Source organism: Callospermophilus lateralis (assembly GCF_048772815.1).
Source record: "Callospermophilus lateralis isolate mCalLat2 chromosome 11 unlocalized genomic scaffold, mCalLat2.hap1 SUPER_11_unloc_3, whole genome shotgun sequence".
NCBI lineage: Eukaryota > Metazoa > Chordata > Mammalia > Rodentia > Sciuridae > Callospermophilus > Callospermophilus lateralis.
The window spans coordinates 4,888,334-4,950,704 of NW_027510155.1; the positions used below are offsets into that span (position 1 = coordinate 4,888,334).

Sequence of the window (62,371 nt, forward strand, 5' to 3'; positions counted from 1 at the left end):
TCAAATATCAAGGAGGTATCAAGGGAGTTTAGGAGTTAGAAATTTTTTCTTTCAGAATATAGGTGGTAAAATAAGTTGATGGCACATGTGCTGGAAGGAAGACAAGAGTCTTTGAAGAGGAGGCAACAGAGATTTTAGTCTTTCTTAGGTCTATATTTTGCACAAAAGAGACAATTTGAAGCATCAATATATCAAGTAATGTGCAAAAAAAATTACAAAAATATTTATTACAAAAAATAATATCTATAGAAATGGCTCAAAAGTAGCAGTCTTTTTGTCAGGAATAAACATTTGGACAGGAATGGAAGTTTTTATACTATTTTTAAGTACTTTTACACATGGTGAATAATATTTACACTGTTTCTCCATTTTACTGGTTGGAATTAATTAAAATTCATATGTCTGTGAAAAAGATACTGAATGCAGAAAAATATTATTGCTCAGGTTTAAATTACCTACATTATTTGATCTTTCCCTTTTTAAACCAAAAATCTGCATAAAACCATCTCTTAATAAATATCTCTATGTCTGTATATTGGCAGCAACTGTGTTATAAAATATGCTATGATAACTTGTCTCTTCATGTACTAAAAGACTATAAATTGCTGCTGAGTATTTAGATATAATTTTGTATGGTGTTCTCTACTTATTTAAGTCTCTATGCCAAGTTTTATATCAAGCTCTTAGTATGTGCATTAATTACTCTGTGTAGCAATGTAGGATCCATGTCTTTTTTTTTAAAGAATTTTTAATATTTATTATTTAGTTTTCAGTGGACACAACATCTTTGTATGTGGTGGTGAGGATCGAAGCCGGGCTGCATGCATGCCAGGGGAGCGCACTACCGCTTTAGCCACATCACCAGCCCGGATCTGTGTCTTATTTGTGAAACTTTGTTCTCAGAACTGTGTCTAAAGGAAATATGTACAAGATAATTATCCAGGAAAAAAAACTATCTAATATTATATTTTTATTTTATATTTATTTGTTTATGTATACATATTGTTTTTATTATTTAGAAACATATTTTGTTTTGAAACTACAGTGATACTAGTGTATTTTAGCTTGAATTGGTTGTGAGAAACAAACAAACTAAAAACCAAGGACTGCTTCTTTAACCTTAGGTGAGAGTAGAATTGATGCATGTAACCTTCTGATGAGGTGGCCCTTTCCTTGCTCCTTTCAATGGTGACTGCAGGGGAGTGTGAGAGCTGCGAGACCTGAAGAACCAGAAGGCATCCAGAACTCAGGCTTCCATGACAGGGCTTGCAGCTTATTAGGTGTTGTGCTGGCCAGGTCTACAGGTTACAGAAGGGAAGAGTTTCACCCATGTCCCACCCAGTGCTGGCTCACATGAAGCATCCAGAGATGGAGTGAATCAACAGTCTGAAGAGTGAGCCAGGATGTGGGCCTGGAAGGAATGTGAATTCTGGGGTAAGGGTAGAGCTCTGCAATGGTTGAGTCTTTTCCCAAAGATAGGTTGACATGCTGCCCCTGAGGACAGGATATGAGCTGATTTGGAATCAGGTTGCTGCAGAGTTAGTCAAGGTGAGGTCACAGTAAAGAAGGGAGTGGCCCTACAGTGGCTTTTCTGTGTGTCCAAACCCTCAAAAATCCCAGTTTTCAGGCGTAAGTTGTGACCACATCCCTTGTCTTCAGGCTTAGTCTCTGTGGCTGGAAAGTCCCCCATGGTGGGGCAGCAGCCCTCTTTCCTGGAAAACAGGTGAGGCCTAAGGCATGGAATCTCAGGCATGTTAGGTTCTTAGAAAGGGGTTTCCAGCATTTTGAACAGCCTGATTTATCCAACACCACTGGTCCATGTCATTTCCCATCTAAATTAAATTACTTAAAGTACTTTCTTTCAAAATACTAAGATTTTTAAAGGTGGTTATTTAATTAGAAGTCCCATGGGAGAGACAGATGATCCTAATAGCCCACTTTATCTCATGAGTGATCCCATTCAGAGTGCAGGTGGCCATTCTTTGTGGCGATGGTAAGATCACCTATGTCTGCCCTTTCATTCTCAGGTTGACTGCTCAGCTAGAATCTTCTATCAAATACTAACTCTCCTTTCTTCTTCCTCCCTTCCTTCTTCTGGGAGAGAAATGCTAGTCTACATAGTAGAAAAGCAAAAAAAAATTACAATAAAGATTGTCCTGAGTTTATGAAATGTATCAGTTTGTTGTCTTCCATTTACAAATCACAGAAAATCCAATTAAACAGGTTCAAACAAACAATAAAAAGTAATATTTTGTGTAACTGAAGTATTCAGGGGAAGAGTGGACTGCAGACCCAGTAGCATCTAGGGGTTCATCAGGGTATAATTTATCTTTACTTTCATTTTTGCCTTCTACTGTGTGCATCCCATAATCAGACAGGCTCTTCCCTCGGGAAGAAACTCCAGCCTCACATCCTTCTGGGTTTAAAGCCAGAAGAAAAGAACTTTTCTCAGGGAGTCATCAAGCCCTGGGTGTGTTCTAATCACATCCTGGGTGAAAGTGGAGGGGCCTATGTCTTCTGGACTCAGTCCCTCTTTGGCATTGATCTGCAGAAATGGCAGCGCATACAGCTGCAAGGTGGTCAGCAGGTCCACTGCAGTCCTCATGGGTCTGCCCATCCACATGGGGGTGGGGGGGGGACTGTCACTGCCAGCCTGGCAAGTAGCAGGCAAGTAGCAGGTGGGAGGAGGAAGTACTGTGTCCAGCTGATGGCAGGTTTTTCAGATGTCACAGGGAAACCATTTCAGGGCTTTAGACTGATAGCACTGGGGAGAAAAGAAACTTGGTGAAGCCTCTCTTACAGACCCTCATGTGGATGGGCAGACCCAACAAAAAAAACCTCTAGCCTGATGTCTTTCAAAGCACATGTGCTGTGTACTTCTGCTATGAACTTCACCTTCCATAAGATTTGTACATGTAGGTGCCACTCTCCAAGGCCACTGAGCTTATATTCTGTAGGATCCAAGGTAGCATGGCCATTCCCCTAACAATTCCTCTGGTTGGAAGTGTATGGATGACTCACTTACTTCCCTCTCCTCAATTTTCCTGAAGCATTACTCACAGAGGATTTGCAAATGTGCAAATATGTGCAGATGTTAAGCTCGAATTTGGGACCCCCAAAAGACCACCAGAGACCCAAGATCGATGTAAGCAGCAAAGAGGTGTTTATTGTGAGCTAGCTGGGTCCTCCACACACACACACAGCAACTGGTGATGCTGAGAGGCCCCGAAACCAGGGTTTGCAGCATTTTTATACATTTTTTTTTTTGGAGAGAACAGGGACTTCACATACATCATAGCCTTTTTAAGCAAATCATCACACACCGCGGGAAAATCAAATAACAACTCTAAAACATGATTAGCACATTTCCTGGTGGGAACAAGTTGTCTAGGGGTGATTGGTCAGTACAAAGGGGGTATTCCTTTGAACAGATTGGTTTAAGCCAAGAGTGGTGTACGTGCTGAACTACATGGTTTCCCAACATCATTAAATACTTGGGAGGGTCATCTGGCATCCCAGGTATTTTCCTGTCTCATGCTGATTGGTGGCTGCTAGGGGGCTGCTATGGGTCCCCACCTAGTCTGACTGAGTCAGGGACACCTGGAGCAGCAGATCTCTCCTGTAGATAAACAACTTAGCAGGGTGGGAATTTGCCTAGGAGCGCTCTGTGGGTTTTTCCAAGGACAAAGGTCATGTCCCTTTCCTGGACAGGCTTTGCTCTGAGGTAGAGGCTGGTTTTTCACAGACACTATGGAGAACAGTGTGGAGGTTCTTTGGAAGAATAAAAATAGAATAACCATATGGCTCAGCAAGCCCTCTTCTGTGTATATTAAAAAAAAAGAGAGAGAAATAAAATTAGCATGTGGAAGAAACATCTGTACTCATGTTTGCTGCAACATCCTTCACAATAGGAAGGGACAGAATCCATCTTAATGTCCTGTGGATGGGTGGATGGAAAAGCAAATTGTCAGGTGTACTGTGAAATATTATTCAATCCCCAAAAGGAAGGAGATGGCTGCACTTTCAGGACTTGGGTGGACCTAGAGGACATTGTGCTGAATTACATAAGCCAGGCACAGAGAAATCTGGCACAACCTCACTTACGTGTGAAATCTAATAATGTGAATTTACAGAGGCTGAGAATAAATGGTGGTCACCAGGGGTGACAGCAAGAAATAGGTGTTGGTCAAAGCTACATAGGCACATGTATGCCAGGTGAGTGAGACCTAGAGATCTTCACCCCAGCTGCTCAGAGTTAAGAATGTGGTATTTTGCCTTTTAAAAGCTGTTAAGAGGACAGCTCTCTGGTTAAGTTTTTTATTTTTGCATAACAAAACAAAGCACACAGGGCAGCCTGAGGGAATGGCTGGAAGCCTTGTGGCCCCAGGGTTTTTCAGGTGTGTCCAGTGGCCAGCCCACTGAGCTGTGCCATCAGATATGAGGAATTATTTGTTTCTAATGTGCCTCCTACTAAGGCAGGGGTCATGAAGTGGCTGTGCAGGTGGCTTCTCCAGGGGCCAGAAGCTCTTAAGTGGATGAGCTCTTAAGTGGATGCAGCTGCTCAGGCCACACACTTTACACTTTCCCAGGCCCCCCTCACTGCCTGCAGCTGGGGGAGATGTGCTGCACATGTGCAGAGACCTCTGGCCAAGGGGCAAGAACTGGGAATGCAGCCCACCCTGCTCCTCAGTGCACAATGTAAGGTGCAGGAGATCCCAGGACTGGTTGCCTGCCCTCCTCTTCCACTGTGCTCACTGCCCTGTTTAACTTGTTTTTATGGTAAGTAGATTAGTAAAAAATTCCCTGTTTTTTTTTTTTTTCTTGGAGACGGGGTGGTAGGATGGCCCTAGGCCTGAGTCTAAGCAACTCTATTTTTAAAAATCTGCATTTTCACCAGGCACACCCGCAGATCCTTCCAGTATGGCCTCAAACAAGTTCCTCTCCCTCTCCTGGATAAAGAGAGGGAAGCCCCTGGCAGGCTGTCCTCAGCTGATAAGAGGGAAAGGGGAGAAGATAAGGGTGGAGACCACAAAAACAGATGTTTCTGAACCTAGGGTGAATGATGTCACTGAGAAATCTGGTGGTAGCTGATAACAATTGAAAGGGGGGTAAAAAAAAACCCCAAAATTTAGTATAAATGATAGAGCAAATGAACTGGGATTCAGCCAGCCAAAAAAGGATGCACTCGAGCTGGAGAGCCTGATGAGGAACTGTCATCCCATCACTTGTCATCATTTCCTGAGCCTCTGCATGATCCTCATCAGTCTCAAACTCTACCACCTCATATGGGCCTTGGTAAAAGCTGCAACTTCTCCCTAGGATCCTCAACCCCCTTTTCAACCAGTCGTTCACTTCATGCCAGGAAAAGCCTGCCTTTGTTCCAGACCTGATCACCATGGTCTGAGTGTGCATCTGCTGAACTCAAAGCCTAAGACTTAAGACCATTGAACATAGCATGCAGAGGGAATGTCTGCCATTAGCCTATAACGATTAAGTGTGTTTTGCAGTGCTTAGAATTAATCTAGAATTGTTTGCTGTGAGTTGATTGTGTCTACTGCTGTGCCTAGCATTAAGGATTGCCATTTTCTTGATGAAGAACCTATAGAGTAAAATTTCATTGAGTAATTTGAGTGGGCCATTGAAAAGGGCAGAAGTGTGTGGACATTCTTTATTTCTCCCCTCGACTGACTGCATATGTTACAATTTTGCCCCTTCATTACATAGGGTTACTGGGGATTGATCCCAGGGGTGCTTAACCCCTGAGCCACATCCTGGCCCTTTTTATTTTTTTATTTTAAGATAAGGTCTTGCTAAGTTGCTTAGGACCTCACTAAATTTCTGAGGCTGGCTTTGATATTGTGATCCTGCCTAAGCCTCCTGAGTCTCTGTGAATATAGGCATAACTCTTTTTTTCATAGAGGGGTAGAAAATTAATTTTGGTGGTTTTCCTTTTTATTTGTAACTTCAATATGGAGATCTCTCTCTCTCTTTACCAAAAACTGTTTTCTCCAAGACAATCCCACTGGGCATAGTCATGCATCAGAGCCTCAAATACTTTAAGGATGGTGGGGTCAGCCCAGGGGGTGTTTCTGCAGAGCTGTGCTGTGAGCACAATCTTCTCCACATAAGGAGAAAGTGGAGGATATGACCTGACAGAACCACCAACAGAGCTCCAGTTGAATCTGCCCATTAGGTGGGCATGGCCACAGGTGCCTGGCCTTGATTCACCTTGCAGACAGCAAGGTCTTGGTGGACACACAGTGGTCAGCTGCACTCGAGGGACAGTGGAATAAGGCATCCAACCACTGCACCCACGGGGGACATATTGGCCTGGATGGGGAGCTAACTGTTACTGCTGTTGACTGGTGACAAGTCCTTGCTTCCCCAGTGTTGAAGAATAACACCAAAGAATCATGCCGAGGCAAGGTCAGAGTAGAAATTAGAAGTTTATTAAAGGACAGCAGAAAACACTTCTCCCAGAGGAAGAAGGGGACACAAGAGGTGGAATCATGGAAGTGTGGTTGTCTCTCCATTTTATAGTTTCTTTCGGTGATGGAATGTAGGTGGGAAGGCCTGAGGGGTGGGACACAGGTGGGCCAAAAAAGTAGTCTGAGCAGGAAGGACTTCATTAACACTTCTTTGGGATGGACTTTGGCCTAATGCCTTTTCAGGACTTCATCAACATTCCATGAGTTGTCCTGTGTTTCCTGGAATCATTCTCAGCATGGCCTCTATTTTAGATTTCACTCGGTATTAGACCCGATTTACCTAACTACACTGACTACCTAACTTTAAATCTGGCTTCATAACCAGGCAAAATGACCCGGGTATTGTGAGGTCTTGCTCTTCTGCAGGGAGAGATGCCAAGGGAATTGGAGCAGGAAGCGGGAGAGGTAGCCTTCTATGATCAAGCCTGTGCTGTTTGGATGGTCACTGAAATGCCTACTAGACAGCCCCCTTTGCATACCCATCAGGCCCTTGGAGAGCGAGCCATGAGCCATCCGAGCATCAGTGCCAATCAGGTGAGACCCACGGCCTCCCTGACTGCCATGGGGTCAGGACCCTGTGGAGGGAGGAACACTGCTCGGGGTGGTGAAGGGAGGATTTAGACTCTTACCCCTTGCTGTGTTTAATCCATGAAGATGGCCAGCCCCAACAGGTCCACATGCTGCGCAAGGTGGGACATTGCATCAAATCAATGTAAATATTAAGAATGTTGGCAGTTGTTTAAATTTATTTTTAAAAGCAGCTGTACTGAGATAAAATTGATATACAAAGAGCTACACATGTTGAATACACACAATTTGGGGAGTTTGGGTGTGCCAAACCCCTGTTGATGCCATTACCACCTCCAAGTAACAGACGCATCTCCAGCACTTGTGCGGGCAGGGGCAGGTGTCTCTGTGTCTTGGTGTGTGCACCTGTGCAGGTGTGGGTGTTGGAAGGGTACTCAACAGGAGAGCAATGCTCCTGAAAATTTCTAAGTGAATGATTCCTTCTTGTTAACTACAGGCACAATCCTTTAGAGTGGATCTCTAGAACTCATCCATCTAAATTACCTGAAACTTTGTACATTAATAGGCTTTATTTTTAAAGCAGTTTTGGATTTATGAAAAAAGTGAGCAGACTCAACCATTCCTATAGAGTAACTTCCCCTGCAATTGCCCCTGTTATTAACATTTTGTTTGACTGTGCTGCATATGATACAAATAACGGACCAATTTTGACACTTTATTACTACCCAAATTACATAATTTATTCAGGTTTCCTTAGATTTTAACCTAATGCCCTTTTTTCTATTCTGGGATCCCATCTTACATTGATTTGTCATGTCTAGTCATTGTAATTTTTAATTCCAACTTGAGACTGTGATTATCTTGAAGATATCATAAGGTTATAAATTATCTCGCTATTAAGAAAACAGCAGGTATTGACATGAAGAAATCTGTCAGGGGCTAGAAGGAAATTCTCCTTCAAAGAATAGCCTGACAGTTGCAAGAAACAGCTCCCTGAGAGACATCCTGCCTGGGAGACATCCTGCAGCTACCTATATTCCTGAAACATCCTGCAGGATCATCAGACATCCTGCAGCTGGCAGTTTTACCACCCACATCCAGCAACTGCTGATTAGAGAGCTTCCCCATCCCTAGAATATAAATACCACTGTGTGAACAATAAAAGTTTGCAGCTTGATCAGAACTCCTGTCTTGCTGTCATCCCTACTGTCTCTTGTCCCTTTATTCTTCCCCACCTAGGTTCACGTTGATGTGTCCTGCCGGTCGGGACAGAAATCCAAGATCTCAAGAGAGTAGCACAAGGTAATTTGTGTCAACAGACTTATTTTCTTGTGTTGCCAGGGTCTGGCTCTGTTTCCTGGTACCTGGGGGCCATTGGCATGCAGCCAACAGAGCATGAAGCACAGGAAGGCACCTTGAGCCCAAGGCACCCAGGCCAGGGCTCAATAGCCGTCCACTCCTCCACTCACATGAATGTGTGAGAGAACCAGTGCATAGTGGAGCCTGGCGGTGGGGAGCAATGTGCCCCAGGGGAGGGAAAGAACCTGTGAGAAGTCCTCCCTGTCACATAGTGTGGGTTAAAAGTCCAAGAAGCTGGCTGAGCTTTTACCCAGAGAAAAGCATGGGGAAGGGGTTAGGGAAATCTAGGCAGGCATACTGGAAATTTTGGAAGGGGGAGAGTGCAGTACATTATGGGCACAGTGAGAGGATAGGCAGTGGGTTTGGGCAGGGTTGTGGTGGCACCTAGTAGGATTGGAAGATTAGCCAGATTTCAGATCATGATGTCTTGTTTTCTTATAGTTATCAATTTAACCTCAGCGCAATACGGTGACATTGGAGTATTTTAACCTGTGATTGATGTCATTAGCTTCATAATTAAGAATATACTGACTAGGTATAAGATAAACATGTACTAGAGACCTTGTGACCAGCAATGTGACTGCAGCATTGATATTGTCCCTGTTTTTCTGAAATAAACTGAGTAGTTCCCAAGTACTCTTGCCACCCCACAGAAAAGAAGAAGCGATGGTGTGTTAATTAGTTTGATCATAGTAATCATTCAACAATGAAATCTTCTATCAAAATTAAAAAAAGATATAATTTCTATTTGTCTTTCATACTCAATAAATATAGACAAACTGCAGAATATGAGGGTCACAGGGTAGAGAGTAGACTGGGAAGAAAGGACTGGATGAGATCTACCCAAGCAGGACAGGGCATCTGGGAGAGAAAAGATGGTAGAGAACAGATTAGATACATGACTATGGATGGAAGTGGGGTAAATGTCCTCTTCTGTCCCAGCACAAGGGAGTCACTGGCCCAAGTCCTACACTTCAAGAAGCCTCTCCCTTTGTGCTCTCATGGATCAGGATGGAATAATTTAGCCTTCCATCCCCATCTTCCATGGAAGCTAAAATCAACTCAATTAACAATGCACCACTGTTTCCTGGTACCACTGAGAAAAAATGATGCTAGTTGCAATGTTGATACCCTGTCAAATGCATGATGTATCCCATTCTCAATAACATTAGAAAGTGAAAGAATTTTTTCTAGGTAATTTACTAGAATACAGAATGGAATTCCATGGTCTTCTGTGTCCTTGGCTGGTGTCTCTGTAGCTAGTCTGTGAGTTCTGCCAGAGTGTGGACCACAGTTAACATTTCTGTAAAGATCTTGGGGCAGCTTTAAACCAGGAACATGGTAGTTGTTGCATAAAGATAGACTGAGCTACAAGGAGATGGTGTGGTGGGGAGGAGCTACTGCTTCACTGTTAGGAGAGCATTTTATAATTTGGAAATGAGAACTCTGTATATTGTTGAGAAAAGATGCAAAATATCAGTACGAACATGTGTTTAAAATAAAATTGAGATGACTTTAGAATTCTGGAATAGTTGCCATGTTCTCATACATTTTACACACAGCTTGCTATGTTAGCATCTTATAAAATTAGAGAACAATAGCCAAAATATTCATCATCATGTGCTAATAGTGACTGAATGACATGATTTTTTTGGAATTTGCTTTTCCCACTCTGTGCCTTTATGTTCCAGTATGAGCTGAGTCTCCTTAGGCTCCTGTGATATAGTATGCCATAATTCTGCCATTCTCACTCTGGGAGGTACTGAGTGCAAAGCTTTCCTGGGCCTTTGATGGTTCCTGATTTTGCAGCTGGGTGGCTGATGAATCACTATTCTTGTTTTACTGCAACACTGCATCAAGAAGTTTCTGTTCTCCATGGGTCTCCTGAGTGCTGAATGTATTTGTACTTCATTAGTGCACTCTTAGGAAGGAGTTGAAGTCCTTGCTTCTGAGCAACCTGTGAAATTAACAGATAAAGATTCACTGAATTTTAAATGTTCCTTTAAAAAATTCCATTTTATATAGATAATATCACAATCTTGGATAAAAATCTAAATTTGAGTGCTAATGGATTAAACTTAGAGTTTTGCTTCACTCCTTCAGTTATTCTCTGGTTTTGATGCCTCTAGTCACCTCAAAGAAACATAAATTGAAAAGACAAATATCCCCCTCTTCCCATTTTATTTTAGTTTGAGGGAAAGCTAAGTATGTTGTAGCATTAGAAGTGTGAAGAAAGCAAGGAACTGTCTGGTGTTTTTTTTCATTTGCTGCTTTTGGCTATTCAATATTTCAAATTAGCAAAGAAAAATAAATAGAACCTCAAGGCCTGTGCACACCCTAGGGAGCAGGCAAAGGTGATAAGCATTTGTAAATTTATTTCCCTTTTAAAGTGAATTGTTTGAGCCAGTGGATTTCTCAAACACAGATATTGATAACCATTCCAGGTTTTAGGTTCATGACACCATAGTTAATGGCCCCGGTTGTCAATAGGCATTACTTGCATTTTTTTTTCTACAAAGTCAACCCAGGAGGGAAATAATAGAAGGAGCCTCCTATTTAGCCTGACCAGTGAATACAAGGATTTATTTTTACATTGAAAATTCAAATTATTACCCTATGTCTAAATTCTTTTTGCATTTGATCTTTATTACAATGATGATGGTCACTGCATAGAAAATGATATATTCTCTGCAACAAGGCATCATTTGGGGTGTGATTTGAAACTCAAAAACTAAAACAATTCATCCATTTACAAAACTGAGATGAAACTATTTTCATAAAGTAGTTCTTACTTGCCTGGTTTAACCTACACTTCCAAATTTGTGCTCTTTGGTAATGAGAGAGGAGAGGAAGGAGGAGGAAGAGAGGATGAGGGACAGAACATATTGAAACTGAAGCTCTGTGCATGGGTCCCTCACCTTTGAGTTGTGGGCACCACTGGACTTACCTCCACCTCCTGTATTTTAACCTTCTTGGGTTCTGCAGAGTATCATGGTCTCCACTTGGACCTCTTCCTACTTTTAATAATCTAAACTCCATTTTCTTAAAATTCACTTTTTGTGTTTTACTGGAAAGTCAAACGTTTCATCATTTTACAATGATTATTCATGAAGACAAAGGAATGGAGGAGATTACAAAATGGCTAAGAAAAGATGAAGGAATTAGGTAATGAAATTGAGAACAGAGAATGACTGTCAGGCTACAGAGATTGTGTGGCCTGTGAGACCCTCTCAGCCTGCAGAATGCAGGGGCCAGAAACATCCCCGCTGGCTCCTGTACCCAAGGTGTTGGTCAGCATCTTTGCTGTTGGGGGTGGTGAAGTGGAGACTCGCCACATGGGCCCCTGGCTGAAATGTGCACTTTTTATGTGGATGTTGAAGTGTTCTTGGAGGAGACCTCATTTCCTCTCACTCCATTACTTTTAGGAGCAGGAGATGTTGCAGGAAGCTCCATGGTGATGGTGTGGTGTAAATCATGGTGGTGAGTATTGTTCTGCTCCATTGCTGTCCATGAGTCTTGGGTCCAGAACTCTTTCATGGACTTTAAATGTTGACATTTAACTCTAGGCTGATAGTGTTTTTTAAAATAAAGATTTCATGCTCTAAAGCAATGATTCTTTCTTAGAAATATATCTAGTGATCTCATTTCCAAATAGATCCCATGGCTGCAAAGGTCATGAAAGCCTTGGTACAATTTTAGGGAGAGTAGGCTCCAAATCCATCTTCCTCTGGCCTTAGAGAAAGGGTGATGGGTGGGTGAGAATGGTAGATTATTTTTGTCAGGGAAAACTGTGGTGTAAGTCTTCCTGTGCTGCCTCTGAGGGCAGGCATAGCTAAGGGACTGAGAAGAAATTTAGGTGGTAGCAGAGAGTTGATGCAGGTTTATTAAAACCTAGTTCCTCTGGCCCACATAGAGCTCTCATATTTAAGCATAAAAACTTAAGTGATGTTTAACAAGAACCTTCTATGAATCTGCCTCATTTGAGTAGAACACTGTGTGTGTGTGTGTGTGTGTGTGTGTGTGTGTGTATGTGTGTGTTTTGTTTCAGTCGTCAATGGTGATTTTATTGTAAAAGTACTGAACAGATCCATGGCTGCCTTTCTAATTGTCTGACTTCCCATGATCAAGTCTTTTGAAAGCTCCTTTTCCGTTGTTACAAATCTCCCCTTCACGGTTTCCAGTCTCCCTTCTCATGAAGGGCCTTCTGTTGGGACAGTGCCTCAGATTTCAGGCAGCTTCCTGGGGAAGATAGGAACAAACCTCTGTGTAAGAAACTGTGTAACCTGCAACTAATTGTGTGCCCGAGTAATCACAGCCACATGTGGCCTTTAAATCCCAATTAATGAAAAATAAAAATCTGTCCCTTATTTCCACCCAGTGGTCTCACTAGTACTGAGTGGCACAAATGAGGAGTGGTGATTACTGGATTAGCCAGCACCAGCCTTTCAGGCATCATGCAGGTCCAGCCAGGCTGGTCAGAGCATGGAACTTCTAGAAGCTCGGCCAGGGCAGAAAGCTCTTCTCACCTGGCTCTGTGATGTGCATCTGCTACCAAGCTGGCAAATAATCAAGCAATTTGCACTTGTCAGTGTGTTCATAGGAGTAAAAATTGGTCCTGAGGCCTAAAGGGCTCCTAGTTTGGTTTTACCCAATGTGCATGAGAGTAAATCCTCAGGCCTGATTAATGTGTTCTGGCATCTAGAAGCTTTTTGCAAAACAGCTGTTAGTCATTCCATTGCATAGCTTGGTTCATCTCTTCCATGGAATCTCCATCACTTCTCACAGGATGTCCTTCTTCTTCTCCTCCCTTTTCCTCATCCTCCCATCAATTCTTCCTCCCTTTCTTTATCTTTTACCCTCCCCCTCCTCCATCTTCCTCCTCTCATCTTCTTTGTTCTCTTCCTCCTCCTCCATTTTTTAGTCATAGACAGTAGAATCCATTCTGGTACAATTGCAAAATCATTGAATATGTCTTCTTCTAATCAGGAGACCATTCTTGGGAATGTGCAAAATGGTGGGGTTCATATGGTGTTTTTATGGCTAGATCTTCAGGGAAATGATACTTCTTCTCCCTTCCTGTGTTCTGGGGGTTTTGGGAGGCCTCCTCCTGAGGCATCCCAAGTCACATCCTTCCCTGAGTTCTGCTGTGTGGCCAAGTCAGGGGCCACAGGTTCTGAAAAAAGTCATAGCTGCTATTCTCTGGGCTTCTGTTTGCTTGACCTTCTTAATCCCATGTCTTAAATTCTTTGAGCACTGTTTTGACATGTGGTGGAATCATGCAAATCTCTCCAAATCCTGGGTAGTTGGAAGATGCAGATGTTCTCACATGTGAGATTTGCTTTAAGAACCAATGTAGCACTTTTTCTCTTTTGTATTTTGAGAAGGGAGTGGATGGGTAAACTTTCTAATTCTGCTCATTTTAGTTTTAAAAAACAAGCCCACATTTTATGTTCTTAATATTATGATGGGAATGTTCACGTAATCCCCAACTTGACTTTAATGATACAAAGTACATTATTTCCATTGCTAATGAGATGGCCATAGAAAAAATATTTTTGCTTAATACATCCAATTATTTCTCTGGTTGAATGGGAATTTTGCTGTTTTAGAAACCTTTTAAGACTAATAAGAGCCTGTTCCTCAGAGGTTCCCTTGCCTTCCACAACAACCTAGCATGAGCACCTCATGTGCTTCCTCATTAAATGCTTCTGGTTATAAATTTCCACAAAAGGGGTCTCCCTTTTGTCTTTCTCTATCAGCATTTAATTTCTTAAGAATGAAATTATCAAACCCTACATATGATTACTAGGTTTTTAAAAAATGTTTTCCCTCCTCCTAAATTATATTTTTCAGTCCTGGCCTTCATTAAGGGCCACACATGTGGTTTTGCCATGGAATTTGGACTATGTACTTACTTTACTGTTTGAGGGTTTTTCTTTGTGACATGAGGAGCTGTGATAAATGCAAAAGTGAATTATTTAACATATTGCCCTGCATTACAATCATTGTCAGTTGAGACTCCCTGAGCTGATGGGAACAAAGTGAGATGGAGACAGCTCTGCACACACTGTACATTCACTTCAAAGAAGAAGGATGGGATGGAATGCTATAGTAGGGCCATCAGATTTGCCAAATAGAAATGCAGTACTCCAGTTACATTTGGAGCTCAGATAGATAATGAAAAGTACTAGTGCAGCTCTCTCCTATGGGATATCTGGGGTGAACTTATAGAAACATTCATGCTTTATCTGAAATTCAAATTTAGTCAGATGCTCAGGATGTCAGCTTGAAACCCTATTTATGGTGAAGAAAGTCTTTGAAAAAAAATAAGAGCTTAATAAATATATTTTGCATCTACAGGGTCTTGGCAGATAGTTCAGGAACATGAATCTGTAGCCCTGAGAAGAAGGAGCAGGAATAAAACCAGAATACATAAGACACAGAGCTAAGGTCTGGGCTGATGTCATGTTTGTCATTCCTAACTCCCTCCCTCAAGGTGGGAGGTTCTGGACTCTGTGGGATGTGCAGCACCTCTTGAAAAACCAGCCTCTACCTCAGAGCAAAGCCTGTCCAAAGAAGGGACATGACCTTTGTCTTTGGAAAGACCCACAGAGCACTCCTAGGCACATTCTCACCCTGCTATGTTGTTTATCTACAAATAACAGGAGAGATCTGCTGTGCCAGGTGTCCCTGACTCAGTCAAGCTGGGTGGGGACCCATAGCAAACTCCCCAGCAGCCACCAATCAGCATGAGACAGAAAAATACCTGGGATGTCAGATGACTCTTCCAGTAGTTTATGGTGTTTGATAATATGTTGGGAAACCATGAAGTTCAGCATGTACTTCCCTCATGGTTTAAACCAATCAGTTCATAGAAATCCCCCTCTTATACTAACCAATCACCCCTACCCAACTTGTTCCTGCCAGTGAATGTGCTAATCATGTTTTAGAGTTGTTTTATGATTTTCCCGTGTTGTGTGATGATTTTCTAAAAGATGCTACAATATATGTGAAGTCCCTGACTTCCCTGAAGAGTGTATAAATCTGCTGCAAACCCTGGGCTCAGGGTCTCTCAGCATCACCAGTTGCTGGTGTGTGTGCATGGAGGATTGAGCTAGCTCACAATAAACACCGCTTTGCTGCTTACATTGCTCTTGGGGGTTCCAAATTCAAGCATTACACTCCTGTGCTGTGTGGCATGTGGATGGCCAGTGAAGGCAGTGGTTGGGACTGTCCCTGCAGATTCTTGGGAGACCTTGGAGATGGGAGCTCAGCTGTGCCTGGATTCCTGAGCCAAGCACCTCAAAATAAGTGTTTGTTGTTTGACATCACAGAGTTTCAGAAACTCTGTGGGGTAGAAATTGATGGGGATGTTATACTCGAATTTGGGACCCCCAAAAGACCACCAGAGACCAAGATCGATGTAAACACTAAAGATGTGTTTATTGTGAGCTAGCTAGGTCCTCTGCATGCACACACAGCAACTGGTGACACTGAGAGGCCCCAAGCCCAGGGTTTGCAGCAGTTTTATACATTCTTTGGAGAAGGCAGGAACTTCACATACATCATAGCATCTCTTAACAAATCATCACACACTACAGGAAAATCAAATAACAACTCTAAAACATGATTAGCACATTCACTGGTGGGAACAAGTTGGGTAAGTGTGATTGCTCAGTACAAAAGGGGTATTCATTTGAACTGATTGGTTTAAGCCAAGAGGGGTGTATATGCTGAACTACATGGTTTCCCAACATATTATCAACCACCATAAACTACTGGGAGGGTCATCTTTCATCCCAGGTATTTCCCTGTCTCATGATGATTGGTGGTGGCTAGGGGGTTCCTATGGATCCCCACCTAGCCTAACTGAGTCAGAGACAACTGGTGCAGCAAATCTCTTCTGTTATTTGTATATAATCAACTTAGCAGTGGGAATGTGCCTAGGAGTGCTCTGTGGGTTTTTCCAAGGACAAAGGTGATGTCCCCTCCTGGGACAGACTTTGCTCTGAGGTAGAGGCTGGTTTTTCAGGGACACACAGGGACTCTTAGCAGCCCTACATTCTAGGAAAATAGGACCTGTGAATCTCCACCACAGGCAGCACAAAGGACTTGTAGGATGATGTGGGACTTAAACAGTTATAATTTCTACAAGACGGTGTATCTCCTTGGTCTACCTAGGGTCTGGTGACCAGCTCAAACAAGCAACAGGACATTCTTAAAATCCCCCAGACTTGCTTTAATATCCTTTCATTTACCTGTTGTGAGAGAGGTTATGAGGAGAACTCAGCACTGGGTATCACACAAAAGAGCCCACAGCAGCTTATGATCACCTCTCCTCAAGCCAGAGAGGTACATAGGATGCTGACAGGCCACACAGGCTGTTTCCAGCTGCAGGAGACTCATTATGGGGATGATTCACAGGAGAGAATTCAGCCCCTCCAGCAGGGGCCCTGAGAGGCAGCTTTCTAGTGTGAAGAGGGCCAGGTGACCCTGTTCCCACTGGAAGATACAGCGAGTTTGCTGGAATCTTTATGCAGCTGCTGCCAGAGGGTAACAGGAGTTGGTTTGTGCTAGGGAGGTGCCTGGCTAGGAGACTGTCTCTGCAGGGACAGGTTGGAAGAGGGACTTAGGTTTAAGTAATTTGAGTTTTTAAAAAATTTCCCCAGATGTCAAGGTCACATAATATTGGACCTTAATTTTAGGGCCAATATTTTATTCAATGAATAAAAAGTAATTTTTGTGAGGGAACTAGGGTCATATTAGAAGAAAAAACTGAAAAGGTACATAGAAAATGAGTCACATGGGAATGTCCACCTCATTTGGTGGCTTTTGTGTTATTCCTTTTCCTCTCTTCCTGGTGAGCATTATTTGCATAACAAAACTCCAATCAACCATCATTCTTGCACATTTCCCGCCTTTCTCCCCACCCTAGTTGATTATTCACACTGGAATTCCTTGTGTACAGGTAAACATTCCTTCATCTCAATTTAGTTCAAAGCATGAAAATTACTGATGTGTAATTAATAACTGTTCTTCACAGGATGGTATGGAACCCAGTGTGATTGGGACAGTTGTTACCAGGAGCTGAAGGTCTTTTCCATTTTATAAGGAAGTGTAGAGAAACCCAGTGAAAGCCTGCAGACGCAGATGGAGGCTTCACTTTCCATTCTTCTAGCACATTCTGATTGAGTGTTCTCTGTTGCCAACAAGGATCTGGAGACCGAGGGAGAAGCATAGAAGCAACACTGCCTCCCCCGCTGGGATTTCTCTGAAACTCTATCCAGAAAACATAGTCAGCAATCCCTTGGTGACTGTGGAGGATGGGGCCTGGGCAGCACCCTGGGGATAGTCAGCTGAGCTATGGAGGACAGGGTCCAGGGAGGACCCCTGGGGATGTGCCCACCCAGGGCTGTTCAAGCCCCTTATGTAACTACATTTGCATAACCCAAATGTCATCCTGTGCTTAACTGATAGCTAGCTTGCTTCTCACCCCTAAGGCAGTGGGGATGCTGGGTAAATACCTGCTATGCAGTATTGCTTGGGGGGAGAATGGTGAAAAAAAAGTCTAAACACAAGTTTGTTTGTTTGTTTTTCAGAATACTTTTGATCTATGGTGGACATCATACAGATGCACGTAAAACCTACAGATAAGGAGAGTCAACTGTTTATTTTTGTCTCATAGCCTTATAATAAAGAAGAAACACCAAGTACTGTGGTTTAGATAAGAGGTGACCCCCAAGCTTGAACAGCCATGGCTTGTACAGCCCTGGATGGACACACCCTGGGGGCCTTTCCTGGACCCTGTCTTCCATAGACACTGAAGGTCAGCTTATTATCCCCAGGGTTGTACAGGTCTTTCCTCAATTTACACCACAATACAGGAAAGCTTAGCAGTGACAAGATTGGGTTATGAACCTGAACAGTGAATTAATCCTCTGATAGGGATTAACTGGGTGGTCACTGGAGGCAGACAGGGTGGGGCTAGAGAAGGCAGGTCCCTGGGGACATGCCATTGGGGTTTATATCTTTTCTTCCTTGTGCCATGTCCCCAGCTGCTTCCCTCTGCCACAATCTTGTACCATGATTTCTGCCTGACCTCAGGCCCAGAGCAATGGAGTCTAAGGTCTGAGACCTCTGAACCTTGAGGCCCCAAGCACACTTTTCTTCTCTAATTGTTCTTGTCAGGTTCTGGAGTCACAGCAGTGAAGAAGCTGACTACAACAATCTGCTGGCCTTTTCCTCCCTGCACCAGGATGACCTTCCTGTGCATTGCATTCTAGCCCATGACAAACAAAACACAGAAAGATTCCAGTTCACTCACTTTTGAAAAGTGTCCATAACCCTCACAAGGTGAGCCCACTATGTCACTCTAGGCTATGTTTATCTCTGTTTTTTCCTCTATCTCTCCTGTGCCCATTTCGTGCCAGGGGTGGTTGGTGTGAAATGCCTTCTGTGCCAGGTTCTCATCCAGCATAGCTTCTCAGGCTCCTGTGGGGGTTTGTTGTCCTCTGCATGTCCTCATGTGAGAGCACAAGGCATAGTCGCTGTGGTGAGGCTGCCTCAGACACATATCTAGCAACATTCCTGTCCTTTGCATTATCTCCCGTGTCATTGGTTGCTTTTTTTGTTTTCTGTGATTCAAAGTTCGTTGTCTGCCTTCCCCACTGAGAACCCACCCATTATCCCCACCTCCCCTCATCCAGCTCCAATCTCCTCCCCTAATCAACTGTCACTGGCTCCACATGCCCTGCCAGGGTGGCCCATCTGAAGGCAGGAAGAACTGGAATATAGTTCTATTTTTCCCTTGACATCCAAGAGCCATCAGACCTAGACAGAGCCCCATTTCACATCTTATTACTTGTGTACCTCCTTTCTGAGAGGGTCCTTAGTTTTTACTCTATATCCTCAAACTTTATATCAGCTAAAAGAGGGGAAAGCTTATGACATGGTTCCCACACCTGAATCTTAGTGCATTCATCATGGAGTGTGGCCTGTAGTTTTTTTGTTGACACACTTGGACTCAAAGAAAAATCTGCCTGCATTTTGTGTGACCACAAAAGTCTAGACTAACATATGTGGGATAAAGGGGAGTTACTGTTTGGGTGTCAGCACCATCTTCTGAATTGACCCCTAGGTACCACCACCAAATGACAAACTGGTTTTAAAATCTTGCCAAAGAGAAGCCCAGTGGGGTTCTGGATGTGTTTCATGCTGGCCTTTCAGGGCAGGCTTTGTGCTTATCCTTGTGTTTTGCAGTGGAAGGTACCCCCAAATTGGCTGTTGTGAGTGCATTTACACCAAGCATAGTAGGAACACCATACGTTGGGGCTCTTCTCTGCAGTTGCTAAACCTGACTGGAAAATCACAAACCAAGACACTCAAAGGGAAAACTGTTGTTGATCCAGAGAAAACAAATGTAGGATTTTCTAAACAAATTTGAGAGACCTGTTAATCTGCAGAAAAGCATAGAGGAGACACTTGAGCTCCCAATACTGGGCATTTTCAAATCTTTGTTTTGCCACTTGGTTTGAGAAGAGACAGAGAGACAGTGGAGGGAGGAGAGAAAGCAAGTGAGAGAATATGAACATTATGTTTTGATAATGAAAACATCAATTTTCCAATTCTGCAGTAGTCCAAGTGTCACATTAGGTTAGTTTGGGGTCAGACTACACTTAAATTTTGCATATATATTTATTAGATAATTACATGCACTCTCTGTGCCAGCTCACTGGTTTTAAAGGCTTTATGTAAAAAAAATTATATATATATATATATATATATATTATAGTGTGTGTGTGTGTGTGTGAGTGTGTATTTTGTGCTAATGTTTCCAGTACTCTTTGAACCCCATTTCTTTGAATAGCACTGAGTTAAAAGAAGAACCTGAAACAGTGTTTTTCATGGGGGCATTAAAACTAGGGATTTATAATTTAGAGATAAATAAATGAAATTTATAAAATTTTATTTTATTTTGTGATTTTTAAGAATTTCTAAAATAAGTACTCTGTTTGCTATTTTATTTTTTATACACTTAGCAGAATACTGACTAGGGATTGTTTCCAATTCTATAAATGTAAATCTTTTTCTTATACTTTGTCATATTTTATATATTTCGATTATATTCAATATTTTTAACAGTGAAAATTATTTCTTAAGTCATAATAGGAAAGATTATAATGGCATATTTGTCACATAGATACACCAGTGTCTCAATAGATTTTTTGTAAAAAATATCATTTTTTTGTGATGTATTGCAATGAAGTTTTTTATCTTTTTTCATTGTCAATGGCTAGTTTTGTTTTCTTTCTTTCTTTCTTTCTTTCTTTCTTTCTTTCTTTTTTAAGTATTCTGTATTTATTTCCAAATTTTTCATGTAACTATGAGGTCTCGATGGATTTCTATAATGTTAAATCCTCTAGTTATATGTGGAAAAATATGTGTATATGAGTACTGAACTTTCTTACACTAATATAGCCTAGCTATTTAGTGGTCTATACCATCTGGTAATATGTCAATAACCTCTATATTTTTTCCTAAATGGCAGAACAAACATATGATGCATTTTATAGAATGTATGTCCATCAATAATTTAAGAATACTTATATATAGCCATACATGATAAAATCACAAATTATAAATAGTATGTATGCAATGTTTACTTTTGAAATTTACCTGAAGTATTTCAGGTTACTTGTTTTCTAAATGCAACATCTTGCTTTCCTGTTACTTCCAATGGTATGTTCACTCTTATTATTTTATTTTATTTTATTTTATTTTTTTTTACCAGTCACTATTTTAATGCTTAGAATACATCAGTGAGCAAAAGGTAAACCTTGCCATTGTGAAAGTTAAATGTCATTCCATTGCCCCTGGATCAAATTTCTGGAACAACCTGAGCATCAAAATAAGTATTACCTACTAAGCAAAATAAAAATCTATGATTCCATACAATAATGAACAAATAAGGGAGAATCGAATATTCTTCCCTGTAGTAGAATGTGATTTACTAAATATAAATGAAATTAGAAAAAACACTATTTTTCAATCATCATAGAAATAATTGATTCAGACCAGAATGATTAATAAAACTCTTAGATAAACATCAATGTTCATAGCAGCTCAATTCACAATAGCTAAGCTATGGGAACCAACCTATGTGCCCTTCAAAGATGAATGGATAAAGAAAATGTGATATATACACACACACAATGGAATATTACTCTGCCATAAAGAAGAATGTAATTATGGCATTTGCAGGTAAATAGATGGATCTGGAGACCATCATGCTGAGTGAAATAAGCCCATCCCCAAAAAACAAAGGCTAAATGTTCTCTCTGATATGTGGATGCTAACACACAATGCAGAGGAGGTAGAAGTTCATTGGAATGAGGGGAAATGAGGAAGATGGGAATGGGAAAAACAGTAGAATGAATCAGATATAACTTTCATATATTCATATATGCATATACAACCAGTATAACTCCATATCATGTACAACCACCAGAATGGGAAGTTATACTCCATGTATGTATAATGTGTCAATGCGCTGGGGTTGTAGTTCAGTAGTAGAGGAATTGTCTAGCATGTGTGAGGCACTGGGCTTGATTCTCAGCACCACATATACATAAATAAAATAAAAGTCCATCAACAACTAAAAAATAAATACATTAAAAATATATACTCTATTGTCATGTGTAACTAAAAAGAATAAAAATTTTTTAAAACTATTAGGCAAAACTTTGAAGATGAGTAGTAAATAATTTTTTTGTTTCCTATATTTCTATAAATTACTTTTTAATTATAACAAGAAAATAATTTTCCAGTTAAGAAATGCAGCAGACACAATCTTAACCAAGTAATGTGATCAAATTAACATCACACAAAATAGGACAATACATGCCTGACAATACATGCCTCCTAAAATGGTAAAAATCAACATTATGTGCCTCCTGATAAGAGGCACTAAGAAAACCCCAATATTGCTTCTGTGATATTCCACCCCAAAATTACTAGAATCTAATCATGAGGGACTAACTAACACAAAATGAGGAACATCCTACAAAATAACATATCTGCAATCTTCAAAAATGTTAATGTATGAAAGCAAGTAAAAGCTGAGAAAATGACAATTAAAACCAATGCATTTAGTAACTAGATTCTGGATCAAAAATGAAAAAAATAATCATAACAGATATTACTGGACAATAGTGAAACTTGAATATGGTATCAATGTTAATTTCCTAAATTTAATAATTATATAAGAGAATGTCCTCATTTTTAGGAAATAAAAGTTTGAGCATTCAGAAACCAAGAGATATGGTGTCTGTAATAATTCTCAATGGTTCAGCTATTTTCACATACATACAGAGTTCTCAGAGTACTAAAGCAAATATAGAAAAATATTAACAACTGGTGAATTTGTGAGTGGGTATACAAGAGTTCTTCGAACATTCTTTGCAACTCTTCCATAAGTTGAAAATTATTTCTAAATAAAGAGCAAAAAAAAAATATCCTCTGATGGCTATATATCTCAAGGTAAAAGCCAAAGTCCTTACAATAGCCTACAAAACCCTATACAATCAGGCCTCCATCTCCTGCTACTCTCCTTCTCACTTACTCCACTTGATCCACTCTACTTTCCTCTTTGTTCTTTGAAGCACATTCTTGTCTTAGATCACTTATCCTGTGCCTTTTAAAATACTTTTCTATAGACATAACAAGTAACTCAGAGAGGCCTAACCTAATCACCCCATTAAAAACTGGAATTTCTCTTCTCAAATACTATCCCTTTCCTGGTTTATTTTTCCTCAGAGTTTATTAACCACCATTTTGTATAATGTATTTATTGACTTAATCACCACTCTTTTTCCCACTAAAATATAATTTCCACTACAGAAAGAATTTTTATCTGTTTTGTCCACCCCGTATCTCTGGTCCTTGAAACAATACCTGCCATATAGTATGCTCTCAGTAAATATCCTGAATGAATAAATTTTATATTATTTATGTGGCTTATTAAATAAGCATCTGCTTCCTTCTTTTGACTTACTATTTTTTCCAAATCACATTCAACTGACCATTTATAAAACAAATTCAGTGAAACTAACAATGGAAAAAAGCAAAACCTTATTTTTTCAAATACATTTTCTTCATAATTAAAGGATCACCCTTTGTGAATCCTTGATTTTACTTTCAGGCTGAGGGAGGAGCAAAAATACCCCTGTAGAATAACAGCATAGAACTGATAAAACATCACTTCTGGTGACCATCACCCCTTACCCCTCTTTTTAACCTTGGTAAACAAGAATGTTAGGAAGTAGGGTTCCCCTCTGAAACTGGAGTGCTTAGCAAAAGGCAGTGAGGATCGCCAATCCAAAATGTTAGCTCCTCATGTTTCATCAATTTTTCATCCCCTACTTACCTGCAAAAGATTTGGGTTTTACTAAAACTGAAACAGCCCTTTAGTCAGTCACACTAACAAAAAATCACTCACTTTTCATGACTATGGAAAGTAGGAAGGCCCTATGCAGGCAAAAAGCTCTAGTAAGCACTGACTTACGCTGTGAATAGAGCAGGATTTGAAACTCCAGAAGGGCACAAGTAAAGAGCTGGAACACATTCTCCACCCCAAGCAGTTCAAAGACCTCTTTGACAGGAAAGTCAAATAGGGGAAGCTCATTGGTACTTGGTCTCTGGCAGATTATTGGCCCATAGACCCCTGAAAACTTCAAGGACCGGCCAGGAGGTGGGAGTGGCACCTCATAGAGTACGTTGTATATGTAGCTCTCAAGGGGCAGAGGAGGGGCTGAGGTGAAGTGACTGCCTGATGAAGTTGCTCCAGCACACGCCGACATGCCTTCATGAAGGACATGGGTGTGATGAGGCAGATACACTTAGAGACATAGAGAGTGTCCCGGCTAATGTCATAGGAGTTGAAGCGCTGAAGTTTGGTCCCAGGAGTGCCTTCACTATCTTCCATGCCACTCTGGTCTCGGCCATCAGCAAGAGGAGCATGTAGGACATCATACTCAGCATTGTGCATATGGTAAAGGGTTTGCATTGCACTGCAGATCTGCTTGCTAGTCACCTCTTCGTAAAATGTAAGGGCAAACCCAAATGTTAGAGAGCCATCCTCTCTTGTGATAATAAAGGCATGGAACTGGGGCTCCCTGGGATCAGCCTGGGTCTTGAATGCCAGCCCTTTAGGCATACATAGCATTCCCACTGCATCTTGGTCAAAGGGATTCCATTCTACATTCTCAGGATATCGGGCAAGGACCTTAGACTTGAATGTTCGTCTTAATGGTGTCTGCTCAAAATTTTCTCCTTCAGTCGTACTCGAAATGAAAGGGCTGGCACCATCCCTGGCTTTAGAAGCCTGTATGTACTGGCATAATGCCGACAGCTCGTCCGGCTCCAGCCCGGTCTCGGTGTCCAGCCCGCAGATGACAAAGTAGTCGGCGGAGCGACTGGGCGCCGAGCCCCCTCCTCCGCCGCCTCGCCGAGCAGGGCCGAGCCGGGCCGGGCTGTGCGGAGCGGCGCGGAGCCCCCGCACCCGGGCGCCCGCCCGCCCTCAGGCCGCCCCTCCCGCCGCCGCCGCTGCCGCTGCCGCCGCCGCTACCGCGGCTCGGGCCGCCGCCCCCGACCCTGGCCCGGTCCCCGCGGCCGCCGCTGCCGTGACGGGGCAGAGGGGTACCGGGCCGCCCCGCGCCGCATCCTGGACGCCTTCGCTCTGCGCCGCCGCCGCCAGCCCAGAGCGCCGCGGCCCGAGCGAGCCTGGAGCCACTCTTATTATTTTAAATGTGGCTCATTTATGTGTATTTTTCCTTTACTTTCCTTTGTATAAATTTTTTCTTTCAAAATATTGAGACTCATATTTAGTGAATGAATTCTCAGTTTTCTTTTAAATTTATTATTTATGTGTGTGATTTATTTTTTACCACAACCTAGACATATAACATATTTTTAAGAGTTATTGATGTGATAATGAAACATATTTAAGATTTATATATTATCTTTTGATACTCTATGGATATTTTTATATATATTATCTTTTGACATCTATAAAACCACCTAAATAATCAAAATAATTAATATGGCCAATGACTACAAGTATTTTCTGATATTTTTTCTAAATCTTTTCTTTTCTGCTCTTCCTCATTACCTTTCATTTAATGAATTTAATATTATTAACCAAGTCAAATACTGAGCCAGAATAAAAATTATACAGATCAATAAATTCTTTCAAAGGTAAAATACAATGTAACTAATATATATATATATATATATATATATATATATATATATATATATATATCACTAATTATGCTACACATAATATGTACATGTACTCTTGCTTTCACTATACCCTCCAGTCTCTCTAAAGGCAACACATTTGTTTTGTTGCAACTAGTTCTTTTAGAGTACTATTCTTTTATAAAATAGAAAACAAACAAACAAAAAGGAATTGTGAGCATTTATTTATTTAATTATAAAAAGAGTAGCTCATTGTGTAGGAAACCAAACCTAATATTAATCACAATTGATGCTTTGTTACTAAAGAAAATCTGTTTGATATAGAAATCAGAATAAAGAGGGGTAGCTCATAATATTGGGGCTGGGCCATTACTAGTGCTGTTATGAGAGGTTACAAGAGGGTAAGAATTGATGGGATGGGTTGAAGGAAAAATATAATGGGTATTTGTTACTACGGGCAAGATGGGGAAGATCAGGTGGAACAGGTAAAAGTGGAGCAATAGCAGATATGAGTTGGATAAGAAGTGACTGGAGAAGAAAAAAAAATAAAAACTTGAGAGGGAAAAAAATGTGGAATTTCCTGTACAGCTGTAAGAGCAGCGAGCCTGGTGTGTGGCTTACTTGTTTGATTATACCATTAACTTCCAGTTTATAAGAATTTCCAAATATGAGACAATTGGCATAAGTATTATGCTATCACAATATTTCCTGTCTTTTTCCAACTGACAGCCACCTTTTTTATCCCTGCATCTTTTATGTCCTCAGCAGTTTCTTTTTCTTTCTCAAATTGATTCTCCTATACATGTAAAAATTTCATATTATTTATATTTTATATAATTGTAACATTTTTGATATGTATAATGATGCCTCACTTAATGATGTGGTTACATTCTAGAAAATGCACCATAAGGTGCTAATGATGCAAGGTACTAACACAATTTTAGATGATATAGAAAACTACATACCTAGAATATAATTTAGCCATTACTGTACATGAAGTCCATCATTAATGAAAATGTCGTGCCACATATGATTATAGGACTTAACATTATAGCAATCAGTATAGACATCATAATGAGATAAAAAATTAGCTCTCTGGAATTAAAGACACAAAACTTAAAATAATTAGCCCTGTGGAATTAAAGACATAAAACTGGCCATTAATACAATGATAAAAGACAGAAACTGCACTGCCATGAAGGAGAAGAAATGATATTCTTTCCAAAGAAAGCTGTGGAGTATCTGCATTACAAAAAAAAATCATTGTATCATTTCCTAGGATGACATAATAAAGTATTTATTGAGAATAAAATACTTTAGTATAAAAAATAAGATATGCCAAAATTTTTACAAGAAACGGGTTTATACAGTGTATGCAGTGATGAATGACCTTAATACAAGCTACTTGGAAAGAAAAGTAAGAAGAATTGCAAAATGAAGTTCAGCCTAACGGCTAGTGCTGTAGCTCAGTTGGTAGAGCATTTGTCTAGCATGTGTGAGGAAGTGGATTTGATCTCCAGCATCACATGAAAAAATAATAAAATAAAGTTATTGTGTCTGTCTGTAACTAAAAAATATTTAAGAAAAAAAACCAGCTTTAGCATTTTAGTGAGATTATTATTCAAATTAACTTTAGAAAGGACTGTGAATATGGCTGAGGAGTTTGGAAAACCTTTTCTCAATTATCCAAAATAATAATAATAATAATAATAATAACAATAATAATAATAATATTGAAAGACAAATATAATTGTAAGTTTCCAAAGTTAAATAATGCCTTTATAAAAGGGAAATATTAAAATGTAATTTATATTTACTGTATGATGCCATTAAAGGGTACAAACTGAAGTAACAATTAGGAAAAATTGACTGTCTCACATATAACAAAATGTATGTCTTACATATGAAAAAAGAGAGAAGAAAGATTAGGCAAGAGGATCCCAAGTTTAAACTAGTCTTGGAAACTCATCCACACCATAAGCAAATTAGAGACCCTGTCTCAAACTTAAAAACAATAAAATAAAAATTCGGGTGTGATTGTGAATTTGCTCTATCAATTTGAATATGTCATGTATCTGAGATATGTGTTCCAATTATATTTAAAATGTTTTAATGAAAGTGAGATTAATGTTTTACATAAGATTAACATTGAAATCTGTAGATTTTAAAGCAGATTACCCACCATAGTTGTGGGGCTCATTCTATCAGTTGAAGGACTTTATGAAAAGCCAATTTTATTTCTTTGGAAAACTCTGGCTAACTGACACAGATAACGTTCATATATAAAAAGAACATTTGGGGCTTGGTTCATGTTCAGGGTTGGAGCATTTGTCTAGCATGTTTGAGGCATTGGGTTTGATTCTCAGCATCAAATATAAATACATTTTTTTAAAAAAATCCATCAAACATTATAAAAATAAAATTTAAAAAGAAAACATTTGTAGTTTTAGTTGACTTAGGTTTTTCTTTTTTTCATGTAAAAAGAAATAAGAGATTTATTCTTTCATAATGGATTGTATTTCCTCCCAGAAGCTTCTCCACACTTAACTTGGCTCTGCTACTTAAGTTTACCTTTGTCGCTACATGAAGGATTTTGATTATTATTGTTATTGTTATTACCACAAAAAGTCAACTATCCTGTGAGAAAAAAAATTCACGACTTCCACAGATGGAAACCATATTTCATTGCTTTTTTTTTTCAAGTGGTTATGATTTTAAAGGTCATCCTCTCACCTCCTACTTATTTGCCAGGCTTCTGTAGGGTAAACATCTTAAGCAATGGCAGCAAATTTGAAAGTGAGTCATGGAATTGAAATTTTTCTTCTCAGTGCTAAGAGCTCTGCACTTTCCCATTCTTTTACTAAATGACAATTTCTGAAAACACATCTGGCCAAGTTCATTTTCATTATTTGTGAAAAGAAACATACCCCAATTCTATACTAAGAAAAAGACATTTATGGAATTAGTTTCTAAATTACTTTCTAAAGTAAATGTATCCCCGGTGGTCTGTACAGGCCACACACACACACACACACACACACACACACACACACATACACACATACACACAAACAACAAAATGCATATTAATGAATAGTTTTAATATATCTGCTTTTGTGTTCTGGCTTTTACTTTAAATAATTACTTTAAATAATTAGGCACACTGAAAAAGAGAACAAACCTTTAAACACCAGAGAGCCTAGAGTACAGACGCCAGGTGAAGGAAGAAGTTATGCATTGCTTAATCTGCTTAAAAAATCTGCAAAACACACACACACACACACACACACACACACACACATAATCCTCTTCATGGAAAGTTAAATGTCTAGAGAGAATGAATCCCTAGAAAAGATGCAGAAGCCATTAAATACTTATCTGGGTTCACTGGTGAAGTTTTTCCCCTGTATAAATCCACTCAGGAGAAAGAAGATTTCAACTAAAATTTTCAGCCACAGAAAAATTAGTCTAAGAAGACTTCAAGAAAAGAAAGAAGGAAAAGCCATGCTATATTGTAGAAACTAAAGAATCTTAAAAAATAAGAATACTTAGTGTTTTTGTTAAAAAATTAAAAAATGACAAAAACACTGAAGTTTAAAAGTATTATGAATCACATCGGTTACACATCCACGTTTTTACATACTGCCATACTAGTGTCTGTTGTATTCTCTTGCCTTTCCTATCCTCTACTATTCCCCCTTCCCTCCCCTCAAATCACTGATGTGATTCTTCAATCTGTATATCACGTAAAAATGGGAGTTCATAACCCACTTGAATCAAATGTATGAAATATGATATGTCAAAAGCTATGTAATGTTTTGAATAACTAATAATATAAATTAAAAAATAAAAATAAAAGTATTATGAAGTACTAATAACAATAAAAACTAAATGACTTAATAAATGTAATTTTCAGGGATAAATCTATCAAACATATAATTTTAAATAAAAGTGATTATTAAATTTATGGTTCTCAGTCACCCACACCTCTAGTACTGGTTTAGAACTCAGGAGTACTTCACCTCTGAGCTGTACACACTGTTCTTTTTATTTATTTTTTTTAATATTTATTTTTTAGTTATTGGCGGACACAACATCTTTGTTCGTACGTGGTGCTGAGAATCGAACCCGGGCCGCACGCATGCCAGGCGAGCGCGCTACCACTTGAGCCACATCCCCAGCCCCTGCACTGTTCTTTTTAAATAAAATTTTTAATTTTGAAAAACTAAATTTCCCAGGCTGGCTTTAAATTAGAATTTTCTTTCTTCCATTAACCTCCAATGTTCTGGAGTTATGGCATGAGACACTGTGTGCAGCTTTTCAATCTTAAATAGACACATAAATAAATAAGACAAATAAAAATGTAATATTAGTAATGAGAAAGAATAATAACCGTAGTCAGGTAAAGATATATAAACAAAGAAAAATCCAGGATAATTGATATGTGCATTTTGCCCCAGATATTTGACTTGTGAGGCTCAATCAGAAGGATCACAAATTCAGGACAAGTTGCAGCAATTCAGCAAGACCCTAAGTGACCTAATGAGAGTCTGTGTCAAACTAAAATATTGAAAACATAGGGATAGAGGTTGATAGAAAAGTGTCACTTGGTCCAATCTCCTATAACAATATATAAATTAATAAAAAAAACACAAGAGATTACAGAAAGTGATTAATGGCATTTTGTTTCAAAACCAAGAAGGATTATTTTGTAAAATATCAAAATAGGAATCTAAGTCAATAGTTTAATATATTTAGTGCTTAATTAAGAATATGAATTTATTTACCAAAATTAATTTTTGTCTTAAACAATAAAAATCATTAGGCAATACAGACCTTTTTATAAGGAAATAAACTTGGAACATTTTAGTAGGTTTTTATAATTTCAAAATAAAATGTGGACAAAATCTTAGCTCACATTAGTATAATCAAATTAGGACAATAGCCTGAATTATCCTTGAATTAATCAGTCAAAATTTGTATAGTCAGTCCAGTACACATAAATCTCTTTTTTAATTGTTATAACTTTTTACATCATGTGTTTAGATAGTAATATAATAATCTTTTTTTAGGAAAATACTTTTATCATTAAAATATAGATGATTTTTTTTTAGGATCAAATGTGTGCTTTTTTTGGTTGAAGCATCTTTTTTCAGAATTTTTTCTAGTTATACTTTGGAACAATTTTTTGCAAACCTTAGAATTTATAAACAAATGTTGTACTTTGATAAGAAATATCAATGAAAATATTGTTAAAATCCTTAGCTATTTTGTAGACAGAATTATATTTGTTTATCATCTTATAAGTTTGTATAATAACTTGAGAATTAGAAACTACTTGAAGATTGTATTTTCTCTTAAAAGCAAATTTATAGTAAATATATTTATCTCAAATATCTGTAACTAAAAGGCAGATTATCTGATATATGTACATATAAAACACAAATTATGAGTTTTCTGTTGAAGAAAATCAATTAGACAAATATATATTAATTAAACAATTAAGTATATGTGTTAATTATTTTAGATTACCAAATATAGGTTATCTGAATACCTAGGAAAACATATATTAAGAATAAGAAAATAACTTATAATTGTATGGACTTTATGTAACCACGTGGTTTTTAAATACTTGGATCCATTTAAATTTAATTTTAATTAGGAGTGCACTCTTATATGTGATGTCACTTAATGTAACTGAAATAAGATCCTTATGCATACATGTTTAGTTTTTGTAATTATATAGTCAGGAATGAGAATAAGGATTTTTTTGTTCATCATAGGAACATTGTTGGCTTTTGTTCCTGTGGAGAGAAAATTCATCCCCATAACCTCTAGAATTAAAAGTAAAATACAAAGATGCATGTTTGATATCTCTCATTAATAGAACATTATTTAGTAACACAACTCTAGAGAAAAATCAGGATATTCAACTCAAAAACTAATTTAAATTTAAGGCTGCAATATGGAAACCTGTGGAATTAAATTTTGTCTGAAGAAGATTTTTTTTGTTGTTAGCATTTGCTGGTCAACATTTTAAAAATTCATGCTCTGAGTAGCTCCAGTAAAAATCTGAAACAGAATGTACAGGTTAGTGGCTGAAAGGCATGACAAGAAGTCCTGTCTGAGTGACTGTGGAAGAACCAATGGGAAGCCTGCAAAAAATGCAGAAGGCGGGACCAGGAAGCCCACCACTCCATCCAGGCATCTTGTGGTTACCATGGTGACTCAAACAACATGGAGTCCGCTGCCCATTGTTGGGGTAAAAGTTCCCTGATAATTTTCCTAGCTGATTGCATTTCATTTGATTTTTTTGCATTTCCCCTGCCTGGCCAAGATCCTACAGCAGTAGCAGCTTGCTTTGTCTCTGTGACTTGTGGTGGCAGTTTGTGTACTCCCACACCCTGCACTTCTTTTTGTGACACAAGGGTGCTCCAAAATTTTTTTAGCGGCAGATGCCAGAATTACCATCAGATATTATGTTAGTCTGTGTTTGGCATTCAGGTCAAGTCATTTAAGGGTTAAAAACACTGCCGGGGTCCAGCCCCAGCGGGGTCTAGGGAGTCCTGAAGGAGGAGTGGCGTCGGCAAAATGATGAGACAGGAGTTGTTCCATTTGAGCAATCTTCAGAGAGAGAGCTAAAGCAGCTTTCTCTGGGTCCCCTTTTATTACAATTTTTCTCATCATTATAGATTCACAATACGTCATTGATTATATAATTTAAAACTTTGCCAAGACATGACATTTCCTTAACCATGATTGAGAGCACACCGATCTACATTCTTCCAGGATATGACCCCCAGCCATACAATCATCAAAGTACAGAATCATCAATAAAACATGTCACCAATTTACATCCTTCAGATTTTCCCAAGATTTACTATTTTTCCCAAGATATGTTATTTCCTTATTAACTAATGCCAAACTACGTAACCAGACTCTAAGTCTTTTAGCCAATCATTAACCTAAAGTACACTTGTACTTTATTTTTAATCTAAAATTCCCATCTAAAAAAGTCCCTTTAAATCTTATATTTAAAATATCCTAAAGTTTATGAATCATCCTTAAAACATATCAGAAACCTATACAACTAAAGACTTAAGAATTTATAAACTTAAGAATCTAAATAATGGGGCTGGGGATGTGGCTCAAGTGGTAGCGCGCTCGCCTGGCATGCGTGTGGCCCGGGTTCGATCCTCAGCACCACATACAAACAAAGATGTTGTGTCCACCGAGAACTAAAAAATAAATATTAAAATTTAAAAAATAATAAAAAAAAGAATCTAAATAAAATAATATTTCTAACATTATTCTAAAACTGTGTCTTATAAACCTATTTTAATTGATTCCTAAATTTATTCTCATAAAACTGGTTGAGCTGCTTTCTCGAAGAGTTTCTTTATTTCTCAGTCAAGGTACACTAGTTCTCAAAGAGTTTGTTTCTCAGTCAAGGTGCACTAGTTCTCAAAGAATTTGTTTTTCAGAGGATAATTGTTGTCCATTATTAGGTTTGTCCACAATGTACTAAGATAGAAGAATAGCCTTTTACTTAGTCCTTGATATGCTGAGGGGTGGGTAGAACGGCCTCCAAGGCATGAACTACCTGTTCTGTTCTAGCCATCTGAAATTTAATTTGTTTGGCATTTAACATACTCATGCCTCCTGTGAGAAACATAAGCATGAAAATGCAAAGTCCCAATTACATAAAAAAGGGTCTCATGGTTTCGGTTACCCACCAACCAGCGTGGCTTTGCCAGCATTCATCCTCACTGTGACCCTGTCAAGACAGTGAGTGGGGGATCGCCTCCACCAGCTGGCCACAGGGGCTAAGACCTTATAGCACAGTGAGCAGCAGTGACTAAAGTCTTTTGTCCCCAACGGCTGAGATACAGCCATTCTGATTTATAGTACAATCATGTAGCTAAGAGGTCAGTACATATTTTCTGAGTGTTCACAAAAACAATAGAAAATTGAAATTTGCTTCCCTCCAGGTAAACATCGCATCATTTTCTCTTCCTTTTTCTCACTCTCCTAGCACAAACTTGTAGGAAGATAATAAAGGCCAAAAAAACCTTTTGTCCCCTTTTTTTAGGTGTACATGGACACAACACAATGCCTTTATTTTGATGTGTTTTTTTTATTGATTGTTTAAAACATTACAAAGCTCATGATATATCATCTTTCATACATTTGACTCGATAGGGTTATGAATTCCCATTTTTTCCCCAAATACAAATTGCAGAATCACATTGGTTACACACTCACATTTTTACATAATGGCATATTAGTGACTGTTGTGTTCTGCTACCATTGCTATCCCCTATTATCCCCCCTCCCCTCCCCTCCCCTCCCATCTTCCCTCTCTACCTCCTCTGCTGTTGTTTAATTCTCTCTCTTTTTTCCCTCCTCCTTTCCCCTCATAACCTCTTATAATTTTATGTAACATTGAAGGTCTCCTACTTTTTCCATATGCTTTCCCTTCTCTCTCCCTTTCTCTCCCCCCTCTCATCTTTGTTTAATTTTAGTCTTTTCCTCATGCTCATCCTTCCTGTTCTGTTCTTAGTTGCTCTCTTTATATCAAAGAAGACATTTGGCATTTGTTTTTTAAGGATTGGCTAGCTTCGCTTAGCATAATCTGCTCTAATGCCATCCATTTCCCTGCAAATTCTATGATTTTGTCATTTTTTAGTGCTGCATAATATTCCATTGTGTATAGATGCCACATTTTTTTATCCATTCATCTATTGAAGGGCATCTAGGTTGGTTCCACAGTCTAGCTATTGTGAATTGTGCCGCTATAATCATTGATGTGGCAGTATCCCTATAGTACGCTCTTTTAAGATCCTCAGGGAATAGTCTGAGAAGGGCGATAGCTGGGTCAAATGGTGGATCCATTCCCAGCTTTCCCAGGAATCTCCATACTGCTTTCCAAATTGGCCTCACCAATTTGCAGTCCCACCATCAGTGTACAAGTGTACCCTTTTCCCCACATCCTCGCCAACACTTATTGTTGTTTGACTTCATAATGGCTGCCAATCTTACTGGAGTGAGATGGTATCTTAGGGTGGTTTTGATTTGCATTTCTCTGACTGCTAGAGATGGTGAGCATTTTTTCATGTACTTGTTGATTGATTGTATGTTCTCTTCTGAGAAGTGTCTGTTCAGGTCCTTTGCCCATTTGTTGATTGGGTTATTTGTTATCTTATTGTTTAATTTTTTGAGGACTGAACCCAGGTCCCACACGTGCTAGGCAAGCATTCTATCACTGGGCCACAATCCCAGCCCTCCCAAATTTTTTTATAAAGATTTACAATTTTTTTTTTAAATTCACAAAAGCACTCTTTCCATGGAAAGGACTCAACTCAACAACATAGCCCATTAGCCATTTAAATATCTATATTTATTTAGAGTCTCTAGAATTATACACAAATATTAAAAATTTAAATGTCACAAATTTTCTTTCTATCTAGTTTACTTACTTTCTACAATCCAGCCCACAATACTCTGCAATCCTAAGCTTGCTTAATTTCTGGAGAGAAATACTGAATTCACTAAACTTTCTTTAATATTTAAATTAGAGTTCCCGTGCAAGCCAGCATTTGTTGCTTTTGTTCAGGGTACCTTAAAGAGTCAGCAGGATAAAATAGACACTAGTATTTCTGTATGTATACACGTGTCTTTATAACCAATGTGATTCTGCAACCTGTACACTCAGAAAAATGAGAAATTATACCCCATTTGATTCAAATGTATGATATGTAAAGATCATTGTATTGTTATGTCTAATTAAAAAAATAAAAAAAAGAGTCAGACCTTTCTGCCCACCCAGGGATGCCAATTGCTGGGTTTCTTTTCTCGTGACTAAAGGGCTCAGAGATCACTACAGCTAAATTGGGCTAATTGGGATGTGCAAAATAACCACACAAGAGACACAAATACTTTTTTGTTTGGAGTCCCTGTGATGACTCTTCTGATCTTAAGGGTATGCAGGAAGAGAGAGAACAAGAGAATGAGAGCATGTGCTGACCCCTTTTATTGATGAGAAGATATTCAAATGAGGCAAAGGGTCAGATTTCAGGGGGCTGAGACTATCTTCATGATGTTCACTGTAAGCAGGTTGATTGGCACCTGAGTAGGCCACACCCAAGGGAACAGTAAGAGAAAGGGACACACACAAGGCATTTCCATAAAAGATTCTATCCTAAAAAGGGCAAGGGGTCATATTAAAAAGGAACAGGTGAGCATAGCTTCACCCAAGGGGCTGTAAAAAGACACACTCCAACCCTCCAACCCTCAAACCCAAGAAAGGAGGGGAAAGCTCTGCCACATTTCTGTGACTGAGCGCCTAAGCACCCAGCCTGGGAGTGTGACCCAGTCATGTACAAGATTGATCTCCCACACTTATACAATGTTTGTGGGAATATAAAATATTTAACCAGTATGGGGAACACTATACCTATATGTGCAGAAGAATACATACTCCTCTGTAAGAATTTTTGGAATAGAAAATCAACATACAGATAAGATACTTTTGTAAACATGTTTATTGTGGTACTATTCACAATAAAATATGAAATCAACATATATGTCTGTCAAAAGATGAATGTGGAAAAAATTGTGACATACACACACAATGGACTTATAGTTTGTCATAAGAAAGAAAGAAACATATCATTTGCAGGACAATGAATAGAATTGGATTTTACATGTCACATAAATTAGTCAGCTAGGGAAAAATATGTATTATCCAATCTTGTATAAAGTAAAACAAGGGTAATGAGGATTAGAAAGAAAAGACAGATTATTTGTAAAACATAATGGGATTTGAGAGAGGAAGAGAGAAAAAGAGGACATAAGAAGAGGTGGATTAAATCAATTCAAGTATGCAAATAGAATAGTCAAACCCATTAATTCTAGAATTGATGTAATACAAGCACTAATCTAGAAATATAAATAAAATGCAAGTTCATTAACTTAAAAAACTGATGTGCAAAGTCTAAAACTAAAATCAGTAGAAAAACCATGCTGGAATATTTTAATAGCAATGATATTGATAATAATTTTTGGAAAATGACATAAATTAGTTTCACATTCTACCATAAAATACCTGAAGAAACCAATTTATAAAAAAACCTGATATACCTCAGTTTTTGGTGTTGAAGGCACATTGTTTTTCTTTCTCAGTTCTGAATAGGGCCCTGAATTGTGGCACACCCTAGCAGGACCATGTGTGCAAGAACATGGTTACACCTCAAACAGGAAACCAAATACAGAGCATTTGGGGTTACACTATCTAATGGGCATGCCCACTGACATAGGGATCCACCCCTGAAAACTTTTCAGGGTTCCACAACATTCTAGTGGCACCACTGGGAGACCAGATTTTTAATATGTAGGCATTTGGGGGACATTTAAAATCTGGTCCTTAATATGATACCAAAACTATGAGCAACAGTACAGAAATAGACAACCAGAACAATGTCATAACTCAAATATCCTGCTTGGCAAAGAATACAACAGTAAAAAAGCAAGAGAGTTGGAGAGTAGATTCTCAAACAAGATATATGACATGGATTAATATACAAAGTACATGATAGGCAGTTCCAATTCAAGAATAAATAATAAATAAAAACCCAGTTGAAAATGATCAAAAAATGAGAATATATATTTTCCCCAAAAAGCATAGAAATGAAAAAAATATATAAAAAGATGTTCAGTGTTAAGGATCATCATGGAAATTACTGGATATCATTGTATAATGTGTGGTCCAGGCTTTGGGGAAGTTTCTAAACTTTTTAGTGGACTTTCAGTGTTGGACAGGCAGTTATTTACATTTTTATGTCATATATATTTGTTAAGATCACAGATTTTATTAAAATATTGTTAACATGATAAAAATTGCAATCAACAATGTAAAGTTAAGGGTACATCTTCAGGTAATTGATCGGATTGTGATGGTTGTACTATTTTTAATATTAACTAACTAACTAAATAAATAAATAAATAATCTTTTTGATTGTCTGAATATTTGGATGTGGAAATTTCCACCCTAAAAATTAGTTTTAAAATATTTAATATAACAGAATCAGCATCTCTTCTTCTGTTGGAAATAAAAATAAGTTTTTAAAAGAACATATAAATATACAACTATTCATAAATTTTTAAATAATTTAATTGACACATGTACTTCTTTTTCTTAATTTTTTTCAGTTATTGATAAATGAAATAACTATTTATTTTATGTAGTCCTGAGGATCACACCTAGTGCCTCACACATGCGAGGCAAGTGCTCCACCACTACAACTACCCCAGTCTGACACATGTACATCTTTGTAGCACAATATTAATAATTTGATACATACATTGTTAAAAATGGTATAATTAACATTTTGCCTTCTCAAATACTTATCATTTCTAATTACTTTCTTTTAGTTAATTTGAATCATATCATAAAGTATAGTAGATGTACAATAGAACACCTGAACTCATTACTTTTACAAATGTTTGTCAAGTTTTAAATTTGCCTACAACTGAAGTTTCCAAATTTTCAGCATGTTTGCTGGCCAATTGTCCATGAAGTGACCAATTGAGGAGTGGGCCATGGAACAACCACAGGGAGTGCAACAAGTGACCTCATGCCCAGGGCTGTGCTTGCAGGATAAGTGGTTTGCCACTCACACACCTAGCATGGTGAAGTGGTTTGCCACTCAGATGACCTTAATGTATGCAGTACTTCATGCACTCGTCCCCAAAATTCCCCTCTCTGACTATGCTGCAAAGACTTAAGCCAACCTGTTTGTCTTGCATTCATTGGCCTTTACATGGTTACATAATCATATCACAACACATAAAAATATTATCACTATTATAAAGAGTAAGGCCAGGGTAATATCATTAAAAGGGCTAGTTAATTTGGCTATCAGGTTTTCCCAATGTTAAGTCAATTCCTGGAAAAAGGAAGAGGTGTTCAAGATAGACACATTCATCTCATTGATTTTGACAATTGACAGTAAGGTTATGCATAGTCATAATACAGTTAGCATCCCAAGTGCCCTTAATAAACTGAGATAAATCAGAGAAGTGTAAGGTTACACTTGCAGATGCAGCATATTGGGTGACACAAATACTATAGAATTCAGGATCACAAGTAAGCCTTGCAACATAAAAAGAATATCTAGTTGTTCTTGGTGGAGGTCTACTTTTTCCTGAATGACTAAAATAGCAGCTCAGGACAGTTTATTTAAAGGTTTCTGCCATGGCAGAAATTTTTTTTTTTGTTGTTACAGTCTGAGCAGTCTGGATACTCTGAGTGAATGAAGAAGCAACAGTGGCTGTGGTGGTGATGATGGCCACAAATAATTCCAGAGATGATGAGGCAAATTGCATGCCCTGTCTGGTGTAGGATCTCATTCAGGAAATTCTTCATCTCCATGTCCCATGGACTCCTCAACTCTCTGGATAGGTGTACAGGAAGCCAGATTGCTAGGGATACTCTGAGAATAAAATATAAGTTTTGCTTTCATAGTAGGGGTTAGAAAATTTGTGAGTTAGCAGGATATTTTGATTGCACAAGTTATCTCTATATTAGTAATATTTATACCATCAATATCATTCATTATTAGTATGGCAAAGGGTGGCATAACACAAACTTGGTGGGTATGAGAATAATTTGGCACAAAATCAAATTTATGGTAAGGATATAATCTGCTTCCCGTTTGGTGAATCTAGCAGCTAGAAATATTGGCATGATATCCATCATTCCAAACTGTTTTTTCTGTATACCAGTTGATAAAGTCTTGTCCTGCATAGCAGTTACTGCAGGATCCCATATGGTTTTTGGGCATGTCAGTTACATTCCAGGTTGCTGCACCTGCCCAGGTGCTTAGATGTTGTTCTTCCCCAGAGAAATTCCTCTTATCAAGGAGATAAGATATGACACTGAAACATCAATTCCATGGAATGCTATCATTATCTGAGGGGGGTTTCCCAATAAGGATTGTTGGGCATGTTGGCATAAAGAATTTCTTGCATTTGCCATGGGGAAGCCTATTGCTATAGGTAGCATTAACTATAAATCTAAGGTCAGTGAGAAATAGCACAACATATGACTTATTGTAGTTATCTATAATAGTTTCATTGGCAAGAGAAAAACTGATTGAACTTCCTGGATTATAGGTCTTGTAATCTACTACAGAAGAAAAAAAAACGGGCAGAGTGGGTTTGGAAATGCTGGTATGCTAGGATACAGTTAATTTCTGGATAGATAAGTCAGGATTAATAAGGTTGGTATTATTTGAAAAGAACTTAGGTAAAGCTTCTTCCAAATTAGCAATAGCCAGAGGGGTGGTCTAGTGACCAGGGCCCAATTTACTTGGGCCATAGTACTGTTGATATTTAGAGGTGTGCATAAAAGTAGAAATAAGAAAGATTAGGACCATGACCCTGGCTTTCTCCATATTATTTGCCTGCTGTATTAGCTTCTTTACATTACTCCCTGAGATCTTGTGATAGAGTTTCCTCTGGTGTCCTTGTGTCCATTTACATTTTTGCTGTCTCTTGCCTTGGAATTTACAGCAGACCAGCATGGCTGGTAGGAATCCAGGGTTAGACATGGTGAGCTGTAATTTTGTTTCCTGGGAAGATATAAGCAAAACCTTTACCCAACACCAGAAGTGGTGAAGGCTTTGGTTAAGTGGTCTTTATTGCACTAAGTGTAAGTTTGATGGCTCCATTAGGGTGGCCCAATGCTTAAAGCAGGTGTACAATCATCACCTTTAAGTACTGTTAAAAAAATTAAAGAGAATAATATTAAGAATATCATAAGGAGACCATGGGAGGCACTTTCTATCCCCTATTGTTTTAAAATGATTGCTTTTAACCCCTTTTGGTATGTTTCCATTTTCCCTTACCCCTGGGGTTTTAAGGAATACCCATGATATGTTTGATGTCTCACTTGAAACAGAATTCTTTAAAGGCTATACTGGTATTTGTTAAGCCATTGTCTTTTTTTTAAATTTGATATGATACTCCCATAGTTCTAAAACAGTTCAAAAGGTAATAACAGACAAGTTTGGATTTTTCTCCTGGGGCCTCCATTGCCAGGGGGAGCCTCAAGTAGGTGTCTATGCATACATGAGCATATTTTAAATGCTCAAAGGATGGCACATGAGTAATATCCATTTGCTTTAGGGACTTGAAATTTAGACCTTGAGGATTAACAACTTGCGGTTTTAAAGGTCCTGTAGACAACAAGAAGGGGATTTAGCATGTTGTCTAGTAAATAGGTTGCAATTTTTCTTTGTCAATTGAGGAAGCAGTTTGTGCAAACTATGGGCTAATTAATTAAACTTGCTATGAAGCCTGATTGTCTGCTCAGGTAAGGAGGAATTGCAGTCTCCAAAGATCATATTATAATCCTCCTTATATAGTTGTTACAAAGGCTCAGGCAACTCAGAATTGGTTTCTATATTTTGAATGTAAAAAAGATTAGTCATTCTTTCTAGGAGTATCTGAATAGATTCCAGGAACAATGTAATCATATTAGTATCATTTTTTATGAAAGCAAAAGGCAATCTAGAAATGGCCATGGCACAATGCTGGCTATCCACATTAATAGGCTCAGGGAATTGTTGCAAGACCAAGATTATAGATGATAATTCTAGTGCTTGGGGAAATTCAGGGAATATTTATATTAGAAGGACCTTTTCAACCCAGTGCTGCGCCCCTCCCCTGACTCAGGCAATGGCAAGGCCCTACTGAGGTGGATGGCGTAAAGCGTCCATCCTCTGGAGGAGCGCAGTATGTTTCTGGGAATGGGCTGATTTGTTTTTGTATTCTTTAAATAAGTATAGTTGTGACTTCTCAAATGACCATTAAGTATGAAGGAAAAAAACATGACTTTCCCAATTAATGCAACTACTTCTAAAGAATAGATCTGTTTGCTCTAAATGCAATGATTCAGCTGTGAAGCATAAATTGTTAATGTCTAATGAAAAATTCCCTGTATTCTTGTCAAGCAAGTTTTTGAGAAATTAAATTAAAATCTAGAGAAGAAAAATTACTGTTAATAAGACAGATTAGTGCTTAGTACTGGGCAACTTTTTCTTATTCCTATGCACAATGGTTTGTGCTCTTACTGTTGTTTGGTTAAAATTAATAACAAGTCAACCACTTGCCGTATCCATGGCACCGGTTCCAGTCAGTAAGTCAAGAAAGAATAGTCAAGGTATAGGCCAATAGTTTGGGACATTTCTAACTATTATTAAAAGTTAACTAAGCAGAAACAGCTCAAAGCAAAACGCAAACTGAAAGTACAAATGCTTGCTTATGCATAAGCCAAGATACATTCTTCTATTCTAATTGTAGCTATGTAATATTTTGTTTCTTTGAATAATGATTTCTGTTTTGTAACCACAAAGTACTATGAGCCTGCCAAAATGAAAAGTATATATGATCAACTTCACATGTAAAGATTGGGATCAGCACCTTCTCTTTGGTGTCTATGTTGTTTCTCCACCCCCATTTCGCCAACTCCTCACCATCCATTCCTCTCCTGAGACCCCCTGTTGGAGCTGGACACCAACAACCCCAGTATCAGGGTGGAAAAAATTATGCTAATTTTCCCTGTAGACCTGGCATCTGTAAACACCAAGGGTGCACTCAGAATAGGCTGGCCCAAATTAACTTTTGTTGCCCTTAGAGGCACAAGGGAAATAATTCACAGAATTCTTGATGGAAACATATGACAGTAAAGGATGCCGGTAAAATTACTAATGGCTGCTTGAAAATTATGGCTAAGCATCATAAGATTATTCACTTCTGAGGTTGTGAAGGAGTTATGAGCTTATCTGGTTCCTTCCCATGCACTCACAGTAGAAATCTTCTCAATGAGGTGATCATCTATGGGATGCCTTCAATTTGACTTTGGACTTTCCTTTATGTGTTGGAAGAACAGTGCACCTATGATATGATATTGTCTGGGTCTTGCCAGATGACTACAGTAGGGATCCCATAAGTTAGGCATACTATTGCGCAGGCATACTTGTTAGAGTGATAGCATTTTACCTTCATGTTGTTTAGAAAGAATAGTCAAGGTTTAGAATGTATTAACCAATTCTAAAGCCTAAAGGGATTCTGTGGTAACCTGCCAGGGGGAGTATAAATGTGGATCTCCCTTTAGAAAATCAAATTTGTTGAGTAGTGATCTTTACAGAAGGTCTAAGCCAATTTAAATGCAGCAGGATAGTCTAAAATTGGTTGAAGATATACTTTTCAGAGAGAGCAACACAAAGAGTGGCTTGCATAACTGCTTCTGGCAGGAAACAATGTCCTAAAAAACCTAAAAGGGCGTTCCTTTTGGATTTTTTTTTTCCAGAGAAATAGTCAATCTCAATTCATTTAAGTTGTCAATCAAATATGTGAAAGCCTGTTGCAGTATAGCCTCTATCTCATGTGCTAAGAGTAGGTCATTCATATAGTCTACCACAACAAGACTTTTATATTGCTCAAGGCCCCTTAGGGCTTGAACAACAAACGACTGACAAATAGTGGGACTATTTTTCATGCCTGTGGTAACATTTTCCACTAGAAACATTGTGTAGGAACTGATTTGTTAATGAACAGTACCATAAACACAAAGCATTGTCTATCAGCAAGATGCAGTGGAATGGAGAAAAAAGAGGCCTTTATGTCAGCTGTGCAATTTTTGTAGCCTTTGGAATACATCGGGTAAATGGAAGCTCAGGCTGAGTGGTGCACATCTTTTGCATAATCTCATTTATGGCTCTCAAATCCTGAAGTAATTTCTACTTGCCTTTTGCCCTTTACTGAATACAAAAAAAATGGGTTATTCAATGGACTATGAGAGGCTCAATAGGCCCCAACCCCAATTGCTTCTTTACCAATTCCTGGATATGCTTTAACTTTTCTTGGGAAAGTGACCACTCTTCCACCAATAATGATTCATCAGAGAACCATTACAAACTTTTGAGAAAAGGTGCTGTATTATGAACAGTGGTCTTTAATATTATGGCGACATCTGAATCTCCCTCTTAAGTTTGGGAATTTTAAATTTGTGTCTATTATGTCATCATAACAGGCATGGTCAGCAGTAGTGAGCACTGCTCCTATGGAGCCCAAGATATCTCTGTCAAATAGGTATTTCTTCCACCACAAAGGGGCAGATGGTCTCTTGGTTGCTATTCATGTCCTAAAGTGTCCAGCCCTGTTCTGTCTGCCAACAGGGGATTAGTTTTCTCACTCCTGTAACATTGGGCCCTGGTTTAGTGGACCATGACTCAGGCTGTTTATTAACTTCAGCAAAATTAAGTCAGCCCCTGTGTTCATCACCTTCTTGACATTTTCTCATTTATATTTATCATTTCCCTGGGTTTATTGTCCACCATATTCCTGGACCCCTTATATAATCTGATTAGTTGTTTGGCTGTGTTTCTGTTTTTCTTTGTTTGGACCCTTTCTTTGATGTAGAGCTAGGGGGTGCCTGGAAGCACTTTAAAGGTTTTTCTTCATAGTCTCAGCTTTACCAAAAGTCACTAGTGCAGTGTCATCTCTTTTGTCACTGAAGGCAGAGCAATTGTTTGCCCCCTCCTCTTCTAGAAGAGCAATCTTGAGAGAAATGCCCTTTTCATCCATAGAAACAACACTCATCTTCTTTATTTTGATGATTCATGGAAAGAGCTAAGAATGCCAAGGCCATCAACATGGGCTATTGGCTTGGTGTTCCTGTATCTTGAGTGGCCAAAATTTAGTCATCCCTTGTGCATTTATGTTCCTTATTTAGTTTATTCAATATAAACTTATTTGGCCAAAACTGTCCTAGCTTTTTCATGACACAACTTTCTTTCTACTCTTTACTCTGTCAATAAACTGTGGCAAGTCCTCAGTGGCTTTCTGCTTTAAGAACTGTATAAGAACTGTACCTTCATGAGCTGGCAACTTTGTCTAGGCTTTTGGAGCACAGAGCCCCACCTGATAAAAATAATTTGGTGGATCTGTGGCTTGTACAGCAGGGGAACTGTAGATTCTTACTCCCTCCAAGCATTTAGCTGGAAGGTTAACATTTGGAGTGTGGTTAGAATCCCCCTGCTGTTTACATTCATCATGGAAGTATGCCTTCCACTGAAAACTAAAATTTGCAAGCTCAAGAGCCAATCTAGCTAGGTTTTCCCAGTCTTGAGGGCAACTGAGTTCAAGACTGAGTTATTTGAGCATTTGATCTGCAAATGACCCCCGGGTTCCATCCTCTTTTACTGCCATCTTTAATTCTTTCAGGGTACCCAATGCATGTGTATATCAAGTGGCAGAATGCTGTGGCATAGGTGATGTGTTGATTGGGAAGGCTTGCACTCATTTACCCCACTTTTCATCTCTTGTCTTACATTTATCTTCAAAAGGACCTCTGGCCTCCTGAAATGGGTTTCTAAAAGAAAATGACTTGGACCTGTCTGGTGGCCTGGTCATTTCTAAACTGTCTTAGTTCCTTGCTGGCTTTGGCATTGCCTCATAAAGAGGCAGTTGTCATTGACTCAGACAATGATGTAAACTTTGTCTGTCGGTAGAGGGCGCACTTGCACCATTTGTGGTTGTTTCTTCCTGAATCAGTTGTGCTAGTAGTACCATTTTCTGCCCCTCTCCTTCCTGTACCTGTTGTGGTTGCTTTATTTGAAATAGATTCTCACCCTTAATTTTCTATGCATGCTGGAGTTGCTTGATTTGACATAGATTATCACCCCCACCTTTTTCAACTTGTCTTTTGTGCACAGCCTCATCTTCCCTCAGGGCCATCATTATATGCAAGGGTCTATTGCAGGGCCCTCTAAACTTTGCTGAATGGCTGTCACAATAGAAAGAATATTTATAGTGGTAAAGTATACTCCTGTTTAACTTCAGCTTCCCATGCATTTGCCATTATCTTGTTCAATATACTAGGATCAAAAATATAAGCAGCTCTTATCCATTGAATGGCATCAATCACAACATCCCAGAATTTCTGGGGTTCTCTCTCATTGAGATTAAATCTTCTATTATCTAAGAGAGTGTCCAGAACTTGCAGCTGCAAGTTTTTGGTTGTACTCAGTAGGTTCCCTATTTCCCCTTCCTCACCACTCTGTGAGGGGCCACACACTGTCTCATAGCCTTACATCAGATCCTTGCTCAGGAACCAGAGGTGTGGGCTTTCTTTCATCCAGCAAAGTGGTCCATGCAACAGGGTAGAGGACATTGTGGCTGCAGAGTCACTAATCAAGACCTCTGAAGAAGAAGCAAGAAGAGGGCCTGATATTTTTTTTCACTTATCATGTATGTATACTCAGGAAGTAGCTAAGCAGATTACAGGCAACCACCAACACAATTTCTGGCCAACTGCCCCTGCAGCAACCAATTGAGGAGTGGGCCATGGAGCGAGCACTAGAACTGCAACATGTGGTCTTAAGACCATGGCTCTACCTACTGGGTAAGCAGTTTGCCACTCACACACCTAGTTTGGGGGAATGGTTAGCCAATCAGACATCCTTAATGTATTCCATGTATTCAGTGTTCCATGCACATGTCCCCACAGATGGTCTCTAAGACACCATTGTGGCCTGCCCTCTAAAAGGTTTCTTGAGGTACCAGGGTATTCTCATCCCTCTGGTCTCTTTTAAATAAGATAATTGTGATTAGGTGGTGCAGGGGTGACACATGTACCTCATAGAGAGAAGTTTTGTTGCCGCAGTCTCTGGCTGGGCACAAATCATGAGCCTCCACAAAGCTTGTAGATTCAAACAGCAATTCTTTATTCCCGATCTCACACCGGCCGTCTACAAACACGTTCTGGGGGAATCCACGTTCTCTGCTCAAATCCACATTTTGCCCAAATCCACTCTCTCCCAAATCCACTACTCTGCCCAAATCCACTCCGCATGGGCTTCTGTCTCCCAAAATATACTGTCTGACCCTAAGCACTCAAGAGGAACTCAGCAGCAGGATACGCCCTATTCTAAAGGGGAAACACCCTAATCTCCTATTATGCTAAACTGCCCTATTCTAAAGGGGGAACACCCTAATCTCCTATTATGCTAAACCGCCCTATTCTAAAGGGGGAACACCCTAAACACGGATCCTGCCCTGGTCCTTGAGCAAGGTCACCTTTCAGAAGTCCTTCCACTAGACAGCATGGGAGTAAGCTGGCAAGGAATTTGTCATACCTACTTGGCTGATGGCTCCCAGCATTTTGTTACCTTCACATGGGAACACAGCAGCAAGTCTGCTTATAAATAATTAATGCTCTAATTCTGTTTCGACTAGAATTCTTTATCAGAGAGTATTGATTTATCACTTTCAGGCAGGAAAATCTCATTTTTCTGGCAATAAAATAAATATGGTAGATTAAAGAGTAAAAATTTTTCATTCAAAATTAAATTTAATCAAACTGTGTTCAATACAGCATTTTGTAATTATTATATGTATTACATGTATAAATCAGTAATTTATGGTATTTGTTATCCCAGTGAAAACAGTTGGTTCATTTACCTGCTGGTCCTTGTTTGTCTCAGGAGAATTCAAGTTGAGTGCAGATATGACTTGAGAAAATGTTCAGCAGGAGAAAATCTTCTGCTGTCCTTGTAGTCTGTGGAGAGTCTTTGCTACAGCTTCATTAGAAGTTTATCTTAACTATCTAGCTAAAAAGTGCTAACAATGTAGACTTTCCCAAAAATGTTGCTCTTTACTTCCTCACAGAACATTTCAGAAAATTTTCTTTTACAAAAGTGTTTATCCTTGAGGGGTTATATTGAGTAGAAGCCATAAGGTGATATGACAATTTTTACAAATTTAGGGTCATTTTCAGGAAGAAATCTTCACAGAGATGTAGAGGGTAAAATACATATAGTATGGAACAACATACTAATATCAAGATTGTTAAGCTGATGAACTGAGAATAGGCCAGTGCCATGTGAGCCATGTTAGAGCTTAATGTGAATGAAAAAATATAAATATTTTGTAAATATTCTGTTACTAGTTTTTAAGTGAATAATTTATAATTTAAGGCAGTACTTTCTGATAATAATATATAATTTTAGAAAAGGAGGGCAATAGATGTTCTTTAAAATGCACTTTAATATTGCTTAGGGACAGCCATTTCTATCTTAATATAATAGTAGATAATATTAAGATATAAGAGTGGGCTGGGGATGTGGCTCAAGAGGTAGCACACTCGCCTGGAATGCGTGTGGCCCAGGTTCAATTCTCAGCACCATGGAAGATGTCGCGTCTGCCGAAAAACTAAAAAAATAAATGTTAAAAATTCTCTCTCTCTCTCTCTCTCTCTCCCCCTCTCTCTCTCACTCTCTCTTTTAAAAAAGTACAAGAGTATGTGCATTCATTAGTGGTGGATTTCTTTTATCACATGGTCACTGAATAGAGAAATTTCTGGCCAAAGGAATCTGTGGAACATTCAAATCACTGTGTTTTGTTTCACTGTCTCAGAACCTGACACCTCTCACTGTTAGTGAATGATCTTGAAAAAGTTTTTCTTACAAACTCATTATGTTTTCCCAGAATGACATGTTTAGGCCTGAATAGTGTCTCCTGTTTGAGAAATGAGCACACAGTGGCCATTAGCATTGTGAAAGGACACAGAAGGTGTGAATGTCTAGATGACAGATGGCTCAGTGATAGCAGAGACTTATATTTGAATGGGAAAGTTGAATGCATTTTAGGGGAGGAGACATGAGAGAGCAACCCTTTGACTGGAGTTTAGACACCAAGAGCTTGGTGGTCATAAAGTTCTGCAGTTGAGAACAAAAGCTTTAGCTATTAATGGGATGTGTGTTCCAGGGGTAAGGTTACTTCCACAAAGCTTTCCAGAAAGTTAATTTTATAGAAAAATCCACTGGGCTCGATATGGGGAAGGGTACTCAAGATTTTGTCTCAACCATACCAAAAAAAAAAAAAAAACTATTCCCTGCTGACATACCTAATTCTTTCTCAACACATTTGGACTTTAGTTTTCAGAATCACCATGCTACTGTTTTTATAAACTTGATCAAGAATATCTCAAATGGCTCCTTACAGAGCTGAAGGGTTTGATTCAAATTTCCTCAGTGTCACAATGCAGAATGAGGGTTCCTCTTCTTGACTCTGGAAAGATTATTTCAGCTTCTATTAGACCTGAAAACTGGAACTGCAATTGAATATTTAAATCTGCAGTCTGTTCCCAGGTATCTTATGCCATTCACTATCAGATCACCTGGAGACAATTAAATATCTCATTAAATCAAAGGCTTCTGAGGTTCTGTCTCACAGTTATCATCTTATGAACCACTGAGTCCAATACATTCAATGTCCAGTGTTTAAAAAATTTAGTGTATATTAGCTATAAGATCCGAAGTATATGCGAATAGAATACTGTTTTGAAATTATTTAGAATCTGTTTAACCTCACCATGAATAATTTTCAAAACTATTTTTTTATTTTGTTCTCCTGTAGATCATTCAAAATCATATCAATTATAATTTTTTATCATAGATGTAAAGATTTGGTTTCAAAAATTACCCATTCTGAACATACAATTTTTGAGTGCAAGGGCCATTACTTAATTGACTGTCCAATAAAGATATGTTATGATTTGCAACTCCATGGGTCCCTTTGAAGATGGTGAACCAGTGAAACTTCTAAACACAAGAAACTAAAAAGTAGTTGAAACAGGGGAGTAATATTTGTGTAGTTAAAACATTAATTCCAGTGATAATATAAGCCACTCAACTTTGTATAGAAAATTATGCTTACTTCAAAATTTCTAATGAGGGAGAAGTGAAAGTATCCTTTTCAAAGAGAAACTAACAGACTTCAAAAAACAAATACTTACAAATTAGAAAATGAAATGAAATTTGTATTATATGCAGTATAAATAATAGTTTAATTTGTAGCAGTAATAATTTATCACACAAAAATACTTCATGACACATGTGAATCTCTGAGACACCCAACTCCAACGTGGCACTTAGGAATCTTTTACATATTGCTCATTTTTTATTGATTCATTACAACACATGTTTCTTGTTCCAGGTACTGCTTTATAGGCTTTAGATTCAACAGAGAACCAAAATGGACAAAAATTTCTTCTGTCGGGAAACTTACAATTATCTGAGATACAAAAAAATATTTTCAATATTATAAGTTGCATAAAGTGTTTTTTAAAAAGTATTATTAAGGCCTGGGGATGTGGCTCAAGTGGTAGTGCGCTCGCCTGGCATGCGTGCGGCCCGGGTTCAATTCTCAGCACCACGTACAAAGAAAGATGTGGTGTCTGCCGATAACTAAAAAATAAATATTAAAAAATTCTCTCTCTCTCTTTCTCTCTCTCTCTCTCTCTCTCCCCTCTCTCACTCTCTCTTTAAAAAAAAAAGTATTATTAAATTAAAAGCATACAGCAAAAGAAATTTGGAATGTCCCTTCATGGTAATAATCAAATGAGGCTAACAAATAAAAAGCAATAATTTCAACAAGAAATGAAAGAAACTTAAATGTTCTCTGCAGTGCAAAATTATGAAAGTCTATGGGTGAATACAAAGTTCCACTGCAACACACTGTTTTCAACTGAAAGAAATGCTACTCTGAAAACATTTTAGATTATTTATAAATTTTGTGTGTGTGTGTGTGTGAGAGAGAGAGAGAGAGAGAGAGAGAGAGAGAGAGAGAGAGTTTCATAAAGGCCTAGGTAAAAAAAAAAATAAAAATGTGATGTCAATAGTTAAATTTAACTAGAATACTCTTTCCTCATTATTTTCTAAAAAACCATTCTAGAGCTTTATGTTATTATTGGTGGTGGTGGTAGTGGTTGTGGTGGTGGTGGTAAGTGTCTGATTTCAACAGCATCTACTTCTTGTAACATAGTTGCTTGAGTCATTTATTCTACATTGTAATAACACCCTGACCTCATAAATGATAGAGTCTGCTGGAGAAATGGTTCTCCAGATGTGGTCCCCAGGCCAGTAGCTTTAAACTTATATAATAGCTATGAAGTCCCATGCCCAGGACTTATCTGAAGAGGCAATAGTAAGAGTTCTCTGCCTGGCCAGTTTACTTAATAGCATAGAAGGTAATAGGGATTCTGACAAAGTACACCTTAGGAGTCACTGGCATTTAACCAGAATATTTGGGGCCCCTCAGGAAGGTTGTTAGAATCCCATGATTGAAAGAGTTCAGGTTCAATCTGGACTCTGGAACAGAATTCATAGAAGTAGTGCATGAGGACTGTATCCACACCATTCTATTTTATTTATTGATTTATTTATTTTTTGAGGGGGACAAAAGCTTGATTTGGAATACAGTTAACATCATGTATTTGTGGCAAGTTACTAGTTTTGAACTACAAATAGGTCATATGGTTCACAATATTTGAACCTAGTGATTTATAGAACCTCATCATTCAATATATTTGCTATTATGGAAATGTCCTATGTCTATCCTGTATAATCCAGTAATTTCAAGAACATAAAACTTTGGCATTTTGATCCTACAACAAAAGAACTGAGTTTGTCACTTTGATGGATTACATGGCCAATGGCCACAACATTGGCTAGCAACATTCTAGGACACAAAAGGAGAAAATGAAAACATTTCCTTTAAAAACTGAAAAAGACAGGGATGCCCTCTTTCACCATTTTTATTTAGTTCTTTAAACACTGGCCAGAGCAAGTAAACAGATGAAAGAAATTAAAGGAATATAAATAGGAAAAAACAAAAACAAAACAAAACCCTCAAACTAGCACTATTTGCTGTCAATATGATTCTATACCTAGAAAGCCCCAAAATTCCACCAGAAAATTGCTAGAACTAGTAACTGAAGTCAGCAAAGTAGGAGCATAAAAAATCAACACCCATAAGTCAAAGGAATTTTTGTATATCAGTGAAAAATTAAAATGAGAAAAACTACCTTATTTAGAAGAGTATAAAAAATAATAAAATTCTCGAAATCAACTTAATGAGATAGGTGAAAGACCTCTACAATGAAAACTACAGAACCTCTAAGGAGAAAAACACACACAAAAAAAAGAAAAAAAAAAGAATAAAGGAAATCTGAGAAAATGGAAAGATCTCCCATGTTCTTGAAAGAGGCAGAATTAATATTATCAAAATGACCACACTATCAAAAGTACTATACATATTTAATGCAATTTTAATCAAAATCTCAATGATATTCTTCATAGAAATTGAAAAATCAATCATGAAATTTATCTGACAGAATAAGAGACCCAAGATAGATAAAGTAATTCTTAGGAAGAAGAGTAAAGCAGGTGGCATTACTATAGCAGATTTTAAAATGTGCTAAAGATTAATAATAAAGAGAATGGTATGGTGTTTGCACCAAAATAGACTTGTAGACCAATGGTACAGAATAGAGAACACAGAGGAAGATCCTCATTGTTACAGTTATCTTATAGTTGGCAAAGACATTAAAATACATATTGGAGAAAAGATAGCCTCTTCAAGAAATGATGCTGCAAAAATTGCAAATCTATATGAGACAAAATGAAATTAAGTCCCTATCTCTCACCATGCACAAAACTCAACTCATGAGCAGGGAGGAAGAGCATGAGGAAAAGATTAACATTAAACAGAGGCGAGTGGTGGAAGGGAAAGGGAGAGAGAAGGAAAATTGCATGGAAACAGAAGGAAACCCTCAACATTATATGAAATCACATATAAGAGGTTGTGAGGATAAAGGCAGGGAAAACAAAAGAGAGAACTGAACAACAACAGATGAGGTAGAGAGGGAAGATCGAAGGGGAGGGGAAGGGGGATAGTAGAGGATAGGAAAGGCAGCAGAATACAACAATCACTAATATGGCATTATGTAAAAATGTGAATGTGTAACTGATGTGATTCTGCAATTTGTATTTGGGGTAAAAATGGGAGTTCATAACTCACTTGAATCAAATATATGAAAGATGATATGTCATGAACTTTGTAACATTTTGAACAACCAATTAAAAAAAAGCCTCAACTTAAATTAAATCAAGGACCTAGAAATTAAACCAAAGACAATGTGTCTGTTAGATGAAAATGTAACCCAAATCTCCATCATACCTAATTAACCTCTAAGTTTATTGATAAGACTCCTATAGCACAACAATAAGTATTAAGGATCAATAAATAAGATGAATTCAAATTAAAAAGATTCTTCTCATCAAAAGAAACAATCATGAAGTCAATAGAGAGCCTACTAATTGGGAACAAATTCTTACTACATGCACATCAGATATAGCACAAATTTCTAGAATACATAAAGAACTCAATAATATTAAAACAAAACAAACAAAAAAAAAACCAAATAACCCAATCAATAAAGGGGCCAAAGAACTGAACAGACTATCCTCACAAGATGATGTTCAATCCACCAACAAATATTTGAAAAATTGTTCAACGTTCCTAGCAATTAGAGAAATGCAAATCAAATCAACTCTATGATTTCATCTTACTCCAGTCATTTCAAATTTAAAAACAATAAGTTTTAGCAAAAATGTGGGGGAAAGGCACATTCATACAATGCTGGTGGGACTGCAAATTTGAAATATTGAAAGCAGTATGGAAAATCCTTGGAAAACTGGAAAGGGAACCACAATTGGTGACAGTTATTCTACCCCTTGTTCTGTACACAGAGGACTTAAAAAAGAGCATACTACAGGGACACAACCACATAAATGTTTATGGTAGCACAATTTACAGTAACTAAACTGTAGAATGAACCTATATCCCCTTTAATAGATAAATGTGTAAAGAATATGTGGTATATATATACACAATAGAATATTATTATATTTACTATGTATATTATTATATTTATTATGTATATGTATTATGTATTATTATATGTAATATGCATTATACTATATACATAATAGAATATTATTAAAATAATAAAATATAATAAAAGTTTTACAAGATAATAAAATCATGGTATTTGCAAGTATATGGATGGACTGGAGAATATAATGTAAGTGAAATTATCCAATCCTCCCAAAAAGTATGCTGAATAATTTCTCTGACTTAAGGATGCTAATTCATATCATGATGTAGGAGAAGAAAGAAGGGGAAGATTAAATTGAACTCCAGATAAGGCAAAAGAGAAAAGGGGATGGAGGGTAAAGAAGGGGGCATACAGGTAAGAAAGAGAGTGGAATGTAATTTTTATCATTACCCTAAGCACATTTATGAAGCTGTAAAGGATGTGACTGTACTTTGTGTACAACCAGAAGTATAAAATATTATGCTATATGCATTATATGAATTGTAATGCACTCTGTTCTCATATATAACAAATTAAAATTAAAAAAAAATAAAAAATACATACTAGAAAATTTAAAATTGTTATTAGGTTATTAAGTGTTGTTCTAATTTAAGCCACCCAGAACGTCTTATTCATACATAAAGATTGGCTTAAAATTTAATAATTAATTTTAGGAAAATTAAAACACTACCTTCAAAGAAAATAAAAATTGACACTAGTGGATTTGGGCGGTTGTATTGTTTGTTTGTTTGTTTGTTTGTTGTATTGATAATATGAGTGACTTTGAACATGCAAGTGTTGTCTAGAGAAAGCACTGAACCTTTACAGGTACTTTATGTTTGCTAAAAGTTTTTGATAGTGAGTGGGAGATGGTCATATACTATTGGTTGGGAGAGTTTGTAGTAAGCTGGCCTAGAGGGATGGCACCCTTTTCACTCCAGGGCCAACTGTAATTCAACAATGATGGGAGAGTCAAAAAGTAGGTGTGTATAGGGTAGAAATGTACACTGGAATCCATAGTTAAACACAGAGAAAATGTATTATGTGTTTGCAGATGGATTCGAGAGAGGGTCAGGAGACTAATAGTAATAGGGAAAAGTACAGCTATAGAGGCTGGCAATTTTTAGGTGAGCTTGCTTCTATACAGAAAAGCCCCCCCCCCACTCCACACACACACACACACACAAACAGGAGGTTTGGCCAATTCTCTCGGCCTAGTCCCCTACACAAAGGTCTGATTTGCTTCCTGCTCTGAGAACCATCACACATGTTGTTGCCTTGTGCTGTATATAAGCTCTTTATTCTCATTTCACCAGACTAAAAACACATATTCTCAGAGTGATACTGTGCCAGTTTCTCAACACCCATACATGCTGATTTCAAAAAGGTGAACTCTACAGCCAATCTTAAACACTACCAAATCTGCCACCCAGTCAACCTGGACCTAAGCACCTCTCATTATGCCCTTTATTTTATTCATCTTCTAAATTTTAGCAAAGTAGAACATCAAATCAACTTCATGATGACACCCAGGAATTTGATTTTTTCACCTATAGCACATCTCTGAGAACATGGGGTGTGGGGACGCTTTCCATCCCCCCCCCATCTGCTTCAAAGAGCAGTATGTTAGCTCTATACCTCCATCCCCTCCAAATAAAAACAAGGCCTAGAAAAATGACAATTCCACAATCTTAACACATGCAGGACACTAAATAGAATTTCTGTCAAAAAATAATGAGAAAATAAATAAATAAATAAATAAATAAATAAATAAATGAATAAGAGAAACAAGTATGACATGCTACCAGTTCACTGCTCACAGCAATTGATTCCAAAAAAAAAAAAAAAAAAAAAACTCTAAATTTTTTAGGTAGTTGTGAAGATGGTGTTCATAGCTTCTCCATAGAGTTCAGGTCCTTAACTGAGATGTCCAGTGTGGCCACTGCTTTCTCATAAACAAAAGATTTGGAGCATCCAATTTGTTTTAGCAGTGTTTCTCTTCTTTCTCTTTAGTTAAGTCTAATGTGGCATTCTGGCAATTTGAGGAAATGTTAAAGGGTAGCTCTTAGGTTTGTAAGGTAGTAGTTTTCAATTAAGTGAAAGATTGTTCAAATAGCTGAAATATTTTAATAGCTTCATTGAGGTATTGCAAAAATTATATGCACACATTTATCTTATGTAGGGGTATGTTTTTATTGAAGTATATCCCATAGATTAATTACCACATTCTCAGGAAACCATGCTTCTTCTCCTGCTTTCCTTGTATATTAAATTCAGACCATTAAAGACTTATATAAAGTCAAACTATTCAATATGTTTTTTGGTGTCTGACTTTCTTCATTGAGTATAATTATTTTGATACTTTTTCATATTCTGAGTGTTTCAGTAGTGTAATTATGTCCTCACTTTCATGGATTCAATACTTTACATTCAAAATGCTTCAAATGAGAATATGCAAAAAGATTTGGATATTGTAACTTTATTTCAAGTAAGAGAGAGAAATGTGTTAAGCATGACATTCTAATTTTCAAAAATTTGTATTTTACATAGGGCTTTTAGATATTTTGTGAATGTAATTTTATGAAATATTTTAGTACACCTGTGTTTTGACTGTGGTGTGTCACATGAGGTCTGGTGTGGAATTTTCCACATGCAGCATCATGTCACTTCTCATAATCGTTCACATTTCTGATTTTTTTTTTTTTTATTTTTAGATTTACAATGCTTCTCTTTTAGAATCTGGTTTATCATTTAAATTTCAGTGAGCATTTGCATCATTCCCAATTGGTGTCTAATAGTGCAACCTGTTGTGTAATTTTCATACAACTCTTAGCAGAATTATTATCTTATATTTTAGTTATAAACTTTTTGTGTGAAATATACGAGTCTTATTTTATGTGTTCATTTAAATTGTAAAGTACATGTTCACTTGTTTTACTTTAAAATTCTCTAAAATGTTCTTCATAAATTTTTTTACCAAGGCCTGATATCTCTGTTCATATTTTAGCCTTGTTTGATGTTGTAAAACTTGACATGTTCTCCCAATAATGTTATAGATCTATATTGAAGGTAATGTGACCATTGCCAAGTGTGCTTCAATTAAATCTGTTGTGAAAAATTGCCTGTGGTAAATCCACTTGAAATTTTCAATTTATTTTTTTTTAATTAAAGCTTTTCTGAAAAAAAAAACTCTTTCAACCACAGTTATTCATAGTTAAAATTTGAATGAATTCATGTATTTTAACTTGGTAATGTATTAACATTTTAAGAGAATAAAATTTATATATTAATGCATATAAAATTATAATTCTTAATAAAAGTTAAGAATACTCTTTAATTTGATGGATTTGTCTAAAAGGGAACTATTAATTTTGAACGTTGAGTCTTCTACATTAAAACAATTATAATTCATATGGTAAAAATTCACAAGTCAGAGAAATTTGAATGGTGCTTTCATCGTATGGTTTTGAAATGGAGATTTCTAGATAGTAGTTTATCACTCCCTGAGACTTAAGGATTGTCCCATGTCTTCATCTGATTAAATGTCTGCCCCCCAAAATTGGGACAGGTTTAGCTGATTGATGAGAAGTGAGAAAACATGGTACCAATAACAACATCAGCAACAAAAATAATTGTCTTCAGTGAATCATTTAGATGTCCTAATTCTTTAGTTCTGATTCATTTGTCCAGGGAGTGATGGCCCTAATTTTTAACATAGAGACATCTTGTTTCTTGCAGGACCACGTACAGCTCACAAATAACATATGATAATAAAATATTTTTTCCTTTCAATTTAAATTGTCAATAACATGTTATAATTTCATGAAATGTCACAAAGAGGTATATAATATCAAGACTAAATATGTGTATGCATATCTATGAGGCTTGCAGGAAGCCTAGACCTGTTCATTTTATAATTCTGTTGCAGTTCTCTTTTTTCATTTTTGGACAGGTTGAGATAAGAAACATCCAAATGACAGCACAAGCACCTCAATTAGAAATGTCTAATAATGGTATGATGAGTAGTTTTGACAGACATTTGCAAATGGCATAACTTTAATAAAAAACCTGTTTTTAGATATTTGGATGTTTTTGTGTGACATCTGAATATGCAATGTTTGTATCAACATAACAATTTACAAAATACAAATTGAATTGGTTATTGTCATTTGCATGATATTTAGTTTAGCATTGCGGGGACTTAACCCACGAACACTTAACCACTGGGTCACATCTACAAATTTACTTATTTATTTATTTATTATTAATTTTCAGAAAGGGATCTCACAAAGTTGCTTATGGTTTTGCTAAGTTGCTAAGCCTGGTTTTAAACTTATGATCATCTTCCATTGACCTCCTAATTCAGTGATATGACAGGTATGCACCTGGAACTTTACCAAATTTTGGTTTTGTGTACTAGAGATTAAACTCAGGGACACTAAACCACTGAGGCACATCCCCAGTCCTATATTGTATTTTATTTAGGACACGGTTTTACTGAGTTGCTTGAGAGGTAATAAGAAAAACAAATTCCCCCAAAACAAATGTGGAATGTTTTCTTTGATATAAGGAGGGTGTTTCATAGTGGGATAGGGAGGGGGAGCATGGAAAAAAATAGATAAACTCTAGATAAGGCAAAGGGGTAGAAGGGGAAGAAGGAGGCATGGTTGAATGTGTTGAACATTATTATTCAAAGTACATGTATTAAGACAAAAACTGATTTGAATATATTTGTATACTCAAGAGATATAAAATATTTTGCTCTATATGTTGAATAAGAATTTTAATTCATTCTGCTCTCACATTAATAATAATAATAATAAAGTTTTCAAGGTGAGGATGAACGACTTACTGAGACTTTGTCTCATATAACATTAAGACTGGGGTCTAGTATTAAATAGAAGAGCACCATTGGTTTCAATCATAAGAATGACACAGCAATTTATTTTCAAATTTGCACAAAACAAAATGTTACCAAATTAATAAATTGGACATTAAAATAACCAAATAATAAAGTAGTACCTCTAAAAGGAAAAAAGTGACAGTTAGGATTACTTACCTGATACATGACTAAATACATTTAATAAGAAAAGAAGAAGACACCAAAAGAAGAACAGCCAAGCAAATTGAATAGCCTATTTTTACAGGTGATATCTAAGTGCTCAGTACAAATAAAATCTTCAGGACCTTAAAAAAATTAGAAAAAGATAAAATAAAACCAAATATATAAAAATAAACAGTATTATCAAGATGTGAAGTGAAAAGTTCTTAAGAACTACAGATGAATTATAAATTACTGTATTTTTGTAAAAACTGTGTGCCTATTGAAGGACATAATCCTTCTCTACCAGTAGCATTAAAACATAAAAATGATTGCCTTTATAAACCATAATAGCATATAAAAGTAGAGCTGAATTTTTCATACAGTTGAAATCTGCAGGGTGGAGGAAAAGATAATGTACACATAAGAAGATACAAATTATAAAGTGTGATTAAAATGGTATCTAAGGTCCAGACACATTTTGGCCACAGTACATTCAGCCTAATGAACAGTACAAAGCACTACATCAGTATTATATAAATGTCACATTTGTATTCTACTTCAAACAGTACATATATATTTTAAAGGAAAATATCTAGAATTTATCAGAAAATAAAAACTTGAACAAGGACATAGAACACCCAATTACACACATGTGTTTAGATACTACTCATCATTACAAAGACAACAATTTTCCCTGAATGTAATATGTAATTTTTTAATCAAAACTTTAGCATGTGTGGCTTGGGTTGTCATTAAGTAATAGAGTTTTCATCTAGCACATTTGTGGCACTGGGTTCAATCATCAGCACCAAATAAAAATAAACAAATAAAATAAAGAATATTTTAAAGTGAGAGAGTGAATTTTTTAATATTTATTTTTCAGTTTTTGATGGATACAAAATTTTAATTTTTATGTGGTGCTAAGGTTCAAACTCAGTGCCCCATGCATGCCAGGCAAGCGTGTTACCGCTTGAGCCACATCCCCAGCCCAAGGATTTTTGTATAAGTAAAACAAACAATTTTTTTTTTAAATTTCAGCATGCTTCTCTTTTTAAAAAAAAGCCAAGACTAAAGAAAAAATTACTTTGGAAGAAAAGTATATATGAAATACTTTCAAAACCTCTGCTTCATAGAAGCAAATGAACTAGTAGTATCATTAAGTGACACTGGTGTATATTATAAAAGTATAATACAATAATGAAAGTCAAGGAGTAATAGAATGAATCATACACATAGATGAATCCATGTGCATGTAATTATTTCTATTGTTAAGAGCAATAGAATGATCTAAGCCTATTCATATTAAAATAATACTGAAAGTAAATGGGTAGTACACTATAATATAAAATTAGATGTTTGAGCTAGGGTCACAGTTCCCTGAGAGATTGTGTGCAGCATATGTAAGGTACTGGGCTCAAACTCATCAAAAAAAAAAAAAAAAAAAAGCAGACGTTCAGGTGAGATGAAGTTAGAAGTTGTTTTAGTCAGCTTTTCTTACCACCATGACTAAAGAAATTGACCAATGAAACCATAGAGATTTTCAAAGCAAGATTTATTTCCTAGACGCAGGTCTAATTCAGGGGTCTTGCATAGTGAGCCTCATCCCTTACCCCATGCAGTTTTGCACTGTTTCAAACTGCTACACCAAAAGAGCACATATAATAACACTAGCCAAATTCAATTTGTGTAACCTGGCACACTGGAATGTCTTTTTGTTCTTCTATCTGACCATTCTCTTATAAAGTCCTGAACTAACATTGATTGCTGAAGGGTAAAAAAAAAAAAAAAAAAAACATGAAAATTCTGAACTTGGATTTCTACCTAATCAGGAACATTTTGGGAATGGCTAAGGACCTGGTCTTCCTCCTGTAGTGTTACCGAGATAGTTCTTTGCCAGAACTGTTCTTTAATGGAACCTACAGATGGACTAGGAGGAAAGCACACACTGCTGTTTGGAGGAGTGAACACGAATCAAAAAGTGGTGTGAAGGGCATAAAAACACTGAGCCCAAATGAGGACCTCTGCTTCCAAGTACTGCAGCAGGGTGGTCTCTACTGCAGGCATGGCCGGTTTGTAGTAGTCAAAATCACTTTGTCATTTCAGACGCTCCTTCTGAAAAAGGGCTCTGGGACGTGGAACTGCCTTGTGGAAGAGATCTCACAGGCGACCCGAATCGAACCCCTTCCTGGCTTCCTGCACAGCGCTCATGGTTTCCCTCCTGCAGCCCTCACGCATGCGCACGCGCTTTGCTAGAAGCCACGCTTGCAGGCTGCCATCCAACTACTCCAGCTTAGGATGCTGTTCCAGCGAGGCAAGATGCAGGCGCTAGCAGGGACAGCGGGCATTCATGGTCAGCTGTGGTTCCCATGGTGGCATCCAGAGCCAGCCCCGTAAGGCCCCGAGGTACTGGGCCCGCGACCCTCTCCCTTCCTGAGTTGTCCCTGCCCAGTCTTCCGACTATGGGGCGGTGGTCTCCTTCTGAGTGTGTGTCTGCGACTGTGGTGACTGGGGACCCTGCGCCTTACTGGGCAGCCTGGGGTGCAGACCTTTCCTCACCTCCAAAGTCTGTGAGCCGCCCCGACCAGGCCTGTGCTGTGCGCAGCCTGCCCGTCTGGAATGAGGGGCATGTTGGCCAGTGCGGTGCCAAGGTCAAGATGTCATCCATGTCCCTTGCATCCTGAGTGGCGCCCGTGCTCCAGGGAACCTCTGCAGTGCTTGAGAAGTGTGTCCCAGTCAGCAATCAGCATCACCATAAGATGAAGTGGTGATAGTCATCTTGTTCCCCGGTGAAAGCTGTGTTAGAGACACTGTCAGCTGGCATCCAGGTTGTCAAAAGGACGCTCATTTTTCATAACGTTAGTGACTTTGCCAAACGGAATACTGAGCGCTTTTGCTGAGTCTGATGTGGTCACATCACGATTGACGTCCCCTCCTATATTGGCTGTTGGTGGAAGAGTCTGAACAAAGCAGCTAAATGACTACAGGAGAAACATTTGACCACAAGTTGTTTTACAATAAAGAGATTCATATTTTATTATTAAATTTTGCACAGTGAAATTGATTATATGCTGCCATGTGTGTTAATGAGCATTAATTAGGGAGTCAGTCCTTGTATGTATTTCTGGACGCCAGAAAAATTTCCTTTCATTTTGATGGGCATGAAAATCATGGGGTGGTTATTTGGATGAGAAAATGAGATGCTGTGCTGCTCCTGGAGGGATGGTAAGAATCCAGAGGTCTTCAGATGTTTTCACTGTTCCTTTGGTGGGGTGGTGGTGTCCCTAATGTGTTGATATTTCATTTTGAATTTGGAGCTTGATGTGTTTTCTATGGACTGAGGAGAATGTGGTGTGTGTTCACAAGTGTGAGTGGTATGTGGGTGGATACTTGAGATCAAGGGAAAGTGTGACAATTTATGAGACTGATCAGGGTTTGCTATATTTAGAGGGCATGAGAAGTAAGGGGCATAAACTCAGGGAGTTGGGCTTAGGTGTTTGTAATTTGTTTTTTGTAATATTTTCCCTGTGGTCTTCTTGTATATTTGTTTTGATCCATGAACTAATGCACCCTGGGAAGTTTGTGTATAATATGTGTGTTTGTATATGGACTATGTTAATGAATGTGTTTGGGTATATATCTCTGGGTTTGCATTGTGATTGTTAAAATTGGGAAATGGAGGAGGGGTATATGTATATTCCATACATGGTGTTTTAGTATGTGAGATTTTGACTAAATTTTATTTTCATTATTCATGTATATGTACTTGAGTGTGTGAAGGCTGGTCAGTTACTAATTTGTGGAGTAGTTGGATGAATATATTCACTGTGTGGTGTGGAGATGGCAGGTTTCTGTATTTTGGAAGACAAGGAATTATTTCTTCATATTTGGGAATGTGTGAGTTTGTAT

At 37.9% G+C, this 62,371-nt stretch overlaps 1 pseudogene; it reads right to left on the bottom strand.

The window, feature by feature from the left end:
• Positions 1–14,729: 14,729 nt before the first annotated feature.
• On the bottom strand, positions 14,730–60,529 carry LOC143639870 (DENN domain-containing protein 5A-like; annotated as a pseudogene).
• Positions 60,530–62,371: the final 1,842 nt, after the last annotated feature.